A 72,089-nucleotide genomic window follows, 5' to 3' on the forward strand; every position below is an offset into this window, starting at 1 on the left:
TTACAGGAAAGGAATTACATCAAGGAAGAAAAGTTTTAAAATAAAACAATTAAAAATAATAGTATGTCAAAGCAAGGAGAGTGATAGTAAGACATAGGATATCATCATTAGGAGGTCTACGTTAAGTGTGGTGAAGAGCGAGTTAAAAAAAAAAAAACTCCACCATCTTCATTTGCATACATTATATAAAAGTAAAATATGGTTCCAACAAAATTATGCAGTTTAAAAATGGGACCACAGGACCTGCAGCTTATCAGGGCCCTGGCCTAATGTTGTCACCCAAATTTGGTAGCATTCTGACTGGTGGGTCTGGAGAAGAATATATTTAAAAGTAACTAGAACTGCCACTTTATAACTGCTGGCAGTGATAACCGGGTACCCAGACATCCGCCTTTGTTACAACGTGAAACTTTCTGGAGATGACAGTTGCAAAGTTTCCCTTCGATAGGAAAAGTGGCTCCAGAGAAAACATTATTTAATAGTGATACAAATACAGCCCTGCTTCGATACAGCGCGGGACTGACATGTTACGAACCGGGTAGCACAAAGTATTCAATCTATGTATTCCGTATACAGTCAGCCATTTTTATTGGGGACATTAGCGGTATCAATTGAATTGCTGTTCCTGTACCCTCAAACGCTTTCAGGTGCAGCCAAGTGAGTCTTCTGGGAAAAAAAAAAATCTAAAAGTTCTCAGATTCAAATAATTAAATAATCCTGGTTGCTAAACTGTGTGGCCAATCGGGTTGAAATTTTAAAACTACGTTTCAGATGTCGGCTAAATTATAATTGTGAAGTTTCGCATTAGTGAAGCAGCAGTTCCAGAGTAAACATTAATTAATATTTATCCTTCAATTCAACATGGCTGCCAAAACATGGGGCCGATCGAGTTGAAATTTAAAACCTTCATTCCACATGTCTGCTGCATAATCTCTCTGAAGTTTCACATTTATTGATGTAGCAGTTCCAGAGTAAACATTAATTAATATTTTCCCTTCAATCCAATATGGCTGCCAAACGATGTCGTACATCAAAGGAGGGGGGAGGGAGAACTTTTTGTCTGTCATGGAGAGGCGGTTATACATGTGGAGTTTTGCCTCAATCTGTTCAGCCATTTCAGAGAAGACTTTTAAAGTTATTAATTTTCAATCCAATGTGGCTACTGTACCATGTGACCTATTACAACATAAATTTAAATTCCCCCTCTAACAGAGTACTCGATCATGCCTGTTAAGTTTTGTTTTGATCGGACAAAGTACGTTTTTCAATCCAAGATGGAGGCCAAAGCATGTGACTTGTGACATCATAGTTTTTACCATACATGCATACATGGTTGTTTATGATAGTTGCCAAGTTTCACTTCAATAAGATAAGTGGTTCCAGAGAAAACATTATTTAATATTTTTCTGGAATCCAACATGGCTGCCAAACCATGTGACCTATCAATTATCCATGAACAAACTTACATTCCTTATGCTTGAGCAATATGTGTGTGAAGTTTCCCCTTGATCTGATCAGCCGTCTGGAGATGTTTGAAGGTTTTAGGGTAAATTCAATATGGCCACCAAACCATGTGACCTATCAATAAGAAATTAACGAACTTGTGAAAGGATGTCTTGGCGAAAGTGTGTGTGAATTTTTGCCTCAATCTGGCCAGCCGTTCTGGAGAAGATTTTAAAAATTTATTAATTTTCAATCCAAGATGGCTGATGAACCATGTGACCAATGACATCAGAAATTTACATTCTGTTTCACATCATGTAGTGGAACAGGTGCGTGAAGTTTCGTGTTAATCAGATAAGGTGCGTTTTTCTATCCAAGATGGCCACCAAACCATGTGACTTGTGATGTCATAATTTTTAGCATCTATGTAGACAGAGGTAGATGACGGATGCAAATTTTTGCTTCGATGGGTTTAGTAGTTCCAGAGAAAACATTATTTAATATTTTTCTTAAATCCAACATGGCTGCCAAACCCTGTGACCTATCAATTATTTATTAACAAATTTATATCCCCACCCAAGGAAAATGCATTTGTGAAGTTTCCCCTTGATCTGACCAGCCGTTCTCAAAAAGATGTTTGAAGGTTTTAAGGTAAATTAAATATGGCCACCAAACCATGTGACCTATCAATAAGAAATTAACAAATTTGAAAAAGGACATCATGGGGAATGTGTGTGTAAAGTTTTGCCTCAATCTGTCCAGCTGTCTGGAGAAGATTAAAAAAAAAAATTCAAAATAAGATGGCTGCCGAACCAAGTCACATATGAGGTGATAATTTTTTTTCTGCAGATGAGGCTTAAGAAATTTCAGATTTTTCCCATGCAGCGTTCTACTTGACGAATTTTCACTGGGATACCGCTTCACCGATGACGTCACGAAAAATCACACGTGTTCCCCATAGAGAGCTTAGTAAAATGTATGAAGCAAAAAAACATTTCCATTGCACTGTTTGAGATACAGAGGTCCAAAGTTTATCGTTTTTTTTCAAGATGGCGCCCGTACCACGTGACCTATGACGTCACAATTATCAATTAAGTTTGCTATCAAAAAGATACATACGATGGTGAAAATTTTGTGTCGATCGGACTTACCGTTCCTAAGAAAATGATTTTTAAAGCGAAAGAACCCGCAAATTACAGGCAGAAAAAGAATAAATAAACAGAAGAAAAATAGGTTACGCAGTCCATTTGCCTGGGTACCCTAATTACCCAGTCCATTTGCCTGGGTACCCTAATTAATGCAATTTTTCCAAAGGTTGATGACCAGCTTGGCCATTTTGGCACTTCTGATCAAGTGATCCACATGACTTCGACAATATAATTAACATCCCGATGCTACCATAATGTTGCAACCCAGATTTGTAAACATTCTGACGGGTGGGTCTCGAGAAGAAGATTTTGGAAGGAATTGATATGATTTTCCCAAAAATTGACAATGTCGGCCATTTTGATACACCTCCACTTAAGTGATTGGAATGGCTTCAAATCCCTTCCCTGGCCTAATGTTGTAACCCAAATTTGGTAGAAGCATTCTGACTGGTTGATCAGGAAAAGATTTTGTACGGAATTCGCGGGACCGCCATTTTGACACATTTCCGGTCATGTGATCGGCATGGCCTCCACAATTTAATATCAGGACCCTGTCTGAATGTTGTAACGCAAATTCTGTAGCATTCTGAGTGGTGGGTCTGGAGAAGAAGATTTTTAACATACTTAAAGTCATGTGACCAGAACGAGCTTTGCAATTCCTATTCCCAGTTCGCAGATGAACGTTGCTGCAAAATTTCAGCCAGATTGGCCAAGCGGTTTGACCGGAGAAATCGATAAAGGAGACGGATGGATGACAATACCTTATCTGGAATGTAAATTCTATTGTTGAATGTAAATCAGCAATACAATCTAGACAATAATAAAGCCCTATTCTGACCCCTGAGCAAACAAACAATCGGTAGATTCTTAATTACCTAGTTACTATATATGGGCCCCATTCACATCACAGGAGAAAATACCAGAGGAAATTGACAAGAAGGAAAATACCGCAGGCTGTGCCAGACAGGATGCAGTTTAGTCCCAAGTGGAGATACGGCACAAACTGTTTCCCACAAAGCCATAAGCACAGAGGTGGGTGGGGCATCCATATCATCATATAACGATTGTTGAGCTATAACAATTCCCAAGAGTTTGTAAAACGATTATAAAAAGATGCTATTCAACTAACAGAAGCAATCCAAAAAAAAAAAAAATAGCATTAGCACAAGATGAGAAAGAAGAGTTTAATAATTCAAACATTTGTCATATTCGTCAAGACAAAATTAGGGAACAACCAAAAGTTTGAGAATATTGACATCTTACAGGTGAATGAGCTTCTACTCACATAGAGCTTCTGCTCATCAGAATTGCAATCTCAATTTTAAAAACTTCCTTCATTTATACACAACACTAACAATGATACTCACTTATTCATAAGAGAACAAAGCAAAACACCTGTATACATTAGAGCCATTCCTAACAACTGGATACATGAGAGCCATTCTTAACACACCTGGATACATTACAGCCATTCTGACCACAGAGCAGAAAGACATCTCATTAACTAAATCAATCCCATCACACAAAACTAATATTACATTCATTAACACAGACAAATTCATGGCAAGTCCTTTATCAAACTCGGCATCAAGTCTGACATAATTTCCAGATCTCTAAACCATTTATTCATAACCAGGTGAAATTGAACTCTTATCAGGTAAACAAATTTATCCTTATGACTACACAGATGCTTTGAAAAGATTTGATGACACAAAATTACCATCAAAAGATAAACTAGAACGGCACTCAGTGGAGCGCATACCTCCGCCAGGCTGAACAGTTTACATTTTGTATCCCACCGACAGGCTGGATCTGGAACCAAATTTAATTGGCTTGTTCTCGTCACCGAACCAACTCATCCATCTAGTTTTGGCACAACTCGTCCACAACTTTTTGAGATACGATATATATCGTTTTTGAGCCCCATTTCTCAATGGTGAAAAATGACTTTAAAAATTATGAAATTATTGGATCCGGAAGCGGGTCTACACTAAAATCTAATCAATTCATCCTTGTCGCACACACAACCTGTCCACCAAATTTCCTCCGAATCCATCCACAACTTTTTGAGATATCTTGCTCACACACAAACAAACCGTTGCAGGGTTCACACGGTTCACCATCAATCCCCTTCTGGTAAAACGACCTAAATCCAAGATCATTGCTCACCTCCACTCATTTGTTCCTCTTCCCCCCTCCCCCCAAAAATGGAATCAACTTTCATATCCTATTCATTCTCATTCTTCTCTCCAGGTTTTCAAGACGGCTGTTCATTGCCATCTCAGATCATCCCCGATCCAAAACCATGATCTTTTCTACCTCATTAACCCCCCCCAACCCAAATCCCTCCTAATTTTACAGTTTTTCCTCCTAGAAGTTTCCTTACAAATGCTTACATGTTTTGTGTCCTGTTTTTTTGTCTGATTCGTTCAGCTTGCTGGCTTTTCCACGAGCTTCGACTTTGTATACAAAAACGGACACATGGGTGAAAACAGAAAACAGGTAATTACTGTATTACACATGCATTTCAGATGAAGTGATGCACAAAACATCTGGCAAAAAAAAATAATAATAAAAAAAAAAAAATCAGCGTAAATATCAGTATTCGTGAAAAATCATGACTTGCATCTTAAAACAGAAGTTTTATTATTAGCCGAGGTATTTAAGCATTCAGGTGTGTTTCTCATTATAAATATTCATATGGATATGGATTAGATCCAGCTAATTATCATACAGCTCCTGGATTAGCCTGGAGTGCTATGTAAAAGATGACTAAACAACCAGTGTAATAAATTCCTCAAATAGATATGCTTCTAATAGCCTGGTGTTGGCTGAACATCTTGGGGTCCTGAGTTTGAGTCCTTGTCAAGCCATTTGAAATAACACCAGGTGGGTTGACTCGGCCTGTAATCCCTTTGAGGTCAGGAGAAATGGTGACGTCTCCTGCTTGTGATTGGTGGGGTGGAAGATGATGCGTCTACATGGCAGACGGTACTTGTTGGTTCCAGATCGTGCAGCAAGCGGCCGCTGTGAGTCTGGAAGGTCGGTGGTTCAAATCCCCAACCAAGTCACACCAGAGTTGTAAAATGGTCCGTGCTGCTTCCTTGCTTGACGTTTGCATTTAAAAGTTTAAGTTAATGGCCAATCCCCATAGGTTGGCATCCTTGAGGAGGAGGAAATCTTCCTAAGGAAATGCCCCGCTGAGTGTGGCGACAAAAATGGCATCATTGTTGTGATGTTGCTGGCAACCAGAGTCCCCGAGGAAGTGACAGCTGTGTTAGGACTGTGTGGCTGTCATCCCCCAAGCTCAGAGGCTGTATTTCTCTTGTTCAACAGTATTGTGTTGTGTTTTGCATATATACATCTGTGTGTGTCCGTGTGTGTGTGTGTGTGTCCGTGTGTGTGTCCGTGTGTGTGTCCGTGTGTGTGTCCGTGTGTGTGTCCGTGTGTGTGTCCGTGTGTGTGTCCGTGTGTGTGTCCGTGTGTGTGTCCGTGTGTGTGTCCGTGTGTGTGTCCGTGTGTGTGTCCGTGTGTGTGTCCGTGTGTGTGTCCGTGTGTGTGTCCGTGTGTGTGTCCGTGTGTGTGTGTGTGGCCGGCAGCTTCACAACGAGCCATAGATCATGTCAAAAATAATAAGCACACAAACACTTGAAAAAAAAATATATATATATTGTTGTAGACCCACGGTCGGGTTAAGAAGACCTCAAGGGTGGGGGGGGGGGGACATTCACCTGTGGATACTCTGTTATGGCTCAATATCAACAAGCATGACACAACACCCTCCATCAGTTTCAGCAGGCTTACCAAAGCACAGTAGCGGACGAGGAACTTCAACATCTCAGAAATGGCTCCACATTGCTCAAATTCAGTGAAGTGTCTCCCTATTTCTGAAGGTACTCCTGTTTGCGATCTATCCACTGGGACTTCTCATCCATATGTACCTGCTGAGTCGACACAACGTATTTGATTCTTTGCACAATCTATCCCACCTTAGTATCAGAGCAACGCAGCACCTTGAAACGTTTTTTCTGGTGTCTCATGAACTGTGGTGAGAAACTGGTTCATAGCCTGTAAAGTGTCAACGAGCAAAAAAGTCAGACGGTAACACCATGAGCCACCTTTGCAGCTCCAAAATGCGTTTTGATCATGCGCACATTGATGTAGTCGGTTCTCTTCCACCATCTGGTGGTAACGCATTTGTACTCGTGTGTGTTAGCGTAGTACGTGGTCGTAAGCTATTCCAAAACCTGACATAATGGCAGAGAATGTAACCAAAGCTTTAGTTTCCAGATGGGTTGCAGTGTTTGGTGCCCCATCTATTATCACCAGACAGCAGATGACGGTTTCAATTCACACTTTTCAAAATGCTGACCAAGTTACTTGGAAGTAAACATGCCAGAACAACTTATCACCAGCTCACTGCAAACAGGCTTATTGAGCGGTTCCAGACAGCTCAAGTCCTCACTCAAAGCAGAAGCAGACCCACATCGCTGGATGAATCGGATAAATCTCTTCCTACTGCTGTCGAACAAATTCCAGCCGCATCCACTCCCAGTGCTCCTGTGAGCCTCCACACGACAGCACCGAGTTCAGCCCCATTGACTTCTGCATCAACCTCTTTTGCTGACAACTTCAGCCACAGAAAAAAAAAAAATAAAAAATAAAAAAAAAAAACTCAGTGGCAGACATATCCATTGGCCGAAGAGATTTGTGCCGGCATTGAATTAGGGCTGACATCTACATCAGTGTCAATATCTCTGCTCATCAATCTAGGTGGGAGTGAGTGTAGTGACTTGTTAATTTTTCTCTGCATTTTGCAAAGAGCAGCAAAAAGCAAATGCATGAAAAAAAATAGCCAATAAGTGGAGTCCTTCCAGAAAGCTAATAGACATGAGATACAGAAGGGTAGAGGGCAAAAATGCTAATTACAATTACATAAGTAGTACTCTTATAACTATAGTTGGTAACAGGTCCTACGACAGTAGTCTGGGGAAATTACTAGAGGAAAGGAATGCTATTTTTTGCCTGGGGAGGCAGAGAGCTTGTCCAAGCCATGCCACGACGAGCTTGAAGCACGTTTTTCCTTGCAAGCTTCATTTTTTGTCGACGAGTCACTCACCACGTCAATATCCAAGTGGCTTGTTCGACACCATCAGTCAAATAAGACCTGCTGCATTGAACAAAGTGGATCGAGTTTGTTTGGCTGAAATAGAGACGAATGATCATTTGCATCAAATGCCATCTTAACACCCAATAAATCCTTCCTTCGAACCCTGAAGACGGAAGGATTCATCAACACAGCGGTAAACGTATCGAGTACAACAGGTTATTTTAAGTATTTGTTTGGATAAGTGCATGTATTCATATTCCGTGTCAATAGACACATCACGGATGTAATAGACATTGACCTTCCCTCGTGTTTTTCTAATCCCAGCTGTCCATGTAATTACATATATTTACCCCCCCCTCCCCCCCACAACATCTGTCTTTTGTCCCTCGAGACAAAATGAGCAACATGCCAGACTGAAAAGCAGAATGCTTCAATTCGGAGCAAAGAACAGATGACAGCACGTTCACATACCGAGGAAAACAACCAATCAGGTGAAGGGCAAGTTGATCAAGAATCAGACAACCTGCACAGAAGCAGCCAATCAGCTCACAGCACCCATGCAAATTGTAGAGTATTTAAGCCCCCCCTCCCCAGGCTGAGACACCTATTCCAATGTGTGAATTGTGGAAGAGTAAGACACCTCTGCATCTCGACCACTGCGAATAGACCATGTCATTCGTTCTCACTAGCTGGCACCTTAGTCTGCTCGCTGCGCCGATGTTGTGTTGTGCCATTCCGGGGGGAGCAGGATGGCAGTTAAGTCTGTGCAGCAAGGTAGCTGGCACAAACCTCACAGCTGTTGGTGAATAGTGCCCAACAACTGAGTAGGCATAAACACAGCACATGAGGGGCATCATTCACCACAGTTACGACAGGAACCTTGACACCTTCCTGGAGCCGAGAGTCTTCGGCTCATGCAACCTCCGTGGAGGAACGCAGGGGGCTCTCAAGAACACTTTACACAAGGTCAGGTTGGGGCAGTCTCTTATTATCCCCCAATTATATCTCCGGCCAAGCAAATTTGGGCCTCATTTTAGTTTAATTTGACTGTACATACCTGATCCATTCCATGGGAAAAGTCACAATGGGCAATTTTGGGATTATTGACCGTTTGTCAAACTCGCTTCATGCATTTTATTTGCAATACAAGTATAAACTTGACTTGGTCTCATTTTCATCTGGTGGCTTTGTAAATGCTGTTGAAGGTAGAGATTGACACGGTCATGTGCTGCAGCCAGCATCATTGTGGCTTGGTTGTTCAGTCAAATAAGATCTGCCGCATAATTGCCACAAGCACAGCACTCGCCCGGCTCGACTTCGATCTGCTTGACTTGATAGTGAATATTTAGAGGTAAAAGTCTGACAGCCAATCTCCATAATTTACACTATTCAAATCTGTTCCAACTCTCACCTGCCATTGGAAAAAAAAAATAAAAAAAATAAAAAAAAAGTAGCACAAACCACAATTTTGAATACACAGACAAACAAATGCATAGAACCACTTTATTATATTACAAGTTCAAATGTATCTTGCAATGCATGAAATCCATCTTAAAATTACTGTATATCCATTCAAGACCAGCCTTTCAAACTGGACAGCCGATTTGTGTGTGTGAAAAATGAAGGTCAAGTACCCATCTTGCATCAAGACATTTCAACTTGCTTGCAAACTTTTCCAAAAGTATGTGATTTCCAAACATTTTCACTTTGCACAAACACCAACGCTTTCAAGTCGATTTTCTGTTCTCGAGCAATTTCTGCAAAAAAAAATAAAAAATAAAATTTTTTTTAGTTTTGCTGCGAAGGACGAAGCAAACATTTTACCATGCATAAAGTTCATCGAAACGTTAAAGGGAAATCCCAGCGTAATTTTTTTTTTTCGGAAAACCATTGAGAATCATGAATTACAATGCAATTTGAAGGGAAAAGTTTTTTTTTGAATTTTTTTATTGCCAATCACAAAGTGTCGATTTTGCTACTGACGTCACACACTGAACCCACCTTGATCAAAATGGCAGCTTTACATGGAATTACATACAGTGCGTTTCGAACTCGGATTCAGATAGATTCCACTGTCATTAATGACTCCGAAGGTTAACGTATGATGAAACTCAGTGGGATTTAAAAGAATATTTTAGAGACAATTTTGAAGAATCTTTAGGGGCGGAACCTGAAAGTTTTAGCGTCTGAGGTCAAATCCCTTCGGAGAAGATGCATACATACCCTTCACTATAAATAGATGGTGGTTCATGTAATTTGAAGAATCAATTATTTTCAGGTGCTCTTGTGGTTACTGCTGGGCAATGGCAACAGGTGTTCGATTCACTGCTCAAATTGCCTGTGTACATGTGCTGGTAGCTGGGTAGAGGTGGTGTTAGAGTTTTGAGCGACAGCTTTTTCTTCCACTTAATTGTGGGGATGGCATCCTCTCAATCATGTCAGACAACCACAAGATCTAGCCATCTCCGTTTCATAACAGTTCTCCAACAAGTTCCAATCACAAAAGCAAACATTTTATAGGCCTGATCCACACAAGTATTTCAGACAAACCTCATCCAATTTCTGAAAAACTTGGTCTTTTGGCCATTAGTGTAGCCTGAAACCATCTTGGTTTGTATTACTATACAACCGGAAAGGACACATCAACTTGGCATACTTGTGGAAAACAGAAAATTATTCACCGTTTTATTTAAATCGTACCACAATGTAACCTGGAGACAATACGAACCTTGCGGTCAACTTCCAGGGGTGATGTCACAGCGAATCAGAAGATGATTTTGACCATTAATCACAAGTTTAGCTACTTTATAATTCCTAATATTTTGTAGGGAATCAAGGGAAAGATAAGTGTTGAGGTGGTCTGAGTGTTTGGGGTCTCCTTTAAGGGTTATTTTGAAGGCAAATGATTTGGATTCAAACATTTCATTAAACTGCTTCTGAATTGTGATGAAAGGTGGCAATTCATAGACAATTAAGGTTATCGTCCATCATAAGGCTATGAAGGAAGAAAGGCAGTTCTAACTCGGTGTTGACAAACTGCACGAGCCGCAATGGAAATATCTACTTCCAAATCCCAACGAGCTTGAAATGCTGCAGAGATGAATCGTAAACATCATTGGCCACCAAAATAATGACAAGGTGCTACCCACCTTCAAGGTGTTGCTGTATCAGACCTGCTTGAAGCAACCCAAGGACGACGTCCAAACCAGCTCAAATTTGGCCGGTTGAGCTGTCGGCGAGTTCTGGATGTGGGGAGCACAACACCAAAGGTCTCTGCAGCCAGCCGCCGTTCCTCTTCCCAAGTGATTCTTTTATTTCTGTACCAAAAGGAAATCATGTACAATCAAAGTTCATCTTGGTTGCTTCAGGTTGATGTGCAACAGAGCAAATGTCATACCTTGTATCTGATGAAAAGTTGTCAAAGAATGATTTTGAACGGTCATAGACAGGATCCTCCCTCCGTACCTCATTTAAACATGCCTCCTGATCTGCTGAATGGAGAGAACCCTTTTCAGAATAAAATTCAGTTTGTAGGTTTGTAAAACTTCGACAGTGCAAGGGATTAAAAGTAGTCCGTTACCATCAAAACAACATCAAGCTAAATTGCTGGGAAGTCACAATTAGTATGTGCTCGTACACTGGAAAAGGAGCAAGCACAGTGCAACAGCACCGTATCAGACCGAGCGTACTATTTGCAAAGTTTGCTCCAATAAATGCAATCCTGACATGCTGTAAGTTGTGCGTGCATTGCAAAGATGACCAAAATCAAAGCTGACATCATAATTCATTTGATTAAATGGACAGAGTTCAAACCCGATATACCAATCTTAAGTAGTAAAGCAAGAAAATAAAAAAAATAGTAAAAATAAAATAAATAAAAAAACTCGGCACAATATTTACCATCACAGAAAAGTGGGAGATCAAGCGGGAGATCAAGAAGTAAAGAGCAAAGATGGAGTCATTAGGAGGAACCTGGATAGGATTCGGGTTTCAGCCGCGACTCCCCAACCCTCAAACCCATCCAGATACTGCACTTTCAAAACAAAGCTGAAATCAGAATAAAAATTATAGCTTTCTACCACATGGTAAACCTTCAGCACTACTTACCTGTGTTTCTCAGCTTCTGAGTGTTGATATATTTTTTGAAGTGTGCATTGGCACTTTCAAAATCATACTCAACCTGGAGTTCAGAGATTGGGGGACTGCCAAAAGCAGAGCTTGCAGGTCCTGAACATTTTTCACCAAACCCCAAAACATCTATGGTGACAAAAACAAACAAAAATAATAATAAATAAATAATAATAATAATTAAAAAAAAAAAAAAAACAAACAAACAAAAACAAAAAAAAAAACTTTGTTCTAAGACAACCTTGAAGTCCCTGAAACATCATTTTAGAAATATCCGCCAGGCCAATAAGTCACTTCCATACACCACTCAACCCAGGTTGAAAACTGTGCTGCCCCAATATCGCATTTTAACCAATCCCAGTTTGGACATTGAAAACGAACTCGCCCTCATTTTACCCTGGCCATTCACCAAAGCGAGCAGATGCACAATGGGCGAGGACTGGTGAATCAGGTGATGAATGGCCGTGCACATGGAGCCAAACCAAAAGGAAAGACCGTTTGGTCGATGACAATCCGAATTAATCTTTGATCCTTTTTCAAAGCACTGAGATCAGGCAAAAATAAATAAATAAAAAAAGTTTGCAAATAAATCAAGACTGGGTATAAGCTTATCCCTCAAAAAAAAAGGTAGCATTTCTCTCCGGACTAGCAGCCCTCAGACGAAACGAGCACCTCTGGGCAGGCGAGTTGATCAATCAAGGGTTACTGAAAACATGTGTCAACTGGAAATGAGCTTTCAACTCAGCTTGAACAGATATGATACATATGAAGTGCCTGAAAATATAAACATATTGTACAGGGTGAGTCAAAAGTGCAGAAACAGAGGAAGTATATCCAACAGCAGATTTATGGTTCACTCACGACAAGAGGAGGGGAAAAAAAAAAACCACAAGAAGTCGATTTAGTTTAGTGTAGCATTACTCCGATGTCTAAACTTTTGCCTCATCCTGTACATAGTAGTGGCCAAAAAAAAAAAAAAAAAAGGAAACTTCAACAGATTGTCACATAGTCGGGTGTTCGGCCACCATGGATACCATGTGGCATGGGGTCAACAAGGGTCAAACCATTCTTCCACAAGGAAGTCCTCCAATTCACATCCGATGGAAGCAGAAACCAGTCTTCGACACTTCTCCAGGCAGTCCCACAAATGCTCTATGGTATTGAGGTCCGGCAATTGCAAGGGCCATAGAAGATAGACAACTTCGTTCTAGTGCTCATTAAACCACCCAGTGGCGTGTCCTGTGGACTGGAGATTTCTCATGAAAGACATCCCTTTCAGCAGGGGGAAGGAAAAAAAATGCTGCATCATGGGATGCAGATGATCGCTCAACATGGTAAAGTGGTGCACTGCAGCAACCTGCCCTCCACGAGAATGAGTGGACCCAGGCCATGCCAGGAAAACACACCACGCACCATTATGAAACTGCCAGAACCTTTTACTTTTGGAACCAGGAACTTGGGCATCACCACCTGTGTACATGGCCTTTTTTTGTATACACTGTCGAGCCTCGTATGAGAGTTGAAACACAAATGTATAACAAGGGGAGCACAAAAGAGTCGGGGAGAGACATTAGATCTGTGGAAGGGAGAGGGATGAGCTGATAAGGCGGAGTGCATGGGGAAAAGGAAATGGACACTACAGGGACTTTTAGGAAAGAAAGCAGGGAATTTGAAGGAGGTGGGTTTGGGGTGGATTAACAGGGGTATTAAAGATCAAGGTTTTGGATGGGGGAGGATATGAGATGGTGGTGAACAGCTGTTTTGAAGACCTGGAGGGAGAAGTGGGATTGAAGAGTGGGAGTTTATTCCACAGGTGGGATAAACGAGGAATGCAAGTGAAGGTGAGCAGCGATTGATTTTGGCCGTTTTTGGCAGACCTTGAGTGAAATGTGGAAATATGGGGGGGGCGGGGGGGACAGAGCACATACAGAGCAGGGTGGAGGCAAGACCAGAGAGATGGTAGAAGATCGAAAGACCACCGACCTGCCTGCGATGACCCAAAAACTCAGCTTCATTGCAGGAGATATCAATGATCCTAAAAGCATTGGTTTCCACTGCATGAAGCCAAGCTCGGAGTGAGGCAGGAGCACCACCTCAGAGGAGAGAGCAGTCTGCAGATGAAAGCTTTGTATGTGCTTCGGAGCTCAGGTGTGCCAAGGAAGGGCTTTGCACGACGGAGGATGTCCAATCGGAAACTGGCTTTAGAAGCCAGCTTGGAAATGTGGCTTTCCCAGGAACGATCACAACAGTCAGTGAGACACAAATGCTTGAATGAAAGGACGTCAAGGGGATTGTTGAGAAAGTAAATGGGAGGAGGCGGGGTGAGGTGGGTTTTCAGATGGTCCTTTGAGAGAGTGACATTTGTCAGGATTGAAACACACGTTCCAAGTTTTTGACCAACTTGTGATTTTATCCAGTTCTGTAGAGAGTGAAGGGGCTGCTGCTTGCCAATCTAAGGGATGGCAGAAGGTGGAGTCAGCAAAGATATAGAGGATTTTTCAGAGTCAGCAAAGAGATCATTGATGAAAACCAGAAAAAGCTCAGGGCCCACAACAGCGTCTTGAGGTTCTCCAGCCTGGTCAGGAAGACGAGATGAGAGAATTTCATGAAGAGCCATGCATTGACTGCAACAGGAGAGGACGTCCACAAGCCACGAGTGGAGATTGCCTTGGACACCATACGAAGAGTTTGGTGAGTAGGCCAGGAAGCCAGACTATTGAAAGCTCATATGTCTAGAGAGAATGCTCGGATCTCACGTCTGGCATCGAGGACCTCCGTCCATTGTTGGGAAAGCAGAAGCGGCATGTCCAGGGTAGAGCGATCTGGTCTGAATCAAAGTTAATGAAATCAAGCCATTGGAGAAGAGAAAGGATTTAATGTCAGAAGCAATGATGGATTTCATAACCTTGCTGACTGGGAGCAGGCAGATTGGTCTCTAGTTGCAGGGATCTGTTTTGGCACTTTTTTTTTTTTTAAGCAGTGGTAACGTTTGTTCATTTTCAAGCAGATGGAAGATGACCTTGAGCAATGAGAGTGAGAGCAAGAGCAGCAGAGCAGGTTTTTAGGACAAGAACACGGTGAAGGACGAATCAGACCACATCGCATTCCTCCACTGTTCGGCAGTCCGTCCATTGCCGATGCTCCTCGCATCACTGGACCTGCAAACGGGAGTTTGTCGGTGTTACGAGTGGTTCGTAAACAGCAACCTGGCTCTGGTATCCCACCTTGTGGAGTCCTCTTCTGACCGTTTGACCCTTCAGGATATGCTCACGACCCAAGTTCCATTGCTCTCCTGTTTCACCCCAGTCCAGACTAATGCCCATGCATCATGTTCGTCAAGGGCATTCACGCACTGTTGCCCTTCGATGACATCTTTCCTTCTTTTTCCCAGGTTGACATCACCTTTGAGACACGGTTCACGACATAAGCCATTTCCCCAGCCTTTGTCGCCGACGTGCCTGCCAAATGCACAAATGCACGCCAATGGAAGTCACTGAGGTCTCCTCTTGGAGCCATGCTGGCTCTTTACAGACTCTAGCCTCAGCCCACTTACACACGACTTCCATGAAAAGAATTGCATATTTCACGTGCTGATCACACACGTGGCGGCCCCATACTTTGCATACATGTTGTACAGCTGATGTACCCTCGTGTATGTATGTATATATGTATAAGCAGGCATGCTACTACTTGAGAACCCAGTTCAGCACATCATGGTTTTAAATCTGGGTTGAGTGGGTTATGGAGACAAGTTGTTTTTCAATGTTTCAAAAACGAAGTGTAAAGGATTGTCCATACACAATAAATTTATCTTGGGTTGAAAACATTTACATTTGCATAGAGATGAAGGGTCTTAGGAACGTTACCAATAATTGGCTTGTCACTTGCTCTGTTTCGAGAACCTCCGATGGCGTTGTCTCCACACGCTCTTCCTTCCTCCACCTCATGCTCAACCTCCACCTTGGTCTGGACCCCTTGTTCAATCATCACCTTCTTGTGCACAAGATGGCTGGCTAAACAACCAATGTAAAGGCAATTTCTTCAGCCAGCATTTAAAAAATTCACAAGCAGTAAATGCAACAAAATGTTGGTTGATCAACAATTCAAAGCACCTATCGCTTTAATCAAAGTGACAATTAAAAAGTTCACTTTGAAAATTGCAAGTATAAAACATTTTTTTCATGATTCTATCAAGTTTGACAAGCACTTGTATGAGGGTTGTTCAAAGAGTTCAGCACGAGGCTGAAGTTTATTCTTTCGTATGCAGTACAATGCTGCAGGGTGGCATCAGTGGCTGAGGGCATGGCTGTGCTGCCCTCTGTGCTGCTTGGGGCAGGAATTGGGAATTTGTTCAAAGTGCCAGTAATAGGTCAGACATTGGTGAAGGACACCATGGCATCTTTAATGTCTACCAAACCAACTTATTCTGGCAAACAGGACGGCCAGTTTAACGTCCATCTGAGGGATGGTACACGCATCCTTGAATCACCTGCCTGTGAAACACTGGGATGGGAGGTTACAGCTGAGCTGAGATTTGAACCCAGGTTAGATAGCTTCGACGAGTGCATACCTCGAGGCCATCCTATCAACCTAGGGAAAAAGCAAAGCCCTAAGACAGTGGTCCGCAATTCAGAGCACGAAGTAATTTGGTTGTATGTGGAAGCTGTTACTTTAATAATCTCGATGGCTTCATGGACAAATAGGAGCCACTGCCCCAACGAATACATTTTTTTTTTTCCAAATTCACAAAAGCCAACTTAACCATGCCCCCCCCCCCCCACTATTGCTTGAAATAAAACTTGGTTGAACTGTGAAAAGAATCCCCAAAAATCTGCAGAGCAATCTTTTTTTTTTTCATGCAAAGATGAACACCAAATAAATTCAAGAGGAAATTGCAGTCCTACACACCACCAAGAGGTAGGTGGTGGAATTGAAAGTCGAAGCATCAAAGATGAGAAGGTGAAAAGTCAGAAGAATGACAATGGGGGAATTAAATCACGAGGCGAGTCACAATGTAGCCCATTTCAAAGGACGAGGGAGTCATGATGGGAAGTGTTCAAGCAAGCAAACACCTTTGGATGAAATCGACAGCATTTTCTCAAATCATGCAAAAAGAAACATGGGTTCAACATCATGATTCAGGCAAAAGGAAATTCCTTCAAAGGGAGCACAACTATCTCACCGCACAAATTCTTAACAGCAGCAGCAGAAAACATGGCCTTGCTTCTTCCCCCCCCCCAGGATCAAAAGCGTGTGGCCATGGTCAGATTGTGTATAATGTGGTCAAATGATGACAAGATAATCATACTCAGAACTGGATTCGGCTTTGAGGGATCAACTTGTGCCGTTTGTGTGGCCACTGCAACTTTGCAGCACTGTTGATTTCAGCTGTTGCCACATTCCACCAAAATAATCAGAATAGTGAGGACGGTGATGTCAGAGTCTGTTACCACACTTGTGAAAAGTGATTTTTCAACATGGTCCTATTAATTTGGACCCAAGGTACACAAATCAAAAGGTGATCCAAACAGGTGAGGGCAGGTCAAATTGCTATAAACCCGAGCACATTGGTCATCAAAATTAAGTGTCAGAAGACAAACACTTTGGGCTTGTTTTGACCAAATTAGCCAAGCCTACCGGTAATTAAATTTAATTTGACCAAAGGTGTATTGTGTATCAAAATAGATGTTTTGACAAGACAAATGATGCACAATTATTATTTTTTTCTTTTTTGATGCAGAGTAAAGTCTCATGGAAAAAAAAAACACAATGGATCAGGACAATACTGGAAGACAAAAGGAAGAGCAGAAAGAAGGGGAAATGCCAGGATAGGGTTGAGGGAGAAAATAAATGGAGATGGACAAGGGATGCGCTTGTGAGGATGAAGAGTTGGAAGAATGCAGGGGGTGGACAAGATGGATGCGAAAGCCCAAAAAGTTTATTGGGGAGGGTGAGGGGGGGGGTGGTGAGGGAGGTGGTTGAAGGGTTGGAGAAAAGATAATAGTTTTGGATGGGGGTGGGTGAGTGATCTGAGATGGTGGTGAAAGTCTCAAAGACCTAGAGGGAAGAATGAGATTGAAGAGAATGTGGAAGTTGATTCCACCTACAGAGGGGTGGTGGAGGGTGGGAGGGGGGGATACAAAAGGGGTTGATGGTGGACCACCTGTATAAACCTGTGGGGGGGCAGAGGGAGGGGGTATAAAGCATGGGTAGAGAATGCAACACCAGAATAAGGTGGTATAAAATAAACCACCAACCAGTCTGATGGGAAAGTGATAGGTCCACAACTTGGCTTCATCATGAAAGATTCCAATGATCTTGAAAGCCTTGGTTTCCATGGCATCAAGCCACGCTAGATGCGAGGCAAGGGAGCCAGCCCACATGAGAGCAGCAGCATTCCTAGCTGCAGATGGCAGGTGAATAGGAATTCAGGTGTGCAAAGGAAGAACTGCATGACAGAGGATGCCAGAGCACAGACAGAGCGGGGTGGGGGCAAGGCCAGAGAGGAGACGGTAGAAGACAGACCACCCAGCTGCCTGCAGAGAGTGAATGACCCAAAGACAGCTTCATTACGAGAGATAGCAATGATCCAAAAACATCGGTTTCCACAGCATGAAGCCAGGCTAGGAGTGAGGCAGGAGCATCACCCCAGAGGAGAGAGCAGTCTGTGGATGAAACCTTTGTATGTGCTTTGGAGCTCAAGTGTGCCAAAGAAGGGCTTTGCACAACAGAGTATGCCCAGTCAGCAAGTGGCTTTGAGGCCAACTGAAATGTGGTTTGCCCAAGAAAGATCACACCTGAGAGTGAGACGAGGAATAAGATCAGGAATAGGACTGGGCCCAGAACACTGCATTGGTGCACTCCAGCCTTGACAGAGAATAGATGAAAGGATTCCAGAGTGCCACATGTTGGCGACAAGAGTCGAGGACGTCAGTAAGCCATGTGTAGAGTTGGCCTTGGATGCCACAGGTAAAGTTTGGAGAGCAGGGCGGTACACCAGATTATCAAAAGCACAAGATATGTCAAGATGTGAACCGCTGGATCAAAAACGAAAGGCAAACTTTGGTGGACAACATGGAATAAATATCCTGAAAGGACAAGTATTTGCAAAAGTGTACCCATGTCCCCTTCTAGTGGGGCAACTTGGCTAAATATAGCATAACAATTGTGCATTTTGTGAGGAAAGCACCACATTTGGCACACTAGTAGCCTATCATATTGTGAATAGATTTGGATATTGGGCCATCTCAAAATTTTTGATGGCAGTGGAAAATGGCTGCCACAGCCATCAGCGGCTGAATTTGAGATGGCCCAATATCCAAATCTGTTCATAATATGATAGGCTACTAGTGTGCCAAATGTAGTGCTTTCCTCACAAAATGCACAATTGTTATGCGAAGTTGCCCCACTATTTGTCTTTAAAAGAAGATGAACCAGATATTATTCAATACTTCCTGTGCCGCCTCTGATCCAACAACGGATGCTCCGAAAGTTAACATCCTGCTGCGCATGAACATGGCCAGACAGAATAATCAGAATGTGTAACAGATTCCACCAACACAGGACAGGTGGCATCTTCATGTGCAACGAGCGTTCAAACAAAGATCATTCTGGTCCACTTGCCATCTGGCATCTCACCCAGATAAAGACCCTTGTTCCATTGGATGGCACAAAGAAAACAGATGCCCAAATTTTAATTTGGACAACCAAAGGCACAGGCCTTGGTGTTTCAGCTGAAGATTAAATGTTCCTGTGAAAGATGTGCAGTTTCATGCAAATGAAAGGAGGAAGCTAGGTCTTGTGTGTTCCAAGCTATTTGAATGTCCCTTCACAAACCCAGAAATTCCCTGAGCCTGCAAAGCCCAATATTAAACTTGCACAAAGCTTTTAACTTCTCCATTAATTATTTCTGCCAGAAATGCAATCTTATGATTTTTCCAATCATTTATTTCCCTTTTAAAGCTCTATTTTGCTGTGTAATGCAATAAGACTTCCAATTGTTAAAAACATGTTTTATCAAAACATTGATTTTGATACCAAGCATGCCCAGGTTTCTTGGAGTTGAACTATTGACCTAATGACCATTTTACCTTAAAAGACATAATTACTCTAAACATTAAAACTAAAAGTCAAATTTGATTAATAATCAAAACTGGACTAAAGTGATGGTCTTATTGTATTTTTAGACAAAACATGACGAGGTTTAGAGAAATATGACACATTGTTTAACCCATCATGACCCTTATAGGGGTCAGCTATTTGGATCACACCTCATTGCTGCTCCTTGGGTCAAAACAGGACAATGGGGGGGGGGGGTGACTTTTCACAGCACAGCAACGAGCTCCGAGCGATTCAAACGAGTCATTTTTGTTGTGATAAACTACATGATCAGAAAAGTTTTGGTGTACTGAGAGATGCCAACCCAACTGAGATTGTTCACAAGATGTTGCAGAGAATGTCATGGGATGAGATCAAGATTCAAGAACTTCCCTTCTCATTCAGGCCAACCTTTTTATAAAACCCTTATGCTTGGCTCAATTAACAAGCAGGTTTTGAATATGGCACATTCATGGAGGAATTTGTAGACATTGGCAAAAATTACTCGCACAATGGTAAACTGTTACTTCTGGAGTTAGGCAAGGTCACACGTTCACAAAAATTTGCATAACAAATAAAAACATAAAAGGCAACACGAATGAAACATCATAAAATATGTATTGCCATCAATGGAGCATCACCACAAACATTCGCTTGGTTTCACCTTTTTGGCATTCTAACCTAATCAGAGCTCATTCTGCAATCAAATACCATGTTGGAGACATACACTGCTATGCAAAAGCCAAGACATTTTGCATTTTTCTCTTCTAATGAAAAATGAAACAAATAGAGTTCAATACAAATTTACCTTTAAGAAAAATAAAATATCCAAATAACCAAATGTGTACATAATAAAGGAATCCCTTGCTTACTGTAGTGTTCAGGATGCATTCCTGGGAGAACACAAATCTAAAATGTAGAAAAAAAAGGGGTCTTTATACCATTGTTTAAATGAAGAGCTATTCACAACAGCATTATTTGTTATGCAGAACAGCAGATGAGGGCTTCTTTATTGGGGTATCAGTAATAGTGCGAATAATAATAGATAGTGAACATTTTATCAATACTGTCAGACCCTGACATTCTCAGGGAATACGTTCCTGCAAAATGCCACAAATATCGAATCCGTGAATGTCGGGGCATTGTTCCAGTGGGAAAACGGGGGATAGGTTCCCAGTGGTCCATGATCCAAAACGGAAAATAATAAATCACATGAAAAAACGGCAAAGACATGAACAGAGGTCAGAATTTTTTATTTTTTTTTAAAGTTAAAAATCAAAATAAAACAAAATAAATAAGCGAATACGCAGGGGTTCGGCTACTGTAATAAAGATGGCAAACAGCTGGGGGAATTTAAGGGCTGCCTCCAGAAATCATACCGATGTTGTGAAAGTTACTGCAGTGCTTAAACCTGTCAAACCAAGCATAACCAGATCTTCATCTTCTCCAACAACTGCTGCTTGAACATGTTAACTTTGTTTTCATCAAAGTGGTGGAATGGGCATTTCTTTTTATTTTTAAATTTAAATCTTGTTCTAATGGTTGATGCAAGCGAAGTAACACATGTCCCACTTCCACCTGATTGGCTCAGAGCATGTACAGACAAATAATGGCAGCATTTGCATTTGACTCAGCAACCACAGAGTTATGGATGATATTCATTACCTCCACCTTGGAAGGTGGACAAGGTTACATTTTCAACCTTGCTTGTTTGTGAACAGGATTTTGTTTTGTATACCTTGATGAGGCTCGTATGAGAGCTAACACAATGCACAGCAAGGGGGGCATTAGACAGGAGGGGTGGGAGTGGGAAGGACAAAACAGTGGGGACCAGAGACATTAGGAGATCTGTGGAAGGGAGAGGGATGGGGGAGGGAACACAGGGTACACAAGATGGATATTACAGGGATTTTCAGGAATGAAAGCAGGGAATTTGAAGGAGGTGGATTTGGGGTGGATTAACGCGGGTAAAAAAAAGATCTAGGATTTGGATAGTGGGACAAGAAGAGGTGGTGGTAAACAGCTATTTTGAAGGCCTGGAGAGAAGAATGGGATTGAACAGAGTGAGGGCGTTTATTCCAAAGGCGGGGAAAAAAAGAGGAATGAATGAATGGTGAGCAGCGATTCGTGATTTAGGTAGTTTTACCAGAAGGGGGTTTTTGGCGGACCTTGATCACCCTGCGGAAATATGGTGGGGCCAAATTGCAGACAGAGCGGGGGGGGGGGGGCGACCAGAGAGGAGATGGTCGAAGACAGGAAGACCACCGACCTGCCTGCGGTGAGAGTTAGAGGCCCAAAGACTCAGCCTCATTGCGGGAGATGCCAATGATCCAAAATGCCTTGGTTTACACAGCGTCAAGCCGAGAAAGGTGTGAGGCAGGAGCACCAGCCAGGAGGGGAGAGCAGTATTCCCATCAGGCTGCGGACGAAAGCTTTGTATGTGGTTAGGAGCTCAAGTGGGCCGAGGAAGGACTTTGTACGACAGAGGATTCCCAGTCGGCGACTAGCTTTGGAGGCATATCTCAAAGTTATGGAGAGATTCAGATGAAACTTGGACAGGTCCGGTGTGGGACAAGATCAAATTGATTCCATTTTGGTGAAGATCTGGATACAGGCGAGAATTGTTACAAAACTTGGTGGATAAGTTGGGTAAGTGACAAGTAGATTATACAGGGTGCAATAAAATTCTGGAATCATTGTATAATTGTTTTTTGTTTGTTTTCAGGATAGAACGTATGAAAATGGATTACACTGTGCAAGACAGAGCTGAACTGATCCTCTTACATGCTGGAGGTTGAAGCCAGAGAAAGGCAAGAATTCCATTGCCGACATCCAATGAAGCCCATGCCTCAAGGAAGTGTGAAAGTTTAAAATAAATAAATAAAATTCTGGAACTTTGTAACAAAAACAAAAATACACAATTAACCTACAATTTCAAAATTTTGCTCCACCCTTTGCTTAGGTTGAGGTCCAGATGCAGATCCCATCCATCAGTGGGATACAAAACAAACTGTTCAGCCTGGTGGAGGTATGCGCTTTACCGAGTGACGTTCTCTTTTTTTTTGTGAAACATTTTTCTAGGACAAAGCTCTACAACAAATCAGAGCTCTACAGGGAAAGTGCTAAGCAAGGTATCACTGTGTACCTTGATACAAGCTAATTGTGCACATGTCCACCCTTTTCCTTCAAAACTATTAAAATTCTTCTCGGGACACTTTCAACTAATTTCGTTATAAACTTCTGCTGAATGGTGTCCTGTGTTTTTTCCAAGACGTTTCAAAGATCACTGAAGTTGCTGAGATTATTATTTTTTTTTTCATTCTCTCTCCAAATAGTCCCATGCAGCTCCAATGATTGAGATCTGCTTTGCAGGGGCATTCCATGTGCTGAAGGACTCTATCTCCTTTCTCTTGCAAGTATGTCTTGATTATTCCCATGTTTGTTTTTTGGATTAATATCCTGCTGCAAGATGAAGTTTGCACCAAGTCTTACAACACCACTGGGGAGAGTATGGTGGATTAAAATTTGTAACTTGTTGTAGACGATTCATGAATTTTCCAATCCTTGAGAATATGCACCCCAAACTTAAATTGGAACTTCCTTCATGTTTAATTGTCAGCTTCAAGCAAGGATCTTCACAAGTATTTTTCCTAATCTCACATCCTGTCTTCAATTTTTCCAGTCTTGGGTGTCAATTACAGATGTTTCTCTCAACTTGATTGCGCTTTGGATGCCGCATGTTGAAAATATAGAGTAATGCAAGTTATTTCACTTAACATTTTTCCTTCTTTATGCAGAAACGATTCAATGGTGATCTTCAACTGAAATTTTAGCCATTTTTGTTTCAAGCTAACAGTGAATCCTGATCTGTATTCTGCAATTTTAGCTTTATGGTTGTGTAGAGGGGTAACATTTGATGAGTCAACAATCCGATTGGTAAATGTGATGGATTAGCTCAACCTCACATTAGCTGCTCATGTATAGTTTACTTTGAGTTGTGATCACAAGTTAAGGGTTTTGATCAAGGTATATGAAAGATTGCTAATTGACAATCTGTTTGTAACCCAAACTAAGCTGTATTCACAAGTCAACATTGTTGGGATAGTAGAAAAAAAGTAGTGGAAGCTTTGTTTACATTGTTGGTTCTCAACATCCATTTATTGCAACTCCTGAATGACTCGAAGACTTGCATAACAGTGTATAGTCTCCAAATATCCTTTTAAATGTAACATGCAAGTGCTTCACGTAAAAAAATTATTCTAACAAAAACAAAACAAACATTTGTTTGGTACATGGATACATACGATTCAAGGATGCATACTGACGGCTCAAGTTTGAGGTCGCATGACCGTAACTTGGCAGCATGGAGCGTGGCGGGGGCACAGTGCGACGCATGTTGAGGTTTGTTGCACATCCTGGCAGAGTGTAGTGAACCATTCCTCCTGGTGTCCCAATCGCCGACTAGGGTAACAAGCAGCACAGTCGTGAGTTGTGCATACAAGCTTATTTCAAATTGACATTTCATTAGCGCCAGTTGGACTTCGTCTGAAACATGGGCTTATGGATTTGGTCTCGATTTCCATGTGCGTGTATGCGTCCGCAACCATATCTTGGACATGTATGGACCGATTTTACAAGTTCAACACATGATGGTTCACATACACGTCATTGTTTCGACATCAGATCCAAGATGGCCAACTGGCAGCCATTTTAGTTGAAAAAAAAATCCAATGTTGAACATGTCCTCAACAATTTCTCGGCCATGCATTTACTTATGTTCAAACTTGGCACAAGCACAGTACATGATGGCATACATGCGCCCTTCGCTTTATTGTGCTATCCGATCAAAGATGGCCAACTGATAAACTGGCAGCCATTTTGGTTGTACTAAAATATGGGTCATCCCTTCAACTCCGAACATCAAAATTACTAAAAACAGGGGCTATGACATTTTATGTCTATTTTAGTTGTTAAATTGGGGATTATGTCAACTAGGAAGAGTACTTTTCCCCAGTGATGGGAAAAGCAAGTAAATGTTTCAATCCCCAATGGTGCGAAAAGTTTAAGTTTATCTATCAATTTAAATAACTTCATCAACTTTAAAAAGGTTTGTGTTGCACTCTTGATTTTACTCAGAGGCAAAGCACTGAGCAACTTATAACACCCACCATGAAATGGTGGTGCAATATCAGGAGGCAGAGGTTGGATATGTCAAAAAAGAGAGGGGGGGAATATATATATACATTTCAATTCATTCCTCGCCCCCTCCCCCCCCCCATGCAACATTATTCATGCCTGTTCTCACCATTTCAAAAGTGATTTTTAACTTTTCAAATGTAGCACCAGAAGTGGCCACAGGAGAAAGCCAAACATATAAATGCTGTTGGACGAGTTAAAGGGACAGCCCAATACAGTTCACATATCATAGATATTCACAAAAGTGGAATTGAATGGGAATTCCCCTTCCCATTTTAGCAAATTAACCCTCAACTTTCAACCCTCTCTCTCATTTTAAATCCCGAGTAAAAATTAAACTAAAAATAGCACCAAGCGTACCAAGCTCCTGGATCAGGAGCAACACTCAAACACCCTTAAAGTGTGATTTATTATTATTTTTTTTTTAATGTCGTGAACAACCTTTGGTACATCACAGTTGATGAAGGTTGTGGTCAGGTTACATTAAAATTGTGTGCGTAGTTTGAAAGTAAATACCTATTATTTTTTTAGGGGGGGGTGGGGGAGAGTTACACTCACCCCACACAGACCAGATTTTGATGTGGTCAATACACTTTCATTAGGCATCAGATGTGAAGCTTGTGGCCAAGCTTCAAAATCATGTGTTTGGTTCTAGTGAAGACTGAAGCATTGACTGACTGACTCCACTGAAGGACACTACTCGATCACATAAGCTCAACTAACTAAAGTCCAGGTGAGCTAAAAATGGAAAGGTGGAGGGGGGAGACGAGGACTTTATTTTGGAGGTGGCCATAAACTTAGAATGTTCCCCGGCACACCACAAATACAACCATGAGGTTTCAAAGCATTTTGTCCCACAAAAAAGATATTTCAATGCATTCCCCCCCCCCCCAACATACATGACTAGACCTTTCCTTTTAGGACAACAGAAGAGGTATATTTCAGAAGGACTTGTACAACTTTTGAGAGTTGGATTTTTTTTTTTTTTTTTTTAAACATTCTATTTTCAAATTATTCTGTGCAACATTGCAGTAGTGCATTAGCAGGCATGATAATTCACCCACTTATGATAATTCCCACTTTCATGTTAAACTAAAACTGAAGTTAGAGGAAGCCCTCCAACTTACAACATTCCCATGTCCACCCAAAGTACAACCAACATTTTTCAACATTTTGTCCAGCAGTTTGAGTGCAGAAAATAGAGCACTTTTGCAAGTTGGCAAATTAGTTTGATTCTGGAAAGTTTTCATACAGATACTATGGTCTGATGATGCTCCAGGAAACACACACCATATAGAAAACCACTGGGACATTACACGACAACCAGAAGCTGCACAACAGTTTAGGGCTGTACACAAGTTACGGACCTTTTTTGGAAGTTTGACCCCCTCAGGTCAGGTATTGTCAGGTCAGGTTCGATCTGTGACCTGCTACAGGTACCATGTAAACCTGTTCCATGGTCGGGTTGTCGGCGACTAAACCGTCTCCCCAACCAGGTTTTCTGGTCAGGAGGGTGTTTGGATATGGACACCCAGCAGGATTAAAAACAAAACCTGTCAAAGGGCAGAGGAGCTTCTTGTGAGCCAACGGCCATCCAGATCTAGTGCCCAACTGTGTCCGCGGACGTCCTCCAGCAGTTGGGTTACTTCTTATTAGGAGGTTAGTGGCAGGATTTGCACTCCGGCCACCGTAAAACCCTTCATTCCGCAAAACGCAAAAACGCAAAAAAAATCTGAAAACCCACTCCATGGGAGTACCTCCTGTGCAGCTTCCCTTCGCAGGGCAGCTCACCGGATGACAGGATTGGGGCAAAGCCTTCGGGACCCCCAATCTTTGATGATAGGAGGGAAACCACGGAGTAACATCCCTGGGTCAGATTGCGGGAGAGTGTTGGAGTGGTGCTGAGGTGTCGTCCACCAGACTGAGGTCTCCTTGGGTTAACCTGAGGCGGTCCCTTCGGGTGGGTGCCTGGAATGTCCTTTCCCTAAGAGAGGATGATCACCTGTCTCTGTTATCATCTGAGCTCAAGCGTTTGGACATCGGGATTGCAGCTCTCTCTGAGGTTCGGACACCGGATTGCGGCAAGATAATGGTGGGTGGTTACACCTACTATTGGTCTGGTCACTCTGATGGTTACCATACCCAAGGAGTTGCTGTAGCTGTGTCCAATAAGCTGACCCAATGATAATTGAGGTAACACCGGTCAACGAGCGTATTATGAGATGAAGGATTCGTCACTCCTTAGGTGTCATTTCCCTGGTCTCTGTTTATGCTCCGACTGAGGCGAGTGATCTCACCGTGAAGGATGCATTCTACGCCACACTCGAGTCTGTGGTTGATCAGTGCCCCAGACGAGATACACTTCGAGTCTTGGGGGATTTCAATGCATCGACTGGAACTGATAGGAATGGTTATGAGGTGTGTGTTGGTCCCCATGGGTCAGGAACTATGAACCAGAATGGCACTAAGTTCCTTGACTTTGCAAGAAGTCATGGACTTAGGGTGGCTGGTTCATGGTTTCAGCACCCACAAGCTCATCGCTGGACTTGATATTCCAACGCTGGCGGTGTGGCAAAGGAGATTGACCATGTCCTCATCGACGGTCGTTGAGGATGATCCAGAACTGCAGGGTCTACCGGAGTGCTCAGTTCCTCAATACTGACCACAGGCTTGTTGTAGCAACTCTAAAGCTGCACCTTAAGTCATGGAGAATGGTACCATCCCAGCCGAGGCTGGATGTTGGCAAGCTCAAGGATGAGAGAGTAGCTGAGGAGTTTGCGAACAGGCTGAGTGGACACTTGGGGGGTCTGGGTGCTTTGGGGGGTCCTGAAGAGTTGTGGAGCGCCTTCAAGACCACCGTCCTTGATGTTGCCAGTGGATGTCTTGGAACTCACCGCAGGGCAAAGAAGAATTTTGTCTCTCAAGGGACACTGGATAACATTGACCAGAGTCACAGGGCCAGGCTGAATGGCAGAGCTGAGCTGTTCAGGGAGCTGAGGCGTAAAACTGTACGTGCACTGAGGGTGGACAAGGAGGCCTATGTGCGAGGAATCTGTGAGGGGGTAGAGCATCACCTATGGACAGGTGATTCTCATCCCGCTTACAGGGGAACTCGCGCATTACGTTCATCCAAGCCGATCCCTCGGAGCACTGCAGTTCGAGCAGAGAGTGGTAGGCTCTTGACAGAGGAGTCCGAAATGAAGGCCCGCTGGGCCGGTTACTTTGAGCGGTTGTACCAGGCTGATCCCCCAGCTGTCGAGTTGGACGTCAACGGTGTTATAATCCCTGTTGCTGACCCACGAATCAACTGTGGTCCACCTTCGCTTGTGGAAACACGGGCTGCGGTGAACCAGTTGAAACGGGGCAAAGCTCCAGGGATCTGTGGCATCCATGCCGAACTTCTCAAGGCTGGTGGAAATGCTGCACTCGTGTCGTTGCATGCAGTTTTGTGCTCTGCCTGGAACACAGGCATCATCCCAACTGACTGGAAGAGGGGCCTTGTTGTCCCTCTCTGGAAAGGGAAGGGTGATCGCCAAGACTGCAACAACTACCGAGGTGTGACGCTGCTCTCAGTGCCGGGCAAGGTCTTTGCTCGGATAATTCTTGATAGGGTGCGCCACCATCTGCTTGAGCACCAGCGTCCAGAGCAGTCAGGCTTTACACCAAAGAGGTCAACGATTGACCGTATCCTTGCCCTTCATGTCCTCACCGAACGCAGATGAAAGTTTCGGCAGGGGCTGCTTGCAGCCTATGTTGATCTCTGTAAAGCGTTTGATTCAGTGAATCGGGATGTCCTCTGGAGGATTCTTGGTCTTCGTGGGGTGCCACCAAAACTGATCGATCTGATGTCTGAACTCTACTCTGGTACTGAGAGTGCTGTGAAGTGTGGTGGTACCACCTCTGACTTATTTCCAGTTGTCACTGGAGTTCGTCAGGGATGTGTACTTGCCCCCACACTTTTCAGCACTTGTATGGACTGGATTTTAGGGAGGATGTCGGAGAGATCAAGTTGCGGTGCATCGTTTGGGAATGTCAAGATCTCGGACCTTGATTTCGCAGACAATGCAGTCATCTTTGCGGAGACTTTAGACATCCTTTTGGGGGCCCTCGAGGTGCTGAATGAGGAGTCGGAGCCGCTGGGATTACGGGTTTCTTGGGTCAAAACTAAGATCCAGGCTTTCGGTGACATCTTGGATGCTGCTGTCCTGTCTGTGTGTTTGTGGTGAGGATGTTGAGGTCGTGGAGAGATTCACTTACCTTGGCAGTGATATTCATGTCTCTGCTGGCTGCGAGTCAGAGGTCAATAGACATCTGGGTCGGGCCTGGGGAGTCATGGATTCACTGGATCATGGGGTGTGGTGCTGCCGGTACCTGTGCGGGAGGACGAAAGTCCGAGTCTTCAGGTCCTTGGTACTTCCAGTCTTGCTCTATGGATGCGAGACCTGGACTCTGACCAAGGATCTGAGACGGAGACTTAATTCCTTTGGTACCAGGTCTCTTCGGAGAATCCTTGGCTATCACTGGTCGGATTTTGTGTCCAACGAGCGGTTGCTGAGAGAGACTCGGATGAGATTTGTTACCTGCATAGTCCGTGAGCATCAGTTGCGGCTGTATGGACATGTGGCTCGTTTTCCTGATGCTAATCCTGCTCACCAGATTCTCTCAGCGAGGGAGTCTCATGAGTGGAGGAGACCAGTGGGCCGACCACGTGCCTCGTGGTTGCAGCAGGTTGACAATCATCTCAAGGAGATGGGGATGGGCCTGGCATTTGTCTGGGGGATGGCCAGACGGAGGCCCCTGGAGTACCGGCGGAAAGTGGACGCAGCGACGCGCTGTTCTGGCACATGCTCCCATACCTGACCTGACCCCCTCCTTTCCTTCCCAACTGATGCTGGGTGATGTGTTGCTTAACCACCCCCCCCCCCACCATAAAATAATGACTTAATAAAAGCAATGCCACATATTAAAAATCTCAATTAGCTTTTCTGCAAGTTTTTAATCAATTATTTTTAAAACCAGCAGCATCCAACAGCTCAGTCAATAAGATAGTGTTGCCTATCTGCTCACTCCAAATTTTACAAACTTATTTTTTAACTTCCTGGCACGTCCTTTTCAGAAATATTCTCACAACTTCAAATTCTCAACTTCAAACCCTGAAAATATCTGCTGTTCTTCCACTGCTGCAATCGGTTCATCTGACCACATGCTCGTCAAAGTAGGCATCTCTGGCTGTTATAATCAACCACCTCAGCACCGTCGGGTCTGGCATTTCACTCAGGCCAACTCGCAGGGACTGAAAGCAGCCATCAAACTTCTCGACTGGTCTCCCATCTCTACTTCCTCTGACATCAACTCATCCTGGGAATTCTTTCATTGAAACTTGATCCCTCTCATGCACAGATTTATCCGCTCTCATCTTCAGTTGTCCTACCTTCCTACCGCCCGTGGTACACTGAAGCTTGTGGCGAGGAAGTCGTCCTGAAACAACTTGGCTTTGCCTCATTGAAGGCTAATCCAACTGAAGGCAATCAAGTGTCTACTCTCAGGAGAGCCAGAAAACACTTTTCTAATCTCAAGTCTGAACTCTCAAACCTGTCACCCACCTCCAAATCCTGGTGGTGTCCAAGTCTGATTCTGGTGTATGTTCACCCTCTCCCCACAACTTTACCTCAAATGGCCACAGCTGACACTGCACCTGAAAGGGCTGAATGCCTAAACTCCATATTTGCTTCTCAATCTTGTGTCCAAACCCATCACTTTCTGTAGCCACCTTACCTAGTCGCACACAGCTGTTCCTGGACTCTGTCCTTTTCTCCTGACAAGGTGGAGAGCTTGCCGTCACACCTCGACTCAGATTCTGCAACCGGTCCAGACGGCATCAGCCCACATGTCCTAAAAATCTGCTCTGCTGTTCTTTTCACCCTCTCATTTGCTCAAGTTAATCTTCCATCTGCTTGGAAAGCAAACATCACCGCTCTGCATAAAAAGGTGCAAAAACAAATCTCTGCAACTATAGAACAGTCAGCCTTCTCCCAATCAGCAAGGTTATGGAATCCAACATCGCTTCTAACATTAAATCCTTCCTCTTCTCCAATGTCTTGATTTCCAATCACAAACATGGATTCAGACCAGGTAACTCCACCCTGGATATGCTGCTTCTGCTCTCCCAACAATGGATAGAGATCTTCAATGCCAGACATGGAATCAGAGCCATCTCCCAAGCCATACCACGTGCTTTTGATACAGTCCAACACCCTGCCCACCAAACTCTTCCTTATGGTCTCCAAGGACATCTCCACTCATGGCTCGCAGACTTCCTCTCTTGTCACACTCAACGTGTGACCCTTAATGGAGTTCTCATCCCTCTTCTTGTCCAGGTTGGCGTTCCTCAAGGCAGTGTTCTGGGCCCTGTTTTTCTGGTTTTCATCACTGATCTCTCTGACTCTGGAAAATCCCATTAATCTCTTCGCTGATGACTCCACACTCTGCCATACTGTATGTCATCCATCAGATCGGGAAGCAGCAGCCTTTTCACTCCGCAGATCTGGATAAAATCACAAGCTGGTCGAACACGTGGAACGGCTTTCAAGCCTGACAAATGTCACCCTCACTATATCTCTGAAAAGACCGTCTGGAACGCCCCTTCCCCCAATCTACTCTCTCAACAATCCTCGTGAAGAGGTCTTTTCATTCGACCTTCTGGGTCTCAACATCTGCCATGATCTTTACTGGGAATGCCACATTTCCAACCTGGCCTCCAAAGCCAGTCGCCGACTGGGTATCCTCAATCATGCAAAATCCTTCCTCAGCCCACCTGAGCTCCTGATCACAAACAAAGCTTTCATCCGCAGCCAGATGGAGTACTGCTCTCCACTCTGGGCTGGTGCTCCTGCCCCTCACCTTTTTCGGTTTCACGCTTTGGAAACAAAGGCATTTAGGATCATTGTTACCTCCCATGGTGAGGCCGAGTCTTTGGGGCTCACTCTCACCGCAGGCAGTTTGATGGTCTCCGTATTCTAATCTCCGGTCTCACTCCCCCTGCTCCATCTGCCCTCCCCCATATTTCCACAGGGTGCTCAACGTCCGCCAGCAACCCCCTTCTGGTAAAACGACCAAAATCACGAATCACTGCTCACCTTCACTCTTTCATTCCTCTTTTTCCCCCACCTTTGGAACAAACTCCGACACTCTTCAATCCCATTCTTCCCTCCAGGTCTTCAAAACAGCTCTTAATCACCACCTTTCTTTCCCCATCCAAAACCACGATCTTTCCTACCCCTGTTTATCCACCCCAAACCTACCTCCTTCCTCGAAAGTTCCCTATCGTGTAAGGTTCTGAAAGTCCCTGTGGTGTCCCTTTTGTATACCCCATGTTCCCTACCCCATCCCTCTCCCTTCCACAGATCTCCAAATGTCTGTTCCCAACTGTTTTATCCTCCCCTCTCCCACCACTCTTGTCTCTTTCCCCCGTACTGTGTGGTGTCAGCTCTCATATGAGCCTCGACAATGTATATCAAAAAAAAAATATATATATATATATATCTCATACAAGCCTGGATAGTGAATACAAAAATAAAAAAAATAAAAATTAATGATACAACACCTCTGCCATTTTTGGATGAATTCAACTGAATGAATGGTCATTCAAAATTGACATTTCCTGTTATGGTGAAAGGAAACCCAAAAATCACTGCACCAATTAAGATGGGGTCACGTAATTGTGGCTCTGACCTTCTCCTTCCCCCCGCCCCCTCCAACATTTTGACACTCCAGGAAACACACCGACCCCCAAAAGCAGGCAGGATTTTTGTGAACAGCCGCTTCGGAATGCATACAAGTAAAACACCCACAAGCAGAATCATATATTGTGCGATTGCCCATTGGTGCACAATTTTAGCAAAACCTCGAGGCTTTAAATTGACGTTTACTTGACCTTTCTGCCAAAATGAATACTAAATTGTACTCATCAGCATTCACAAGTCATCATACCAATAACTACATAGATCATGAAAGGATACATACGTGCACGATGGCAGGGTCAGAATGGAAGGTCGAGCCACTGGAGCTTTCCTGCACTGTGACCTCTTTAATGTCAGTAGCACGGAAGATGACATACTCATACAGATCGTTTTGTGGCGCCACCGAACGATGAGCACGGCGGTCCTCTGTGCCAAACATGCGCACTTAAACAAAACAAAAAACCAAACAAACAAAGAAGACATTAATCAGGTGAAGATTTCAGAAATTCACACTCAAGCATTTTTGGGGACAATGCCACAAATTGTGTTTTTTGTAGGTCAATTAAACCCTCCTAATTACAAAAATATGGGTTCCAAAATGATTTTTCATTAAAGACCCATACATTTTTATTGAAGTGTGACACACCACACACATGAGAAAGGCTACACCCCCTTTCAAAATGTTAACCTTTTGTTGCCTTGTAGCCTGGAATCAAATTACAATAAATAAGACTTTTTCCACCTTTACTTGCACAATGTAACCCACAACTTCCAAGTGAAAAAATAAATGCAACAAATTTCAGAAAACGAATTAAAAATACAAAACGAGAATATCCTGGTTGGATGTGTCCACCCCCCTTATAATAGAAATTGTAAATTATCTCAGGTGCATCCAATTACCTTCAAAATCACACACAAAGTTAATTGGCCTCCAGTTGCGTTAAATAGTGATTCTGATATATCAGAAGAAAATCAGCTGTTCCTGTAAGTTTCCTCTGCTGGGTAGTGCATTTCATAGCAAAGACTCAACCATGAGCACCAAGAAGCTTTCAAGACCTCTGGGATAAAGTTGTGGAAATACATATATCAAGGGATAGGTATAAAAATATTTCAAAGGCCTTGAATATCACTTCGAGCAGTCAACACAATCATTAAGAAGTGGACGACGTATGGTACCAAGACCCTGCCTAGATCAGGATGTCCCGCCAAACTGAATGAGCAAGCAAGGAGACTGATCAATGGCCACCAAAAGGCGAATGGCGACTTTGAAAGACCTTCAGGTCTTCATGGCAAAGACTGGTCACTATGTGCACTTGTCAATATCCAAATCACTCCACAAGTCTTGCCTGTATGATAAGTTGGCAAGAAGGAAGCTACTGCTCAAAAAAGCCCACCTCGAGTCCCATTTGAGGTATGCAAAAAAAAACCCTCCAGATTCTGAAGGCGTGTGGCAATAGTTTTGTGGTCTGACAAAACAAAGATGGAACTTTTTGGCATATATGAAAAACATTACATTTGGTTGAAACGAAAGAGCACATTACCAAAAGAACACCATCCCTACTGTGAAGCATGGTGGTGGCAGCATCATGTTTATGGGGATGTTTCTCATCAGCAGGGACTTGGGCCCTTTTCAGGAGAGAACGGAAAATGTATGGAGCAAAATACAGAAAATCCAAGAGGAAAACCTGCTACCTTCGGCAAGAAAGCTGAAATTGGAACGGAAGTTCACCTTTCAGCATGTCAACGATCCGAAGCCCACAGCCAATGCTACACTGGAGCGGCTAAGCAACAAAAAGATAAATGTCCTTGAGTAGCCCAGTCAGAGCCCCAACCTAAACACAATCAAAAAAATCTTTGGCATCACTTGAAGATTGCTGTCCATCAATGCTCCCAAAGCAACTTAACTGAGCTTGAACAGTTTTGTGCAAAAGAATGGGAAAATATTGCCCAGGTAAGGTGTGCAAAGTTGGTGGAGACCTATCCCAACACTCACAGCTGTAATTGCTGTCAAAGGTGCTTCCACCAAGTATTAACTAGGGGGGGGGGGGGTGAACACTTATCCAACCAAGATATTCTTGTTTTGGATTTTTAATTAATTTTCTGAAATTTGTGGGCAACGATGTGGAAAAAGTCCGATTTAATTCCAGGCTACAAGGCAACAAAAGGTGAAAATTTTGAAAGGGGTGTAGACTTTCTATAGAAAGTGTGTGTATATATATATATATATATATATATATATATATATATATATATATATATATATATATATATATATACATACATACATATAGATACATACCACCATGTAGTGCATCCACTAAAAGCCAAACATCCAGATTTGTGCACATTCGAACATGTATGAAAGTAAATTAGATACAATCCAAAAACCAAATTTTCGATACCCTCATGAAGCCGCCCAAATCCCTCCTCCTAATTTTCCAGTTTTTCCTCCATGCATGTTTTGCATCCTGTTTTTGTCCGTTTTGCGTGCTCGCTCACGTACAAAAATAAATAAATAAAAAACAGCACAATTCCGACAAAAAAAAAATCCACATATTGCATGTATTTAATGTAAAAAAATACAAAAACCAAAATACAATACACTGTTTTTCAAAGTTTTTATCACCGAACCAGCATTTTTGTGTTGGATGTTCGTTTCAATCCAAGCCATACATGACCCCATGACCCACATCCAAATCCATCATCACTTCCGACATTAAATCCCTCCTCTTCTCCAATGGCTTGATTTCCGATCATCAATTTAGATTCAGACGAGGTCACTCTACCCTGGATATTCTAGTCTGTCAATACATGAGGACTCTTGAACACAAGTATTTTTGCATACATCAGTGGCGTTCCATCAGCATCGGGAGATTTGGTTGTTCCATTATAAATCTGGTCCACTATTCATGCACACAACAATATCCTCATTGCCCATGTACTTACAAGCTGGGGTACAATGCAACTTTTGATTTACAGCACTGGCAAAAGTCTTGCAACTTGTTTTGCATTGGCAAATTAGCATTTCAAAAGCAACCTTCAGGAATTTGAGGGTCACTACAATAGGAATGTGTCTTCACTCATCAGGCTTTCATCCATTATCAGTCAGTGATGGAAGCTTGGGTTCACCAAGGTTGCGGACTTCCAGACCAAACAGAGTGCGCTCTCATGTGAAACTTCATGGCATTACTCAAATGAGGCAGTGCTGTGCTTCTGGTTTACTGGTTTTGGAGAACAGTAGGCAACATGACTGGTTGGCTGCAGACATGTGGCTTGAAACTATATATATATATATATATATATATATATATATATATATATATATATATATATATATATATATATATATATATATATATATATATATATATATATATATATATATATATATATATACATATACATATACATATACATATACACATACACTTGGCAGAGCAATTGTTTTGCTGCAACTTGTAAACATTACCACTGCATAACAAATAAAATAAAAAAATTAAAATAAAAAAGCAAAAACAGATCATTGCAACTACAGACCAATCAGCCTTCACCCAAATATCAGCAAGGTTATGGAATCCATCTCTTCCAACATTAAATCCTTCCTCTTCTCCAATGGCTTGATTTCCGATCATCAATTTGGTTTCAGACCAGGTCACTCTACCCTGGATATGCTGCTTCTGCTGCCCAACAATGGAAGGAGGTCATCAATGCCAGACATGAAATCAGAGCCATATCCCGACACATACCATGCGCTTTCAATATGGTCTGGCACCCTGCCCTGCTCACCAAACTCTTGCAATGGTATCCAATGCAATCTCCACTCATGACTCAGACTTCCTCTCCTGTCGCAGTCAACGTGTGGCTCTAAATGGAGTTCTCTCCTCCCCTCTTCCCGTCTAGGCTGAAGTTCGAGGTAGCATTCTGGGCCGTTCTTCTGCTTTTCATCAATGATCTCTCCAACTCTGGAAAATCCTCTATCTCTTTGCTGATGACTCCACCGTCTGCTGTACCATCTGTCATCCCTCAGACCGGCAAGCAGCAGCTTCTTCGCTCACTGCAGATCTGGATAAAAATCACAAACTGGTCCAACACGTGGAACACGTCTTTCAATCCTGAGAAATCACTCACTATACCTCTCTGAAAGGACCATCTGAAACCCTTGCCCCCTTGCCCAATCTACTTTCTCAACAATCCTCTTGAAGAAGTCCTTTCATTCAAATTTTGGTTCTCACTATTTGCCATGATCTTTTCTGGGAAAGCCACACAGATTGTCGCCGACTGGGAATCCTCCATTGTGCAAAGTCCCTCCAAGGGCCATCTTAGCTCCTGACCACATCCAAAGCTTTCATCCGCAGCCTGATGGAGTACCGCTCACCTCTCTGGGCTGGTGCCCCTGCCTCTCACCTTTCTCAGCTTCACACTGTGGAAACCAAAGCAATTAGGACCATTGGCATCTCCCGCAGTGAGGCCAAGTCTTTAGGTCTCTCTCTTACTGCAGGAAGGTTGGTGATCTTCTTGTCTTTGATCATCTCCTCTCCAGTCTCGCCAACCCCCCTGCTCTGTCTGCGACCCTCTATTCCTCGCTCCCCAGCAAAATATTCCTCTTCACGTGGCTCCACTACTCCAAACGCATTAAATCCCCCCGCAATGTAGAGCATCACTGCCAGCTCAACCATTCACATCATCCACTCAAGTGCATCCCTGAATTCCTGCTCCTCTGCCCCAGTCCTTCCCATCTGTGGCCCATATTCCAACATAACACAAACCATTTGCCTCAATCATCACCTCTGCCATAACGATCCATCCCTCTCATCTTTCCACTCTGACCACCTGCTTGCTGATCTCTTCCGATGCATTTATTCGCAGGAAATTACTCCTAGAGTCCCCACCCGCATTCAACATGAAATGGCTCGTCTCCTCCATCTCCTCCATCTCCTCCATCTCCTCCATCTCCTCCATCTCCTCCATCTCCTCCATCTCCTCCATCTCCTCCATCTCCTCCATCTCCTCCATCTCCTCCATCTCCTCCATCTCCTCCATCTCCTCCCCCATTGATCCCACATTAAAACTACCTAGCTGGAGCTCACGTCTGAATCACTGCCTGACAGAGCTAGTCCCATCTTGGATAATTTGTGACATTTAGGTGCCCAATCAGTAGTGCTGACCTGCTGGACCAAGTACTCCAGCCTGCTGTCCACACCCTGTGTGCATGCCAACACCCACCTCTTTCACTGGTCACCCCCCCCACCCTCTTATTTGCACCAACACGAGACTCCACTCCCTCACCAAAATTGAAAATAATTAATAATAACAAGTATAAATTTTCAAAGAAAACACAGTAAATGCTTTTCACACTCTGTTCGACCCTGGACGCCCTCGCGCAATCCCCCTTGTTCAGAATCTGTCAAGCCTCACTCGGTCAGCCAGTACGCTGCCATGCAGGGCCGACCAAGGAAGGTAAACCGAGCCGTATCCATGGGCCCCAAGGACGAAATGTAGCCCAGCCTGCCGAACCACTCCACAGGCATAAGGATGAAATGCAGCCCACCCTGCCGAAGTGCTCCATCTCACCACGGGCCGAGCCAAGCCCACAAGAAAAGAAAATAAACAAACAAACAAACGCTTGCCTGCTTTTAATGCAGACCACATTCGAGCCTCCAATCATCACCAAAACAGTTGTGCTTTCCATATTCCTCTGTCAGTTTCCTATATGGGTAAACAGTAAAAATGGCTCCATGTATAATTTAAATACATTATAAATTGGTTGCTGCATTTTCTCAACACAAGAAAATGTATCCGTTCCCAGTGACAGGAAAAGTTTAAGTTAATCTATCAATTTAAATATCATGGACTTGAGAAAAAGACCAATCACGTTGGACTCTTGGTTTCATTCAGAGCCAAATCTCGAGGCGACTTATACCACCCACTGTGAAATGACCATGGGTGGTGCAACATCAGGTGGCGGAGGTTGCATCTGCCAAAAAAAAAAAAAAAAAAAAAAAGCCGACGATGGATGGGGGGGTTATGTTTTCACACTCTGTGCAGAATCTCTAAACTTTGTGGACGGATTCAGATACAATTTGGTGTTTAGGTTGGGTGTGCGATGTGGACGAATAGATTCGATTTTGGTAAAGATCTGGAAATTAGAATTTTTTCAGTGATTCTTCACCATTGAGAGATGGGGCCAAAAACCAAAATTATATAATATATATATATATATATATATATATATATATATATATATATATATATATATATATATATATATATATATATATATATATATATATAATCTCATGACAGGTCAGAAAGTTAAACCGATTCAGACGAACCTTGATGGACGATCTGGTTAGGTGTCAAGAACAAGCCGATTAGATTTTGGTTCAGATCCAGCCCATCAATGGGATACAAAACAGAAACTATTCAGCCTGGCAAAGGTGCGTGCTCTACCGAGTGCCATTCTAGTAAATTGTTGGTTAGTCCATGAAGCTCTATCAAATCTACTCATCCAAATGTTCATGTTTTTTTTTTATACACTACTGAAAGGGACAATAAAGTGACCGACTATATTACATCAAGAAAAGTGAAATGAAATTATAATATATCCAATGAGCAGCTTGGGGGAAAAAAAAATAAAATAAAATAAAATAAAATCACCCCCTCCCCCTACCCACATAAACGAGAGAGACAGACACCACTGTTTGCCATATTGAAATGTGTGGAGCACGAGTACCCTCCCCCCCCCCCCCCCCGATCTCCAATGGACGTGAAGTCCTGAGCAAGCACACACCAAAGAGTCACCTCCAACACAGACAGGCTGCTGTTCTTTGTGGATTATGTGGTCTTACCGTGTGAGAATCTGTGGCTGATGCTCACCATTGTAGCCAGGAGGTATGATTTACATATACATATACACCTCCTAATCCACATAACAATCAGTTAAATATACAGCCATGGATCAGGCAATAAATTTCACATTTCACACGTCCAAAAAAACGACACAAGAGTAATTTAAATTAAAAACTTGAAAAAAAAAATAAAACTACATCCTTGTCCTGTATTCAGCATCAATGACTAATCCATCAAGCTAAAAATCCAACATTTCGTGTATTTTAGCACTGTTAGTAAAAGGAGACTTGAAACACCGTTTAGTGGTCTTGCAAGTTCCCTTCCAATTAGTGATATAATCGAAACCATCCTGAAAAGATATTTTGGGAACAAGCAGATTTGGATCCAGCAAACTCCGAGTCTGAAAACCACTTTATCCCAGCTTGTAGCCCCCACCCCCCCAAAAAAAAAAAATGCTTCACGCACTTTTTCTCAAACTTACACCAGTCTGAAAGTGGCTCAAAACTAGTTCGAGTCAACAACCAATATCAACTGGCAATGTGCAGGTACACAATGACGTCATCGTGAAGGTAAGTCTACTTAAAATGGTTACCTCCTCAAGAAAGTGCACGAAATGCCTTCGAAACTTTATTATTACCCATTGGTTTAAAAAGGAAGAACAACTTTTTTAAAATTAGGATGAAAAGAGAAAAAAAAAAAAAAAAAAAAAAAAAAAAGCTGTCAAAATCGAATGAACAGTACAACTAACACCGCACACCACACCCTCTCCCTCTCAAACTTATTGGAAAGGTGTAATTAACAAAACAAACATAGATCAGCCATCAATTCACCTTTCGCAAGGACAATGGTGGCATTATCAGTGTCGATGGTGTAGAGAAGCCCCTCATATCTGATTTCAGCTTTCGAAATCAAAGTGATGACGTCGCCCAGGTAAGGCATGCCCCCATTCATGGTTAAAAGAAAACAGGTAAATATATCCCAACTGCACCACGAGGACAGCTTCACCTGGTGCAATTCAAACCACTACTGATGAAATGTTCCTATCGTGCCATGTTTGTCTCGTACGTTCGACTGAACAACAGAAACAAAGAAGGGGAAGGAATTGTGCGAGTGCCATTTTAAATATGGTCCATGGTATAACGACAGCAGCCAATCGGACGGCGCTGCAGCGCACAGGTGAGACCACAGGTAATCAAGTGCAAGTGAAATCACGTGGTATCACCTGTTTCGCAGTGGATTTTGTTGTTGCCTTTCCGAATGATCATTGCTCGTGATCATTATTATCGTGTGTTGAAAACAAACGCTTATTGATGCAAACGTGCGAATTTCTCGGGTGTGTTCCGTTTGCAAGCAGCTTGCTCGCAACCGCTTTGCAGGCCGCTCGCTAAGCCGCTCGCTAAGCCGCTTGGCAAATAGAACAAGCGATTAAGAGAGGTACTTCGTCGTGTTAGCAAATATAGAGGCGTACCTCTGTAATGTATACCTAAAATGTGATTGAAAAGTGTATTTCATACTTTAGTTTTTTTACTCTACTTTTCGTGCTCATTCTTCAAGATTAACAAACCTGCAACCCCCCAACCCCCAAAATGCACAATGGAAGGTCCAAAGATAAACTTGGCAGGGGGATCCTCCTTCTGCCTCCCCGCTTACTTATCTTTGTTTCCCTGTTCCTCAAGCTCTGCAGCAACTGCCAACACAATAAATCAGTTTGGGGAAGATGTCACAAGAGGATCGAGTAAAACTGAAAACGACCGCATGGACAGCATTTGATCGAGTACCACGATAGCCTTGTTACCATGGAGACCCCTGTGTTTTTGTCAGGTCAGGCCAGATTAGATCTGTGACTTGCTGCAGGTACCATGTAAACCTGTACTAACCTGTTTCATGACTAAACCATCTCCCCCACCAGGATTCCTGATGAGGAGGGTGTATGGGTATGGACACCCAGCAGGATGAAAAACAAAACCTGTCAAAGGTTGGAGGAGCTCCTTGTGAGCCAACGGCCATCCATATCGAGTGCCCAACTGTGTTTGCAGATGTCCTGCAGCAGTTGGGTTACTTTTTTTTTAAGGAGGTTGGTGCCAGGATTTACCAGCCACCATATAACCCTTCACTCCGAAAAAAAAACAAGAAAAACGCAAAGAAAATTGAAAACCCACTCCGTGGAAGTACCTCCTGTGCAGCTGCCATACGCAAGGCATTGGGGCAAAGCCTTCGGGACTCCCAATCGTTGATGATTGGAGGAAAACCACTGGGTAACATTCCCAGGTAAAATTATGGTAGTGTGTGTCGGGGTGGTGCTGCGGTGTCATACACCAGACGGCGGTCTTCTTGGGTTAACCTGAGGTGGTCCCTTCGGGTGGGTGTCTGGTATGTCCTCTTCCTAAGAGACGATGATCACTTGTCTCTGTTATCATCTGAGCTCAAGCCTTTGGACATCTGTATTGCAGCTCTCCCTGAGGATCGGAGACCGGATTGCGGCGAGATCATGGCTGTTGGTTACACCGGCTATTGGTCCGGTCGCTCTGATGGTTACCATGCCCAAGGAGTTGCTGTAGCTGTGTACAATAAGCTGACCCCAATGATAATTGAGGTAACACCGGTCAAAAAGCGTATTATGAGATGAAGGATTTGTCACTCCTTGGCTGTCGTTTCCCTGGTCTCTGTTTATGCTCCGACTGAGGCGAATGATCTCACAGTGAAGGACGCATTCTACGCCACGCTCGAGCCTGTGGTCGATCAATGCCCCAGGTGAGATACTCTTCTAGTCTTGTGGGATTTCAATACATCGACTGAAACTGATAGGGATGATTATGAAACATGTCCCCATGGATCTGTAACTGTGAACCAGAATAGCACGAAGTTCCTTGACTTTGCAAGAAGTAGTGGACGTAGGATGGCTGGTTCATGGCTTCAGCGCCCACAAGCTCATCGCTGGACTTGGTATTCCAACGCTGGCGGTGTGGCAAAGGAGATTGACCATGTCCTCATTGATGGTTGCTGGAGGATAATCCATAACTGCAGGGCCTACCGGAGTGCTCAGTTCTTCAATACCGACCACAGGCTTGTGGTAGCAACCCTGAAGTTTCAGCTTAAATCTGGGAGAATGGTACCATCCAAGCCTAGGCTGGATGTTGGCAAGCTCAAGGATCAGAGAGTAGCTTAGAAGTTTGCGAACAGGCTGAGTGGGGATTTTGGGGATCTGTGTGCTTTGGGGAATCCTGAAGAGTTGTGGAGTGCCTTCAATACTACCATCCTTGATATTGCCGGTGGATGTCTTGAGAGTTGAGTTCCAAGAGTTGAGGCGTAAAACTGTATGTGTGCTGAGGGTGGACAAGGAGGCCCATGTGCAAGGAATCTGTGAGGTGGAAGAGCATCAGTTTGGTCACATCATTCAAAATAATCAGGGTCTAAGGGGGTGTGTGGGGGGTTTGAGTGATTGCTTCTCCTGATCCAGGTGACCTTCAGGATGCATGGTCATATTTTGTATGGCATGAACAAACTTTGTTGCACCACCAGTGAAAAAAGTTGTGGACAAGTTTCACCGAAATTGAATGTAGTTTTGGAGAAGAGAGCAATACCTATTTGGGGGCATAAAAATCCCCCCCCCCCCGTAGATCCCTTCAATGAGTGTATGTTTTGATGCGGTCAATACATCTTAGTTAGGCATCAGATATGCCTTTGGCCAAGTTTCATCAAAATCATATTTTGGGTTCAATATGACTGGTGTTTGCAGACTCACTGACTGACTGACTGAATGACTCACTGACTCACTTATAGACACTGCTCAATTGCATAAGCTCATCAGACTAAAGTCCAGGTGAGATAAAATTTGATATAGTATGCCTTTTCAAAAGCAGTTGATTACCATGTGCAATAAATTTGCTTTAATTTTAAAATCAGAAAATGAAACTTAAATTGGGATTATCGACATATATATCTATAGGAAGGAAAGGAAGATTATTTTACTTATTGTGATCTTCAAGACATCAACATCCAGAACAAGAAAGATGTCTTGCATAGCACATTATTTGCAAAATCAGAAGAGAAATTTAACCTCAAAAACAATTGGTGGTTGAATTCAATTACCAAATATGCAACTACTCTTCAAATCCCGTCAATTGGATGAAAATTGACAATTTTAGAAACTCCAAATTAGTTGTTGACCTTTGGCCTATGTTGACTGTTTGGTCGATGTTGACCTCAAAAATAATAGGTGGTTGAATTCAGTTACCTGAAGTATAAATCGTCTTCAAATTTCAAGTCAATCAGATGAAAATTGAGGATTTTAGAAATGCCACCTAGGTTGTTGACCTTTGTCCTGTGTTGACCGTTTGGCTGAGTTTGAACTCAAAAGTAATAGGTGGTTGAATTCAGTGACTTGATATGTAAATCCTTTTCAAATTTCATCTCAATTGGATGAAAATTGAAGATTTCGAAATTTAGCCCGAATTGTCATTTTGGCATATTTTAACCTTTTGGCCTATGTTTACCTTAACATTAATAGTTGGTTCAATTAGTTGACATGATAGGCAAATCCTCTTCAAATTTCAAGTCAATCAGATGAAAATTGAGTATGTTTTGAAAATTTGGCCTAAATTGGCCAATTGGCCTATGTCGATCTTTTGGCCTATGTTTACCGCAAATTCAATAGGTGGTTGAATTCACTGACCTGATATGCAAATGCTCTTCAATTTGCAAGATAATTGGATCAAACCTGAGGATTTTAGAAATTTGGCCGATGTTGACCTTTTGGTCTATGTTGACCTTTTGGCCGATGTTTACCTCAAAATTAATAGGAGGTTAAGTTCAGCAACCGCATATGCAAATGGTCTTCAAATTTCAATTCAATCGGATGAAAATTGAGGATTTTAGAAAATTTGGCCCAAATTGGCTCAAATTGGCCTTTGGACCAGCGTCGATCTCAAAGTTAATAGGTGGTTGAATTTAGAGACGTGATATGCAAATGGTCTTCAAATTTCAAGTGAATCGGATGAAAATTGACAATTTTTGAAACAATTTAAAAATTTTGCCTATTTTGGTTTGACCTTATGGCCTATGTTGACCTTTTCACCGATGATAACCTCAAAAGTAATAAGTGGTTGAATTCACTGACCTGATATGCAAACACTGTTCAAATTTCAAGTCAATCGGATGAAATTTGAGGATTTTAGAAAAATTAGCTCAAATTAGCCTGCTTGGCCTATGTAGACATTTTCGGTCGACCACATTTTATAAAACTTCAATGCGGGACCGTTGCAGGTTTGGTGACATTAATCTCTGAAAATTTCAGAACGGTCGGTTGAGCGGTTTGGGCTGGAGGTGAGCGGACAAACAAACACACAATCAAACAAACACACAAATGAAAAATCACTCAGAGAGTGACAACTTGGCAAAACAGTACAAAGTAGAATGGCACTTGCATACCTCTGCCAGGTGGAACAGTTCACGTTTTGTATCCCACTGATGGGCTGGATCTGAACCAAAACGCAATCCGCTTGTTCTTGTCACCTATCCAACTCATCCACCTTGTTTTGTCATAACTCGTCCACAACTTTTTGAGATATAGTGATACATTTGGTTTTTGGCCTCATCTATCAATTTTAGAAATTATGCCTGTGTTGACCTTTTGACATTAAAATTAATAGGTAGTTGAATTCAGTGACCTGACATGAAATTGCTCTTCAAATTTCAAGTCAATTGGATGAAAATTGAGGATTTTAAATTTTTTGGCCTAAATTGGCCTTTTGGCTTCATTTGACCTTTTGGCCTATGTTTACCTCAAAATTTGTAGGTGTCTGAATGCAGCGACCTGACATGAAAATGCTCTTCAATTTTCAAGTCAATCGAATGAAAATTGAGGATTTTAGAAAACTTGGCCCAAATTGGCCGATTGATCTATGTAGAACTTTTGGCCAAAGTTTACCTCAAATTTTATTGGTGGTTGAATTAATTGATCTGATATGCAAATGCTCTTCAAATTTCAAGTCAATCAGATGAAAATTGAGGATTTTAGTAAATTTGGCCCAAATTGGCCTTTTGGCCAAAGCTGATCTCAAAATTAAAAGGTGTTTGCATTCAGCAACCTGATCTGCAAAGGGTCTTCAAATTTCAAGTGAATTGGATGAAAAATTGACAATTTTAGAAACAATTTTAAAATGTGGCCTATTTTGGTTTGACCTTATGGCCTATATTGTCCTTTTGACTTCGAATAACCTCATAAGTAATACGTGGTTGAGTTCAGCGACCTGATCTGCAAATTTTGTTCAAATTTCAAGTCAATCGGATGAAATTCGAGGATTTTATTAAAAAAAAATTGGCTCAAATTGCCCTATTGGCCGATGTAGACCTTTTCGGTCGACCAAATTTTACGAAACTTTAATGCGCGACCGTCGCCAGGTTGGTGACATGAATCTCCAAAAATTTTAAAATGATCGGTTGAGCGGTTTGGGCTGGAGGTGAGCGGACAGACAAACAAAATTCACAAACAAACGTAGGCGATCAACATACGAGTAAAAACTACAAAAAAACCAACATTGCCAAGTAACAAACAAACAAACGGACAGACAAACAAACAAACAAACGGACAGACAAACGGACCCAAATGCAATTCCCTCTCCTTTGGCGAGGGTAATAAGTAAAAGAAGAAGGTTCCAGTGATGTTTGGTTTAATTGAAACATGTGAGCAAGCCAGACAGTCCATTCAGGCCATTGTTACAACAGGAAGTTTGGGTGAAGTTGATATCTGTTGAAGCGCATTCTGTCGTCATCCATGAAAATGACGATTATGGGGATCTGCTTTAATTTGTACTTACTTTGCTCAGTCTCACTTCTTCATCTCACTGGCATCTGTAGAATCTTCGTTTTTTTTCTGAAAAACAAAAGAACTTTTCAGAAATAAAAACGGAACGCCTTCATTTCGACGAGTACCCGAGACAAATAATAGATGACATTTTCTCTCCATTAAAATTTGATATGTCTTCATGTTTCCCGTTTGGAAGAGAGATCGGACATTAACAACGACCAGTAGCGGCACCGTCGCATAGCTGGAGGGATGAAAATGTACACAACGGTGCATCTTCGGGCTGTGGTGACAGGTAGTCAGATAAAGGTCAGTTTAGAGAGGGACCCAATTACTGCAGAAACATTGTTTGCCACCATTACATTCTGCTATATCCATGGTCATGCTTTTTTTTTTTGCAGAGCATCGATGCTGTGGATTTCAGCAACAGACAGAAAACACTGGGTGGTTTTCCATTGCGCTTCGTGGTAGTCGAGACAACATACTTCCTGCAGTAAGAATAGCCTAAATGGACTGTTGGGGCATGCTCCCAAATTTCAATCAAACCAATCATCTGTGGAATCTACTTCTTCTTCTTAGCTCGAGTGGCATCATTGACTAAGGGAGCAGCTGTACCACTCCCTGGAGGTTAGAGGAATTCGGAATTTGTCCGTGGTGTCGGTGATGGCTTTCCTACTCTTTGTGAAGAACACCGTGCGATTTTTAACATACACCAACCAATACCCCGTTTAACATCCATCCGAGGCACGGCACATGCATTGATGAATCACCCAACCTGCGAGACACCGGGATGACAGCTTGTAGCTGGGCCGAGATTCAAATCCAAACTAGACGGCTCAGAGATGAGTGCGCACGCCTCTACGGTTCTCGGTCGACCCCAACCTGGAATGATATGTCGATGCCTAATGCCACGTCATTCATCTCTAATTATCGCTGATGAACTGCAATGAATTGCTCAAAAAACTTGAAAATTGCACGACCATCAACCATCATGGCTTTGCAATGATATAATTGGACATCTTTGGCCTAAACTCGGGAGAAAAACAACTTTCAAAAGATTTCATAAATGAAGCTATAATTGTTGAATTAAAATGTCAACTGAAAAGGGAGTGTGCGAACCTGCTGACCAAACATGTCCACCTGTCTCTCCTACATTAAAAAGGCCTATATTTAGTCCCACACCCTCTACAAAGGATATTCACACCTTGTGCTGCTACCTACTGAGATCGTGTTACATTTGTTTGCACTCTCACAATGATGATAAAGCCTTCCACGGTGATCAACATATTGTGATCCTCATTGTTTCTGACCAATGAAAAATGACAAACTTGGCCTCAATTATCTTGTCAAAATAGGCTCATATCTGCTGTCAGTGTTCCTGTTTTCATTTTGAGCTTATGTGGTAGACACAAGCCCCGCTGCTCCCTTTATAAGCCGAGTTATGCTGCTCATAAACTTGTGCATATTTGTTTCAGATTGGTAAATCATTGTACTGTAAATGGTTTGTTTCCAGGAATGGACTTGTAAGTCCAGTATTTTTATATCTGCCTTTGTATTACATGATTGGGTGATGCAATAGATCAGTGTCCTTGTTTTTTTTTTACCACTTCCCTCTGGTCCAGCTAACCTCCTCTGATCTCTCGGCCCTCCAAATCCCCCCTGCGACTGCAGAATGCACGCATTCTTCCGAACCACAAGGCACATGGTCGGCCCATTGGTCTCCTCCACTCATGAGGCTCCCTCACCGAGAGAGTCTGGTGAGCAGGATTAGCATCAGGAAAACGAGCCACATGTCCATACAGCCACGGCTGATGCTCACGGACTATGCAGGCAACAAATCTCATTTGAGTCTCTCTCAGCAACCGCTTGTTGGACACAAAGTCTGACCAGCAATAGCCAAGGTTCTCCGAAGAGACCTGGTATCAAAGGAATTAAGTCTCCTTCTGAGATCCCTGGTCAGAGTCCAAGTCTCACATCCGTAGAGCAAGACTGGAAGCACCAAGGACCTGAAGACTCAGACTTTATTCCTCCTGCACAGGTACCGACAGTGCCACACCCCATGATCCAGTGAATCCATGACACCGCAGGCCCGATTAGCCTCTAGCTCACAGCCAGCAGAGACATGAACATCACTGCCAAGGTAAGTGAATCTCTCCGTGACATCAAGATCCTCACCACAAATAAAACAGGTACACACAAGACAGCAGCATCCAATATGTCATTGAAAGCCTGGTTCTTAGTTTTGATGCAGGAAACCCGTAACCACAGTTGCTCAGACTCCTCATTCAGCACCTCGAGGGCCCTCAAAGTATATCCAGAGTCTTCGCAAAGATCACTGCATCATCTGCGAAATCAAGGTCAGAGATCTTGACATTCCCAAACGATGCACCACAACTTGATCTCTCTGACATCCTCCCCAGAATCCAGTCCACACAAGCACTGAAAAGTGTGGGAGCCAGTACACACCCCTGACGAACTGCAGTAACATCTGGAAATAAGTCGGGGATGGTATCACCACACCTCACAGCACTCTCAGTACCATCAGTGCCTCACAGCACTCATTTCAGACATCAGATTGATCAGTTTTGGTGGCACCCCACGAAGACCAAGAATCCTCCAGAGGACATCGAGATTCACTGAATCGAATGCTTTACAGAGATCAACATAGGCTGCAAGCAGCCCCTGCCGAAACTCTCGTCTGCGTTCGGTGAGGACACGAAGAGCAACGATACGGTCAATCGGTGACCTCTTTGGTGTAAAGCCTGACTGCTCTGGACGCTGGTGCTCAAGCAGATGGTGGCGAACCTGATCAAGAATTATCCGAGCAAAGACCTTGCCCGGCACTGAGAGCAGCGTCACCCCTCGGTAGTTGTTGCAGTCCTGGCGATCACCCTTCCCTTTCCAGAGAGGGACAACAAGGCCCCTCTTCCAGTCAGTTGGGATGATCCCTGTGTTGCAGGCAGAGCACAGAACTACATGCAATGACATGAGTACAGCATTTCCACCAGCCTTGAGAAGTTCCGTATGGATGCCACAGATACGGGGGAGCTTTACCCCATTTCAACCGGTTTACCGCAGCTTGTGGTTACACAAACGAAGGTGAATGGCAGTTGATCATAATCAATAGGGATAGGAACTTTACTGACAACCAACTCAACAGCTGGTGGATCAGCCTGGTACAGCCGCTCAAAGTAACCGGCTCTGCTGGCCTTCACTTCAGACTCCTCTGTCAACAGTCCACTACCCTCTGCTCTAACTGCAATACACCGAGGGATGGGCTTGGAAGAACGCAATGCGTGAATTCCCCTGCAAGCAGGACGAGAATCACTTGACCACAGGTGATGCTCTACCCCCTCACAGATTCCTCACACGTAGCCTTCCTTGTCCACCCTCAGTACATGTACAGTTTTATGCGTCAACTCCCTGAACAGCTCAGCTCTGCCATTAAGCCTGGCCCTGCAATTCTTGTCAATGGTATCCAGTGCCACTTGATAGACAAACTTCTTCATCCTCCAGTGAGTTGCAAGATATCCACCAGCAATATCAAGGATGGTGGTCTTGAAGCCACTCCACAACTCTTCAGGATTCCATAAAACACCAATTCCCCACAAATCCCCACTCAGCCTGTTCGCAAATTCCTCAGCTCTCCTCTCGTCCTTGAGCTTGCCAACATCCAGCTTAGGCTGGGATGGTACCATTCTCCCAGATTTAAGCTGTAACTTCAGAGTTGCTACCACAAGCCTGTGTATTGAGGAACTGAGCACTCCGGTAGACGCTGCAGTTCTGGCTCATCCTCCAGCGACCATGAACGAGCACATGGTCATTCTCTTTTGCCACACTGCCAGCGTTGGAATACCAAGTCCCGCAAATTTTAAAACAAATTACCTATTTCGAGGCAAAGCAAAACCCCCTTTTCAGCCTCTTATAGGAGCAGATCCATGTAGGGGGCTAAACCTCATGAGAACTTACTGTTCTCATGTTTGGTACAAAATTTGGTCCATATTGGTCAAGTAGTTTGTGAGGCTAATAGGTTTTTTTGTGAGTCCTCGCAAATACCACCAATCACTTTGCTGACAGGAATATTTAGAGAGAGGGGGAGGGGGTAGGGATCAGAGAGAAAGAGAGTGGTTGATAGGAGAGAGAGAGAGAGAGAGAGAGAGAGAGAGAGAGAGAGAGAGAGAGAGAGAGAGAGAGAGAGAGAGAGAGAGAGAGAGAGAGAGAGAGAGAGAGAGGGTGGGGGGGGAAGAGAGAGGGGTGGGAGAGAGAGGAGGTGAGGGAGAGTGAGGAGGAGCAAGGGAAGAGGGGGAGCGAGGAGGGGTAGGTGAGTGAGGAGGGTTGGGGGAAGGGAAGGCAGCATGAGGGGAGGGGAGGGAAGGCAGCCTGAGGGGAAGAGAAGGGAAGGCAGCATGAGGGAAGGAGAAGGGAAGGCAACATAAGGGGAGGTGAAGGGAAGCCAGCATACGACGATGGGAAGGGAAGGCAGCATGAGGATAAGGGAAGGCAGTATGAGTGGAGAGGAATGCAAGGAAGCATGAGCGTAACAGAAGACAGCATGAGTGGAGGGAATGGGAAGGCAGCGCGATGGGAAGGGAAGGCAGCATCTAGGGCAGGGAAGGCAGCATACTGGGTGTTACCAGGGTGAAAGTGCTTTCAATCATCAATTGTGAAAGCAAACTTGATGCTGTTGCAGCCTTTGGATTCTTTGAATCCGCATTCACAACCTTCTCTGATGGGTACTCTTTCTGGTGTTTCGTTTTCAAATGTTTTCGTATATTGGATGTATCACAGTGATGAGCAATGTATGTTGAACAAAGTGAGCATGCAATTTTTGAACTGTCTTCTTTAACCTTCCTGAAATAGTTCCAAACTGCACTTCTGGACCTTTTGAACAACATGCTGTCAAAACTTTATCAGTCAATATATTTCCTACCGGTCCATTAGCAAAGTAATCAATATGCTTTTCCTGCCAACTCTAAAATGCCTTCTTATTCATTCTCTAAATCTCGAAATTAATGTCTTGATATATAAATCTCTAATGAATGTCTAATAAATGTCAACTCCAAATGCCTTGATATAAATCCTCTCTTATCTTCCCCCATCAAAAACAACAACCTGTTCTACCCCCGCTCATCCACCCAACCCCACCTCTTTCAAATCCACTGCTTTCCTTCCTCAAAGTCCCTGTCGTGTAAGGACCTGAAGTCCCTGTAGTGTCCATCTTGTTTACTCCATGTACCGCACCCCATCCCTCTCCCTTCCACAGATCTCCGCATGTCTCTGTTCCACATTGTTTTTTTCCTTCCCTCTCCCATCCCTCTTGTCTCCTGCTCCCCTTGTTGTACGTTCTGTGTGTTAGCTCTCATATGAGCCTCGACAGTGTAATAATAAAAAATGAGAATCAATGAAAAGGAACACGCCCCTGGGGCATGTTTAATTTGCAAGTGACTTGCTTTTCCTGTTATATTGCAATCAGGATGCCCCAGGGGCGAGTTGCTTTTTAATTAATACAATACCAGGCCATGTGTAACCGGATCATGCTCAACAGAGACCAAAAAAAAAAAAAAAATTTTCTACGAAGTAAGAATTGCTCGTAATTGATATTGATTCCACTTCACTGCTCGATTCCTTTTAATTCCATGGTTGGAATCGAGTACAGTACTTTGAAATAGATTCTGCCCTCCACTATAAAGCAATCAAGCAAACACTCCAACGAAACGAGTGATACGGAACACTGACTTGGTCATACTAAACACCGTTGAAAGACATTCGGAGATGACCGGATTATCAAACAATGTGCGAATTTGAAAACATGAACATGCTTTTCGCGGTCGAAACTTCTGTTAAGTTCAACTCCGCAGTTGGAAATTTTAAATTCAGTTCATGTCAAGAGATTCCAGAGCTTATCACATTTTGGCTCTAATGTTTATAAACATCCAGAGTTGTAATGGGATGGAGGGGGAGGAGTTTGAGGGGAGAAGCGAAGGTGATAAGTGGTTTGGAAGGAGGTAAGCATGAGGGGAGCGGATGGGAGACATGCGGTGAAGCATTAATTACAATTCATACCACCTCATCAAAATGATTCTACATAGAATAACAGTGAAGATGGATAACAGTGACCAAAATAATATGTGAAATACATTTTCTCCCAGTAATACTATAAACACTGCCTGAAAATAATCACCGTCTGGACACGTCCGAAGATTATCACCGTCCGGACACGTTCAGAGATAAACACCATCTGGACTTGTCCAGGAATAACCAACTTCCGGACACATCTGGATATAAATACTGTCCAAACACATGCAGAGATAACTGCCGTCCAGACATGTCTGAAGAAAAACATCGTCTTGAGACAAACAATGCCCAACACGTCTGGTGAAAAACATTGCTGGAGATAAATACCACCTGGACAGGTCTGAAGACAAACATTGGTGGAGATGAACACCTCCCGGATTTGTCCGGAGATAAATACTGTCCAAACACCTCTGGAGCCAAACACCGCCGAGACACGGCCAGAGAAAAACTACCTTCTGGAAATAGACAACGCCTGACGACATCTGGAGATAAACACCATCCGGAGATAAACACTGCCTGAACAAGTCCGGAGACAAACACCACCAGGAGATAATCACTCTCTGGACATGTTCAGAGACAAAAACCCGCCAGAGATAAACACCTCCTGGACATGTTAGGAAGCTAATACTGCCTGAAGATAAACACAACTAGGACACATCTATAGATAAATACCATCTGAACACATCCGAAGGTAAACACCATCCGGAGATAAACACTGCCCGAACAAGGCCAGAGACAAACATCACCTGGAGATAATCACCATCTGGGCATGTTCGGAGATAAATACCATCCGAACACATCCGGAGACAAATACCGTCCAGAGATAAACACCTCCTAGACACGGAAGGAAGATAACACCACCTGAAGATAAACACCACCAGGACACGTCTGGGGATAATACCATCCGAACATGTCCGTAGATAAACAACGTTCAGACACGTCCGAAGAAAAACACTTTGGAGACAAACGATGCCCGAACACTTCAGGAGATATACACCATCCATCTGGAGATAATAAAAAACTGCCTGGACACGTCCGGAGACAAAATTGCTCAGAGATAAATACTTTCCAGACACGGCCAGAGAAAAACACCGTCCAGAGATAAGAACTGCCCGGACACATCCAGAGACAAGAAACACCCGTAGATAATCTCAGTCCAGAGTCCAGAGATAAATACCATCTGAACACTGCCCAGAGATAAACACGGACATGACCAGAGACAAACACCGCCTGGAGATAAACACCTCCTGGACATGCCAGGAGACAAACACTCCCCAGAGATAAACATAGCCCAGAGATAAACACCATCTGAAAATGTCTGGAGACAAATACCATCCAGACGAGTCCAGAGACAAACACCGCTTAGACATGCCTGGACCAAACACCACCCAGACACGTCCGGAACAAGCACCATCCAGACACGTCCAGAACAAACACTGCCAGGACAAGTCTGGAACAAATACTGTCCAGACATGTCCAAAGACAAACACCGCCGAAAGATAACCACTGCCTGGACAAGGTTGGAGACAAACACCACCCAGAGACAAACAGTATCCAGACACGTCCAGAGACAACCACCACCAAGACACATCTGGAGACAACTGAAGTCCGGACACGTCCAGAGACAAACACCACCTGGACACGTCTGGAACAAACACTGTCCAGACACGTCCAGAGACAAACACCATCTGGAAAGGTCTGGAGACAAACACCATCCAGACACGTCCAAAGATAAGCACTGCCCAGATTCGTCCAGAGACAACTACCACCCCGAGATAACCACCGCCCGGACACATCTGGAGACAACCACCAGCCAGACATGTCCAGAGACAAACACCACCCGGACACGTCCAGAGCAAACACCGCCCAGACACATCCGGAACAAACACCGTCCGAACATGTCCAGAAGCAAACATCGCCCAGACACGTCCGGAACAAACACCGTCCGAACATGTCCAGAAGCAAACATCGCCCAGACACGTCCGGAGCGAAACACCATCCGGAGATAAAAAAAAATTCCCCAGACACATCTGGAGACAACCGCCACACAGAGATAACCACCATCTGAACACACTTGGAGACCAACACCACCCATAAACTTCCAAAGACAACCACTGCCCAGACATGTCTGGAGATAACTGCTGCCCGGATACGTCTGGAGACAAACGTCACCCAGTCACATCCAAAGCAAAACACCATTCGGCCATGGCCAGAGATAACCACCATCCAGACATGTCCGGAGATAACCACCATCCGGACACGTCTGGAGTATCAAATGATGTGGGAATACAACTCTCTGGACATTTGCAAGCATTGCAGCTGAAATCCGATAACCTCTAGAATCTCTTAAACGGAACCAAGTGTCAAAATTAAAAATGCGGAATTGACCTTAGCAGCAGTTATGACTATTCCCATTGTGTGCTGCCTTTTTGGCTGCTGGTTGCATCATTGATTCAGGGCGCGGCTATGCCGCTGATGCTGTGCCCCTATTACCAGTATACTGGTGCTCATTTCGCCGACCTCAGAAGGATGAGAGGCTGAGTCAACCCCCTGGTGTTAATTCAGTGGCAAACAGGGCTCAAACTCAGGACCCGAGGATCTCAAGCAACCACCCTAACCGCTAAGCCAACACCAGGCAGTTCTGACTGTTAAAAAAAGTATTAATTTTTGCAATTTGCATATTGTTTGACACTCCGGTCACCTCCAGATGGTGTTTAATATGACTGCAATGGCTTGGCAAGCGATTAATTATCAATCGGAAATGTGAGGAAACTAAATAAAACCACAAACATGCAGAGACGCCCAGTGTCAAACAATGACTGAATTAGGCAAATTAACACTTTTGTTTTTTAGCAGTCGGAACTGCTGCTGAGGTCAGTTCCGCGGTTTAAATTTTGAAATTTGGTTAATGTTCAGAGATTCTAGAGTAATTAAATAAGGCTATAAATTATCTTCAAAAGGGGAGTTTAAATTTAGCCCAAAACCCTGTTTTTGTTCATGCACTCCCTTGAAGTTCTCTTAGTATGCAGGCAAAGTTTGAGGCCGCTAGGTTTCATGCTTTTGGAGTTATTGAGGACACACACAAACACACACACTAACATTTATTATTATTATAGATTATAGATTAGGGATTAGAGGAGGGAGGTCACAGCCCCTTTTCCAGGGGAGTTATGGCCACGTGGAGTGCAATTTAAAGTTAGGTCCTGGTTCACAATGCTTGATGGTTTCTCAGAAGATTTTTGAATGAAATACCAATATTTGGGGCAAAACCCCCCTTTTACCTCCTTTACATGGGCGGTTCCGGATGGGAAGCACAACCCCATGAGATCCTGTTGTCCTGGTGCATCGTACCAAATTTGCTCCATATCGGGAGGGTAGTTTTTGAGGAAAGATATTTTAGCTAAATGGTAACAAACGTACAACATACATACAGACCGCCGGACACTGGGACCCACTCTGAGCTCATTTTGGAGAAATAACCTGAAAGTGTAATCGTTTGCGTTTCTTTAACTATTGTGAGTATCAGACAACCTTTTCAACTCCCCCTCTTCCACCTCCCCTCCATCCAACCCACGACTGCTTTTGAGTATGGAATCTCAAGGATTTCATCACATTAAGGTATTTTTGAGGCTTGAGTCCCAAATCGACATTTGAACTGTCAAAACATGGCGAGTTTGAGTTGATGGAATTCTCTAACTTTTCACAGTTTATTAAATTTGAATGGAATGCCCCACAGAGGGGAGAACTAAAAAAGGTCAAATGGAGAATATTACATTGTGTTCAGTGAAGGAGATAGTTATTGACCGACTTCTGCAGTATTAAGTAATCAAACGGAAGACCAAGGAGGAACCCGAAGAAGTAAAGAGCAAAGATGGAGTCATCAGCAGGAACCTGGACATTGATAATCTCTTAGATATGACTTTGCTTTCTACCATAAGCTATGCTTTAGAGTTTAGACAAATAAGTTGTTTCCTTTTTATACATAGGTCAAAGCTTTTGGAAAAAAAATAAATCATTTTGTCTCTTATTTTTTGTAACAGATTTCCAAAATAAATGATGACGAACTATCCCATAAAGATTAGCACTGTTTCGAAGAAGGACTGTCGTTATGTTTACAGATAAGCAAGTTAAAACTGTGAACAATTATTATTATTATTTTTTAATGGGGGAGCAAATATATTCAAGCGATTGATCAAAGTGTGTTATTTTAAACCAAATCCTTGTAATTTGCTGGAGTAGACAGTGCTTGACACCGAGCCGGTCCAGGAGATGGGCCCGGATGGACTGGGCCAATAAGGTCATGGTCTGACGTGCTTTGGGCTCAGATGCAATGGTCTGATGTGACTTAATTGGGCTGAAATGGTAATAGGGCTGACGTGGTTTAATTAGCTTGAGACGGTCATTCGCTGAACTGACTGGCAACCCACCATGGCATGCTGGTTCAAATGTATGTTAATTCGTTGCAAATTAAAGCCTTGCCATGGCGCTGGAGAGACACCAAAGCGGTCTTTACCACTCCATGTGAATATGTCCCACGGAGCGTGATGCCAAATGCACAGTTATATTTGTTGCTTGGTAGTCGTCAAAATGTGTCGTATTACACCAGATAATGAACTGCATTATGGTGTACACCCTGTAACATCATGGGATCCTATTCCACTTTGCAGTGGACTCACTTCAAGGGGTCATAAATAGTGTTCAATCTTCTCTTTTTTGATGTTCGTATGTGTGGGTTTGTTTACATGTCGACAATATGTATTTTGTCCCACTTAAGTTTATAAACATCGTGGGCACAATGGTTGCTTTATTGATTAACTTTCAAATACTTACAGAGAGTCACGATATATTTATAGGAGCATTATGACCTCTGACCTGCTTTATAGGATTTTGATTTCCAAGGGAAAATGGTTCGACTATAAAAAGTCATCCTGGTACTTCACAAAGAGTGTACTTATGTATTACATAATACATTACATAATATTATTACATAACATTGTTGTGTGGAAAGTGGAGGTGTGGGCTCCAGAGATAGAATGTGCTAAGAACAGTATGGACCATGTGCTCGAGTCGGGTATAATTACTCTTGTATGAAGGATCTGTCAGGGGTAAGTAGTACGTGCAGTAACATGTACACTGAGAGGAGTAGTGATTGTAAACAATACAGCAGAATAGTGTAAGGTTGTATTTTGTAAAACCTCTTGTGCAGGTGAGGCCAGGTGGAGGACTTGGGCACAAAGTCACCACGAACGTGCGATGTGCTGTGAGAAAAACATAAACAGGGGCCGTTTGGACAAGAACTGCAGGCCGTGGTGTTATAATGAGCTATGGAGCCATGGTTGAGGATGGAACACTTTGATGAGGGGCTGTCCCACAGTTAGGGAAGGTCATTGAGATGGCGTCACCCACAGGCTGCGGGCGGCCAATTGTGGGACCAGCCACATGCTGGAAAGGCGGTCCCATAGGTGGAAAAGGCCATGTTCACGTATGCATATGAAAATTGGAGTTGGACTTCTGCCGAGACAATATATATATATATATATATATATATATCTCTCTCTCTCTCTCTCTCTCTCTCTCTCTCTCTCTCTCTCTCTCTCTCTCTCTCTCTCTCTCTCTCTCTCTCTCTCTCTCTCTCTCTCTCTCTCTCTCTCTCTCTCTCTCTCTTTGAGAAGGATCATTTGGAGAGACGTGAATGTCATCTGTTCTCACCATTCTTCCTCATTGCCATCCTCCACTTTTCCGCCCAAGCCACACTTGGCCTTGTGCCATGCCAGCTCGCAAAACCATGGTCGTTCTGTGACAAAGACCAGATCGTACCTGCACAAGTTCTCTCCCCCTTTGTGTCTGGTTGAATCCGGTTTTGTCAGTGCCATTAGCGGGGGTTAGTTATTTTATTGTATGTATATGTGTATGTATGTATGTATGTATGTATGTATGTATGTATGTATGTATATGTGTATGCCTTCCTACTCATTTGCCCTTTGATCAACTGGTTCATCCCATCTATTCATAGTAGTGTCTTGTCTCCCTCCTCATATTCTTTTGATAAATAATTTAATTGTAAAGAAACATTTTCCCTCCTTCCTACCTTTGTGAGCGACCAACTGCAAAATTAGATTTATTTATTGGGCCATCCTTGGAGGATTGTAACTTGTAACCGAATGCAGCACAGGGTGAATTCAATCATAATCTTGGTCATTTGTGGAGGTCTCCAGACCTCTGGCCAAGGGCACATGCTTTAGCCGGGTCTCTGAGGCCAAAAAATTATTATGTAATCATTATGTAATATCTGACAAGATGTCCGAGAGGTACACACACACACACACACACACACACACACACACACACACACACACACACACACACACACACACACACACACACACACACACACACACACACACACACACACACACACACACACACACACACACACACACACACCTCTCAGCTGCCTAGCCTGGGTTTGAATCTCGGCCTGGTTGTAAACTGCTATCCCAGTGTTTCATCAATTTGCGTGCCGTCCCTTGGATGGATGTTAAACTTGGCGTCCCATCGACCAGCATTAGTTGGTGGACGTTAAAATATCCCACAGTGTCCTTCATGAAAAGTAGGTGAGCTATCGCTGGCACCCTCAACAGATTCCATATTCCTGCCGTAACCTACAGAGAGCATCACATCTGCAACACAGCTGCTGCCCCCCTCCGCCAATGATGCTATTCCGCTTCCTTGTGCTACATATGAAAGCAAAATATTACATAACGTTATTTATTAAGTAACATTACAAATAATTAGATAATATTATTACATATTATTCCACAACCATTAATATCAGCCAAGCATTGTGAACTAATACGTTACAAAGTGTGTCCTGTCTTCCAGGAGGATGCGGAGTCATTAGGAGATGTTAAAGATCCCATCATGTGGTTCGTGAAGAGGAGGCCAGTAATCGTCGTCACCCTGAACAGATCACAAATTCACGCCACGTCAATATGAACATGAACCATGGCCACCTGGTTGGTGAAAGACTTCGGCCAAGAACAGTTCCCCAGCCAAGCACAATCAGGGAGGATTAATATCACTAAGGTCGTAAATCTTTCTGACCGAGAACCATTTCAGCAGTCATTTTGACAGTTACATCTTTATTTTAAAGTTATTAATATTTATATAATATATCTATAAACTAAAAAATGTCAATGTGTGTGTGTGTGTGTGTGTGTGCGTGCGTGCGCGCGCGCGCGCACGCACACGCGCTGCGTGGTGTTGTTCACATAGCACAACATACTCTCTCTCTGTCTCTCTGTCTGTCTGTCTCTCTGTCTCTCTGTCTATCTGTCTCTGGACATATCTGGATGGTCGGTATGTCTGGACGGTGGTTTTCTCCAAATGTGTCTGGATGGTGGTTATGTCCGGGTGTGGTTTGTCTCCAGACATGGCCGGATGGTATTTATCTCCTGACATGTCTGGATGGGAGTTTGTCTCCAGACGTGTCTGAGCAGTGTTTATGTCTGGGTGGGGTTTGTCTCCAGACATGGCTGGATGGTATTTATCTCCTGACATGTCCGGATGGGAGTTTGTCTCCAGACTTGTCTGAGCAGTGTTTATGTCTGGGTGGGGTTTGTCTCCAGACATGGCTGGATGGTATTTATCTCCTGACATGTCCGGATGGGAGTTTGTCTCCAGACGTGTCTGAGCAGTGTTTATGTCTGGGTGGGGTTTGCTTCCAGACATGTCGGGATGGTATTTATCTCCTGACATGTCCGAATGGGAGTTTTTCTCTAGACGTGTCTGAGCAGTGTTTATGTCTGGGTGGGGTTTGTCTCCAGACATGTTGGGATGGTATTTATTCAGACATGTCGGGATGGTATTTATCTCCTGACATGTCCGGATGGGAGTTTGTCTCCAGGCGTGTCTGAGCAGTGTTTTTGTCTGGGTGGGGTTTGTCTCCAGACATGTCGGGATGGTATTTATCTCCTGACATGTCTGGATGGGAGTTTGTCTCCAGACGTGTCTGAGCAGTGTTTTTGTCTGGGTGGGGTTTGTCTCCAGACATGTCGGGATGGTATTTATTCAGACATAACAGCTTCATGAAGGAAGAGTGCAGATGAAATATGACAAACACAGTTCACATGAATTAAACAATAGCGGTTGTTTGTTTTTAATGACACCATTGAATTCCTTGCTATTCCCTTTTCTTTTTCTCTTCTTTTTTTTCAACATTGAATGTGCATTCTTTTTATCCACTCCTTTTATATTTATTTTATTGAATATAAATTTTTTTATTTACTTTTTTTTTTTTTTTTTTTTTTTTGTATACCTTGGTCGAGGCTCGTATGAGAGCTAACACACAACTCACAGCAAGGAGGCATGAGACAAGAGGGGCGGGAGTGGAAGGGACAAAACATTGGGGAACAGACACAGGTGAACTGTGGAAGGGAGAGGGATGGGGATGGGACGGGGAACATGGCGAGGGGAAGATGGACATTAAAGGGACTTTCAGGAAGGAAAGCAGGAGAATTGAAGGAAGTGGGCTTGGGTGGATTATCGGGGTAGAAAAGATCGAGGATTTGGATGGGGGAAGATAAGAGGTGGTGGTGAACAGCTGTTTTGAAAGCCTGAAGGGAAGAATGGGAAAGAATAGAGTGAGGAAGTTTATTCCAAAGGCGGGAAAAAAGAGGAATGAAAGAGTGAAGATGAGCAGTGATTCGTGATTTTGGTAGTTTTACCAGAAGGGGGTTGTTGGCGGACCTTGAGCGCCCTGTGGAAATGTGGTTGGGACAAATCGCAGAGAGAGCAGGGGGGCAAGGCTGGAGAGGAGTCGGTAGAAGACAGAAAGACCACCGACCAACCTGCGGTGATTGAGTGAGAGGCCCAAAGACTCAGCTTCATTGCGGGAGATGCCAATGATCTTAAAAGCCCTGGTTTCGACAGCGTGAAGTCGAGAAAGGTGGGAGGCAGGAGCACCAGCCCAGAGGGGAGAGCAGTACTCCATCAGGCTACGGACAAAAGCTTTGTAAGTGGTCAGGAGCTCAAGAGGGCCGAGGAAGGACTTTGCACGACGGAGGATTCCCAGTCGGCGACTGGCTTTTGAGGCAAGGTTGGAAATGTGACTTTCCCAGGAAAGGTCATGGCAGATAGTGAGACCCAGAAGCTTGAAAGAAAAGACTTCTTCCAGAGGATTGTTGAGAAAGTGGATGGGGGGTTTTGTAAACGGTCCTTTCGAAGAGACATAGTGAGAGTGTGAGATTTGTCTGGATTGAAAGACATGTTCCACGTGTTGGACCAGTTTGTGATTTTATCCAGATCTGCAGTGAGCGAAGAAGCTGCTGCTTGCCGGGCTGAGGGATGACAGATGGTACGGCAGAGGGTTGAGTCATCGGCAAAGAGAAATAGAGGATTTTCCAGAGAGTCCGAGAGATCATTGATGAAAACCAGAAAAAGAACAGGGCCCAGAACGCTACCTTGAGGAACTCCAGCCTGCACAGGAAGAGGGGATGAAAGAACTCCATTTAGGGCCACACGTTGACTGCGACAGGAGAGGAAGTCTGCGAGCCATGAGTGGAGATGGCCTTTTTAATCTATTCCTTAAATTTTTTTCATTTCTCATTGCCATCCTCTACTCTTCTGCCTGAGCTGCTTTTATTTTTGTATTAGTCCTCCTTCCATATGAGTGATGAATAATAATGGAAGAGCAAGGTAGAACTGACAGAGGGGAAAAACAGGGGAATGACCAAACAGGAGGAGGAGGGGGAGAAATGGAGGAAACCCTGAAACTTGCAAGTGCAATGGTTGGGTTTGGAAAGGTTTATGGGGGTAATAATGATAATGGGTCAGAATTGGGGATGACAAGAGACAGCGGAGTTTTCAAAGTTCACATTGAGTGCAGAAGGGATATACAGCTTGTCACCTCTGAAGGATGGCTTGCTTGCTATATTATGTAATACATAAGTACCAATATTATGGAATGATCTACAAACATTAGAAGCTAATTCTGTGTGGGAAACTGAATTGTTAATTGAATTTATAATGAGGCAAAATGCCAATTTGCTTTAGTTCGTGCTTTGAGAAATAATTTAATAAATATATGCAGGGAAAGCTTGTAGGGAGGCAAGGTACATTACTTTGTGTCAGTAAAAGATCTTGTAAAACCATATCTTTTGCCAGGTGGTCAGCAAGAGATCACATATTCTCTCCTCTCCTCACCGGAACAATCTGGTGCGTGCTCCAAAAAACAGGACGTTTTTCATCCTGTGTTTGTGATTTTAAACCTTACAAAGTTCCATCTGTTAGTTCTCCAAGGACCCCTCTTCGTTCAGTTAATTTCCTTTGAAGTGTTAAACAAGCCCTGGTGAGATCACTCATGTACGCGCTATACCCTATGTTAAAGGTAAGTTTGCTTGAGATATTGCTCCAGGCTCGGCTTCCTTGTGCATGAGTTTGTCTTGTATTTACTTCTAAATAAACAGCTTAAACTGAACGAAAGGCTTTTCTGTCTTAAGGTGGCCAAAACTGCCATGACAGAATTGGTGACAAGGATTGGATTGACCGCCTCCGCCCCAGGAGAGGAGGGACCCCTGTCCAGCGATCAGAAAACACCGGCGGAGCCGGTGATTCTCTGTGGGCGCTGCGCAGTCCTGAACCAAAATTGAAAAGGTAAGAATATATATATATATATATATATATATATATATATATATATATATATATATATATATATATCTGTTTGTTGAGTGAAATAAAAGACTTTTGGGGTTTTCGTTGGGTAAAAGGTCCGGCGTCAACCCAAAAGGTGTTATTATTCCTTCAGTCGGGTAACATCTTGTTGTGTTTTGATAAAAGCGCCTGGTCATATGCTGGAGGGTGGAGGCGTTGAGCAGAGAGTTGTTGAACTGCCTCGTCAGGAAACGGCGTTAAAGGGGCACTGCGTACGGGATTAAGTCACCAAGTCATGGGCTGGTGGAAAGGCGCAGGTATTGCCACAAAGGCAAGTAATGAGGATATTTTGTACCAAGGTTGTGAGAGCCGGGGGCCAAGGGGTTTGAAGAAGTCGCTGTAAATAAGAGTAGTGCTGATGAGTGCTCGGAGCGATTTAGAAATTCGGTTATCGGGAACCAACATCGAAAAGGTGCGGACGATCATATACCCGACTCAGGGTCAAATGCCGAGTACATGAATAAGACCTATGGGTCGAGTTCTTCAAAGGATTTACAGTTATGGGCAGAGTGGACCGAAAAACAGAGATTGAATTTTCCTGAAGAGGGGACATTTCACCGAGATAGAATTGAAAACTTGAGAAAGGAATTAATGGAGAGAGAAAAAGACAAAACGACTCGAAAACGAGTCGATTGGAAAATCTTTGGCAAGTGAGCCGAAGAGAGCCTTAAGAGAGAGGAGCAGGCGAGAGTGCGAGCATAAAGGGGAGTTTAAAAGACGCGCAAGCTACCCTTAAAGAGGTACAGAAAATGTTACCGGCGATAGCTCCCCCCTCTGCGCAGGGAGCATGGGGAGGAAATAGTCAGATGACAGCACCAGTAGCGAGCGAGAGTGAGAGGGAAGGTGTGAAAGAGGGTGCGAACTTTAAGGCCGTCGGGAATCCATATATGGCAGTGGCGATGGGGATACGAAAAACAATTGAAGACAATAAACCAGCCGAGATGGAACTTGAGAGAGCATGCCCCATGATTGAACAATGGATGCTGAACCCGACAAGAAATAGACATCAGAACTATTTTATTCATTGTGCATGTTACAAGCCATGAAAATGCAAATGAAAGACTATGACAATAACGCAGAAGGGTTCGTGGAACAAATGCTGTATTACATAAACTCAAACAAAGCTACTCGTGACGATGTCATCTGGTCAATGACAACAGTATTGCTGGTCAAGATATGGCGCAAAACAAAATAATTATCCAGGTGGCCGGATATTATCAGGGCATGAGAAACTGAAAGAGCGTATAATGCCCGAGTGCAGGAATTACTTGTCCATTTAAGAATGGCTATAAGCCCACCTGAAGTAAATTGGGGTAAAATACAAGGATGTAAACAAAAAAAGGATGAAGAACCGGAATTTTTTTGCATAGATTGCGACAAGTTATTGTTCAACATTCGGGGTTGGGTGGAGCTGCAATACAAGATGATTTGCTGACTAACTTGTTTGTTGAGGGATTGTTGCCATTGGTGTCAAAACAGATAAAGTTTGTCAAAATTGGATGGGAGGGGGGAGCCGCAGGCTCAGATGCTAGCAGCTGGCTAGTTATGTTATGATGCTAGTAAGAGAAGCGGGATTGACAATGCGAGAGCGAATTAACCTCCGTACTACTGCTGTCAACAGCGATCCCTTTGGACGAGCTGACCTTAAATCTGAAGGTAAATGGGAAAAAAGTTTAATTTTTGGAAGACACGGGAGCTACCCGCTCGACAATTAGGAAGGACGTTATGCCCACCCCACCTTTATCACACGAGCGTGTAAACGTGGTGGGAATTTCTGGTGTAGTTGAAAAGATTCCTATAACACAAAACCTGACAGTTGAATATGGGCCCTTGGAGGCACACCATGCTTTCTTACTCGCGGCAAATTCACCTGTAAATTTATTGGGGCGTGATTTGCTTTGTCGTTTGGGATGCACGGTTAGGTGCTCGGAAAACAGAGTGTTTCTGAATATCCAGAGATCAAAGAAGCACAAACCTGAGAAATGCGATCATGATCGATTGGACATCTTGTGTATTGGTGGCGAGTGTGTGAAGGAAATGTCCGAGAGATAACCGAACAGAATTTGGCAGAGTTAAAAACAATTCCCGATATAAAACTTTAGTTGGAGTCTCACGATTAAAATATGGGGGGGAAATATGGCAGAGTGGGTTGAACCCCTATACTGTACAGCATACTATGACGTTTCAGGAGAGGGTGTGAATTAAGAAAATCAAGTACAAAATGCACAAGGTATGGAATTCAATATAGAAACTGCTGATCTTTGGATGGGGAAAGAGGGAATTGGATTGGAAGTGAGAATTAGACAACAACAATGCGACTTGATGTACCAACCCATGAATATAATGCCACACATTACATTAATTGTCACAAAAGGACACAGAGCTAAGGAGATTGGACCGATGATCATGCGATTGAAGGGTTTGTCGAGACAGTATTGATGTCAGGTATGGGGCCGAAGTTTGTATCGCGTGGAAGGGAACGAAGGGTACGTATGGGAACAACCTCTTGTGGATTCTGTGGCCAATTTTGAGCAAATAAATAAGCTACCATTTAGAGAAATGTTATCGATGGTAGAGAGAGAGAGAGAAGCTGTTGGCTCAGGTGCCCAAGGAATTGTGGACTACACACCCAAATGAAGTAGGGAGAATAAAAGATGCAGAGCCAGTGCATATTATGGTGGATAAAACTAAGCCTCGACCCCATATATCAAACAGTACCCTAAACGTGAGGAAGCCAGAAAAGGAATCGCCCCAGTAATATCAGTACTACTCGAGCAGGGGGTAATTAGAGAGACTGTCAGCGAATGCAACACGCCAATCTTACCTGTAAAGAAACCAGGTAAACAGACGTGGCGATCTGTGCAGGATTTAAAGGCAATTAACAAATTCATCGTGTCAATTCACCCTGTGGTACCGAATCCAGTGACTATATTGTCATCAATTCCGTCCAATACATTGTGTTACACCACAATCGATTTGAGCAGTGCGTTCTTTTCGGTACCAATCCATGAGGATTCGCAGAACCTGTTTGCTTTTACTTATGAAGGGTTACTGTATACCTGGAATGTGCTGCCACAGGGCTTTGTCGATAGCCCTACATTGTTCTCACAAGCACTCCCAAGGATTTAAATGACATAGTGTTTATTGAAGGGTCTACCTTGGTACAGTATGTAGATTATTTGCAGATTTGCTCAACATCAGAGGATAATTGCAAAAAGGACACGTTAACCTTTTTTTAAGAGCGCTCACTGCCAAAGGCCATAAAGTGCCAAAGGACAAATGACAACTGTGCGAAACCAAGGTGACATACCATTATTGAGCATGTATTGAGTGGAACCTCGAGGAGATTGCCAAATGACAGAGTGCAGGCGATTTTGAACGTTCTGAAACCCAAAACAAAGAATGAAATGAGATGTTTATTGGGGATGGCGGGATATTGTAGACAATGGGTACCTGATTATGCAGCACTGGTTAGACCACTGTTAGACAAGATGCTGAACAAAGCACTGGAGCCCGTGGAGTAGACACAACAGGCAGAAGAAAACTTTGGTAGGGTCAAAACATCTCTGTCAACGACACCAGCCTTGGGTTTGCCTGATTATGATAAAACGTTTTATCTATAAACCCATGAGAGAGGTGGATTTACACAGTTGGTACTAACACAGTAGCACGGTGATAAAATGCGGCCATTAGCATATTACAGCACAAAACTAGATCCTGTGGTGCAAGGATTTTCACCATGTTTGTGAGCAGTAGCTGCTACCTCATATGCTGAACAAACCACAAGTCCGATTGCAATGACGCCTTTAGTGCTGCGGGTCCCGTACTGTGTAAGTTCTGTATTGCTGTAAGCAAAAACACAACACCTATCAGCAGAAAGAACAATGACATATGACCTCGTGCTAATTCAATCAAGGAATGTGGTAATCAAACGATGACCTGCACTGAACCAGCATCCTTAATGCCAATTGCAGATGATGCTGAGGATCATAACTGTGAGGAGGTAATGACAAAAACCGCTACTTCTCAGACAGACTTAAAGGGCATCCTGCTACAAAACCCCGATATGATAGTCTTTGTGGATGGCTCATCAACAAAAGCAGCAGATGGCTCATTACTGTCAGGACATGCACTGTGCTCTGAAAGTGATGTTTTGGAAAGTGGTAAGATACCTCGACATTATTCCGCACAACAGCAGAACTATGTGTGCTAATTGCGGCATGCAACCTCACCGAGGATAAGAGCATAACAATATATACTGATTCCCGATATGTGTACGGGGTGGCGCACAACGTAGCGGCACTTTGGAAAATAAAGGGGTATATAACATCACAAGGTACGACAGTCAAAAAATGGCAAATTGATAGCGGAACTGTTAGAAGCTATTCACTTACCAAAACAAATAGCGATAGTAAAATGCTGAGCGCATGTGAAGCAATGACATATGGTCTCAAAAGGAAATGCTTTTGATGATTTAGCAGCAAATCAAGCAGCAAAATCGCAACAAATAGCAAATATGCTCACCAAAGAGAAAAATGGGGAAAGGGCACCAACTACTGATGGCATTGCAGCACTGCAGGAGGCAGCTGAGGAAAGTGAAAGAGCCAAGTGGGAGAAAACAGGTTGCTGCGATAACGCGGAAACAAAACTTGGGGTCTCAAAGGAGGGTAAGGTGGTTGCCCCCAAAGGTGCTTTTACCATGGCTTGCTCGTTTGGCTCACGGAAGTGGCCACACGAGCAAGCGGGGGATGCAGAAGGAGGTGCTACGAACGTGGCATGCTCTGGGATTTACAGCTGTGGCAAAAATTTTCTTGTAGAAGTTGTGTGTGTTGTCAACACCATATTGTTGATAAAGTGTTTAAGCAACCATAAGGAGTTCATCCTCTACCCTGGGGGCCTTTCATTCATATTCAAATGGACTTTGTAACCATGCCAAAATGCTGTAATTTCAACCACATTCAACCACATTTCGGTAGTTGTCGATATGTTCACCAAATGGATGGAGGCATATCCATGCAGAACATGTGATGCAAGGACAGTGGTATAGCTTTTGCTCAAAGAGTACATTTGCAGGTAGGGAATAACTCACAAAATATCCAGTGGTGAAGGATCACATTTTACCTTGGATATTACCAAGGAACTCTACATAGCTTTGCAAATAAAACAACGCTTCCCTGTCTGCACCATTCCTGAGTCTGCAGGGCAAGTAGAACAGCAGAATGGCATTCTTAAGAACAAACTTGCTGAAATATGTGACAAAACAGGTTTGAAATGGCCGGAGGCTATTCTTCTGGCACTGATGTCAATGAGGTCAACGGTAAACAGGTGCAGCAGATTGTCCCCACATGAAATACTGATGGGGAGACCGATGTGAGTGCTGGTAACCACCCCATTAACCCTTAAACAGATGGACATACACATGATGGACGAGACAATGATTAACTTTTGGGTTGCATTAACAAAGGATGTCAAAGAATTTCGCTCCTAGGTCAAACAAGCGTGACCAGAACCAGCTGTGGAAGAACACTACGGATGATAACAGACAGTGAGGGCATTTTGGGGATGCCATGGAAAACAGAATGTTCGGTAGGCTTAGAGCAGGGGAAACAAAGAATGGGTCATGACAGGGTATGCAGGACAAAAGAAGGTAAACATCGGGACCAATTGCATGAGAAAGATGTGTATAGGATAAACACCTTTTTTACCCTGTTGCACAATTACACAACAAAGGAAAATAAGGCGAAGTGTTGGGTATGTGCCCACCTCTCGCACTCTTCATGAACAGGACTGCCGTTAGCGGTAATCCCATTTGAGGAAATTGATTATTGCGGAGCCGGATGGTACCATAACTATGCCTTGAATAGAACTACACGAGCTTGTGTAGGGAACCTGCAAACCATTCATAAGGAGGTGCCAATTAAAATTTATTTTTTAAAAACCATAAAAATGAATGACTGGTAATAGAAGATTGAGATAATTCAACGATAAATATAAATCACCATTTCTGACCACCTGGAATCTTTGCTAAGCAGTTATTAAATAAAGCAACAACAAATCAATGTTTTGGAAATTCAGTATTCTGATATATTGCTGTGAAACATTTATCATTATCTCGATTTTGACGTCATTTTTGTCACCATTTATAACCACCATAAAACATTTTCCCCAGAATGAGATGCAAGCCAGCCACCATAGCAAAACAGGTTAGCTTAGAGGTGGTGTTCTCACTTTTGAGTTAATAAAAAAAGGTTTGCTTCCTGATGGAAAATAATTTGGCTACAAACAATCAACCTGGTGCTTTGCAGACATGTCATGCACCATGTACTATGGAGTAAAAGTCAACCACCGACTGGACATGTCCAGACACAAACACTGCCCAGACACGTCCACAAACAAGCACTGCCCAGACACGTCTGCAGTCAAACACCGCCCAGACACATCTGGAGACAAACACCGCCCAGGTACATCCAGAGACAAACACCGTCGAGACATATCCGGAGATAACCACTGCTCAGACATGTCCGGAGACGAACATTATCTGGACACGTCCAGAGACAAATACTGTCTGGAGACAAATACCGTCCAGAGATAAATACCAACCAGACACGTCCGGAGAAAAACACTGCCCAGACACCCATACCCCATTCAGAGATAACCACTATGCAGATATGTCCGGATATAACCACTGCCCAGACATAACCACCAACCAGATACATCCGGAGATAACCACTGCCCGGAGCATCAAATAATGTATGAATACAACTTTCTAGCCGTTTATAAACATTGCAGCTGAAATACAATAACCTCTAGAATCTCTTCACCTGAGCCAGATTTCTAAATTTGAAATGTGGAATTGACCTCAACAGTGGTTTCTACTGGTAAAAAGAGTGCTCATTTGTCCAATATAGGCATTGTTTTATATTCTGGACATGTCCGGATAGTGTTTCTTTCACAAGACTGTGCTGGCTTGGCAGGCAATTCATGATCAGTTATAACAAACATCACCCGGAGATGACGAGAGCGTCAAACAATTCCCAAATTGGACAAATTAACACGTTTTGTTTAGCCGTCGGAACTGCTGCTGAGGTCAATTAAGTGTAAATTTTGTAATTTGGCTCAGGTGAAGAGATTCTGGAGGTCATCACATGTGCAAAAATGAAAGAAAGCCATGAACGCTGGTGTCTCCGGACGTTTATAAGCATTGCAATGTATCCAGTGATTCGTAGGTATGATGATCAGACATTTTTATGATATGTGTGACGAAAGTGAAAAAACATAATTTGTGCACTTTATTGTTAAGAAACCGTTGCAGCCTGTTCCATGTCAAGGTGTTGTTGAGCATATCAAACAAAATGGCAAAATAAGACCCCAGCAAGCTGGCAGAAGGCTGACTCAGGGACGGACCAAGGATGACGCCTTGATAAAATAAATAATTAAATAATGTCGTTAATTATCTTCGAAAGGGGTGTTTAAATTAACCCAAACACCGAATTTTCACATATGCACGCCCTTGGAGTTCCCTTTGTAAGCATCCAAAGTTTCAGGCCGCTAGGTTTCATGGTTTTGGAGTCATGGAGCGCGCGCACACACACACACACACACACACACACACACACACACACACACACACACACACACACACACACACACACACACACACTGACATTTATTAATATAGATTATACATTATAGAGCACTCCGTAATGTAGTTTTGTTTTCTGTTTCCAAAGTTTGATTTTGTAATCCTATTTGGATAGCTTGCCAGGTGTTGATGTGGGTGCACAGCTTTGTGTTTGTTCTTTCGTATTCCTGTTTCCAAGCATGCACTCCATTTTAATCCAGGCCAAGTTGGGGGGGACATGAGATGAGCTGAGTAAAGTGAGTGCTGAAGGGTTGAACTGAGGTATGGCCAAGAAGCAGCCTATAGATTTGGATGGGTTCTGTCTGCAGTGCCAAGTGCCATAGCTTGGTAGAATTTATCTGCGTCAATGTTGTGCACAACCAGAGTACACTCGCACGGGTGGTGACTAAGGGTTATGTTCCCTTTCCCTGGACCCATCGAGAAAGACAGATGTGTGTCTTCACAATGGCTGTTATATTTGGGAGTGCGCCTTTGCTCAGTCGGTGTGGGTGGTGGCCACATTGATGTGGCTTCAGCATCTGGATCCGACGTTTTTCTCGACATCGAGATTTGTGATTTACGTTCTTCCTCTATAGAAGAATGGAAGACCCCCTCTGGCCCCTCATACTCCACTGTGCCGAACTATTATTGCAGTTACATTTGGTCTTTGGAAGGCTCATTGCATTTTAGTGTTGAGGAGGGTGTTTACGTCTCTGCAGGTAGTAATGTGATGTTGTCATCAATGAGGTACTTGACTTCACGATGTTTTTGTGAAGTGTTCCCAAGATCAAAGCCTCCGTAGTTGAAAGATGTCTGTAATTGTTCAGTAAGTGCAATGAGAGTTAGGATGTGTTCGTGAATTTTTATAAATTTTTGTTAGGTCGTTTATGTGTAGCTTATGTTGTATTGTTTACTTTTTGCTTTATTAACCCCATGCTTTTTGAAAAAAATTAGGGGGGATATACATACTATAACAGCGCTGTCTATTTCCGTCCGTCTGTCCGTCCGTTATGCTATCTCCTCCTAAATGGTTCTCGAGGAATTCACCAAACTTGGTAGTTATGATCACGTAACAAGAAGGTGCAAGAGCAGTATCATTTTGGCCCTGCCCCCTTGTGTTCTGTTAAAAGGTCAAATTCCAGAAAATGTAATTTTGGGCACATTTTAA

General features: G+C 43.3%; 1 protein-coding gene across 2 annotated transcripts; it reads right to left on the reverse strand.

The window, feature by feature from the left end:
* Window positions 1-9,184: 9,184 nt before the first annotated feature.
* On the reverse strand, window positions 9,185-40,837 carry LOC147028797 (protein LSM14 homolog B-like). Of its 2 annotated transcripts, none has more exons than XM_085876506.1 (8): window positions 40,541-40,837; window positions 33,145-33,305; window positions 24,231-24,387; window positions 15,696-15,842; window positions 11,809-11,958; window positions 11,099-11,192; window positions 10,851-11,018; window positions 9,185-9,458 (listed from the first exon to the last, which is right to left on the reverse strand). In XM_085876506.1, the coding sequence occupies exons 1-7, from the start codon at window positions 40,659-40,661 to the stop codon at window positions 10,853-10,855; spliced, it is 996 nt and encodes a 331-aa protein (XP_085732632.1). In that variant the 5' UTR covers window positions 40,662-40,837; the 3' UTR covers window positions 9,185-9,458; window positions 10,851-10,852. The 2 variants fall into 2 exon arrangements, with proteins under 2 accessions (XP_085732632.1, XP_085732633.1); XM_085876507.1 differs by having other exon boundaries at window positions 9,186-9,458; window positions 11,099-11,189; window positions 40,541-40,834.
* Between the last annotated feature and the right edge of the window lie 31,252 nt (window positions 40,838-72,089).

The sequence above is a fragment of the Eptatretus burgeri genome, chromosome 4 (genome assembly GCF_056783735.1).
Source record: "Eptatretus burgeri isolate ZD-2024b chromosome 4, Ebu_testis_v1, whole genome shotgun sequence".
Lineage (NCBI taxonomy): Eukaryota > Metazoa > Chordata > Myxini > Myxiniformes > Myxinidae > Eptatretus > Eptatretus burgeri.

Coding starts and splice junctions, on each gene's coding strand:
- LOC147028797 (XM_085876506.1), bottom strand. CDS start 40,661: ATGAATGGGGGCATGCCTTACCTGGGCGACGTCATCACTTTGATTTCG. Junction 33,306..40,540: donor CACCATTGTCCTTGCGAAAG/GTGAATTGATGG, acceptor GTTTTGTTTAAG/TGCGCATGTTTGGCACAGAG. Junction 24,388..33,144: donor CTGACCCTGCCATCGTGCAC/GTATGTATCCTT, acceptor TTGTTACCCTAG/TCGGCGATTGGGACACCAGG.